The sequence below is a fragment of the Nothobranchius furzeri genome, chromosome 9 (assembly GCF_043380555.1).
Source record: "Nothobranchius furzeri strain GRZ-AD chromosome 9, NfurGRZ-RIMD1, whole genome shotgun sequence".
Classification (NCBI taxonomy): domain Eukaryota; kingdom Metazoa; phylum Chordata; class Actinopteri; order Cyprinodontiformes; family Nothobranchiidae; genus Nothobranchius; species Nothobranchius furzeri.
In genome coordinates this window covers 23,868,819-23,940,907 of record NC_091749.1, presented here as the reverse complement: position 1 = coordinate 23,940,907, position 72,089 = coordinate 23,868,819, and positions in this window count along the sequence as shown.

Below are 72,089 nucleotides of genomic sequence, written 5' to 3'. Positions count from 1 at the left end.
TGCCGAACTGTGAGTGCAGGTTCTTTAATTCAGCCCCACGCGAGCATACGGCGGGCCACTCGGGTCTCTGGGAGTCCCGAGCCCAGGCCCTCACGTCCGCCAGAGTTGGATCAGCCTCCTGCTGATCCTTTAGCTCCTCCATGGAGAACAACTCCTTCTCTTGTTCCTCGGTAGCTTCCACCGCTGCAGCCGACGGTTCTTGGTGCTGCTCTCTCGCTGCTGCCGGAACAGGTTCTGGTTCTTGCTCTTCCTGGAGGAGACAGTAATGACACTCAGTTACTAAACATGGGCACCGGGACAGCGCGTCAGCATTAGCATGCTGGCGACCGGGGCGGTGTTGAATCTCAAAGTCATACTCCTGCATAATCTCCAGCCACCTAGCCACCTGTCCCTCTGGCTGTTTGTGTTTAAAGTTCAATAGCCAGGTGAGGCTAGCATGATCAGTCCGAAGCTTGAACTTGGTGCCCAGCAGGTATGGCCGGAAGTATCTCACAGCCAAAACCACCGCTAGCAGCTCCCGTCTGGTGACGCAGTAATTTCTCTCGCTCCGACTAAGATTGCGGCTGTAATAAGACACAACTCTTTAATAATAATAATAATAATAATAATAATAATAATAATAATAATAATAATGCATTGAACTTATATAGCGCTTTTCTAGACACCCAAAGAAGCTTTCACACACTCTCACATTCACACACTGCTAGTGATGGTAAGCTACTTGTAGCCACAGCCGCCCTGGGGAGGTCTGACAGAGGCGAGGCTGCCATTTGGTGCCGTCGGCCCCTCTGACCACCACTAACACAGTTTTCTTTCTCCATCTTCACCTGTTTGGGAGAGCATGGCTCCCACTCCCACGTTGCTAGCATCTGTAACCATAAGGAACGGTTGGGCGGGGTCCGGATACGCCAGAACCAGCGCGTCAACCAACACCATCTGGAGCTGGTGGAAAGCTGCAGTGCACTCCTCAATCCAGTCGAACTGCCTGTCCTTCTCGAGTAACCGATGCAGAGGGCTAGCCACAGTAGCAAATCCTTTCACAGAGCGGCTGTAGTAGGAAGCCAAACCCAGGAAGCTCCGCAGCTCTGAGATGCTTCTTGGCACAGGCCATTCCTTCACAGCAACAACCTTAGCAGGGTCTGTTGTCACTCCCTGCTTGCTGACAACATGGCAGAGGAAATGGGTCTGGCGAGAGGAAATGGGTCTGGCGAGAGAGCAGCGTGCACTTAGCAGGATTTAATCGCAGCCCAGTCTGGCGAATGGCGACAAAAACCTCCCTCAGGTTGCGAACAGCGTGCTCAAAGTCTTTAGCAAGCACGAGCAAATCATCCAGATAACCCACACAGCGGTTGCGAGGAATCTTCTGCAGAACTCGTTCCATCAGTCTTTCAAAAGTAGCCGGGGCATTGCATAACCCAAACGGCATCACTCGAAACTGCCACAGTCCCTGTCCAATCGTGAACGCCGTTTTGGGTTTAGCCTCCGGCGCCAGCTCCCCCTGCCAATATCCACTGCGTAGATCCAAGGAGCTGAACCAGCACGATCCAGCTACATGATCTAATGCGTCGTCAATGCGAGGCAGGAGGTATGAGTCTTTGCGTATCAAAGCATTAAGCCTCCAGCAATCCACACAGGGTTGCCATCCACCCCCTTTCTTCTTCACCATGACATCGGGCGCAGCCCAGGGGCTCTCCGATGGCTCAATGACCCTGTTAGCTGCCATGTCTCTGATTAATTCTTCTGCTGCTTGGCGTTTGGCTTTTGGCAGGCGATGAGGGCGGAGCTGTACAGGAGCGGCATCTCCTGTGTCGATGCAGTGTTGGACCAAGCTAGTCCGGGTGCAATCCTCTTCTCGAGCAGCAAAGATGTCCACAAACTCTCGCAGTAATTGGCCCAACTGCTCTCGTTGCTCTGAGCTGAGGTGTTCCCCGCTGCGTTGTTCCAACACCTCCATAGCAAGCATGGCCTCAGGTGATGGGGCCACAGTAGCAGGAACCCTCTTCTGTCCAACCTCCAAGCTTTCGCAGTCGTCTTCGAGTGACTGGGCGACTCTGGCTACTCGTCGCTTCTCATGAGTGTCCCTCCCCTCCTGGAGAGGAAGCCTCTTGGCATCTAGGCACAAAGCAGTTCCTCGGACATCAACACATGCGCCCCAGCACGTTAATAAATCCAGCCCGATGATGCAATCATCTCGAATGGCAGCGATCCAGAACTCATGCTCAGCTTGATGAGTTCCGACCACCACCGATAACAGTCCCTTTCCTGGCATTGTGGTTTTTTCACCAGTCACGGTCAGCAATGCGGTTTCGGTGGGACTTCAGCCTACCGCGAGGGAACCCTCGGTCTCTGGCTGGAATCCCTTCCGGACCAGACAGATGGTGGACCCCATATCCACCAAGGCTCAGCATCGTTGTCCTCCGACAACACAGTCCAAATATAGCCCATGAAGTGGCCCGCAGCGGCCGACGGATGGCAGGTTAACTCCAAGGGGTGACGTTGCACGAGGTGGGAGTCCCCTTACTGTCCCACCCCGCTGGCGTTTCCCGCAGCTTGCAGCGTCAGCGGCCCAGACCTGGACCAAGGACTTGGGGTTGGGCAGTTTCTGGCTAGATGTCCCAGTTCCCCAAAGCGGTAGCAGAGGCCGGTGGCTGATCTCTGTCTCGGGGTCTGCTCCGGCCGGGCCTGGTTGACTTCTCTCCTCTCCTCCAGCAACCCCTTTTGTTCAGCCGCTCTCGCCAGCGGCAATCACCCACACTGTCCAACAGTTATTACCTCCTCTGCTTGTTCAGCTCTCCCAAGCGCTTCAGCCAAGGTGATGGGGAAGGACAATCTGATGTGTTGACGTAATGGTTCCGGTGATAGCCCTCGTAGGAATGCGTGCAACCGGGGAATCAGGATAGTCCCGCAGAGCATACAGTTGTATATCAGCCGCATAAGCTCCCAAGCTTTCTCCATGGCTGCGTCGTCTGCCGCTCAGTTGTTCTCGGCTTTGCTCTCCTGAGGCTTGTTTCCCAAAGTGTCTGTTCAGTGCAGCCGTGATAGCTTGCCAATCGCGTCGCTCTTCCGATGCTAGGTCCACCAGGACCTGAAGTGCTCCTCCTTCCAAGGCCAACGCCACCTGAACCGCTGTCTCCTGTTGGCTCCATCCTTCATGTAAAGCCGCCAGCTCCACTTGAGCGAGGAAGGGTGCAAGGGGTGTGGCGCCGCTGAATCTTGGGAGTTTACTGGCGTTCGATTGCTGCCGTCTCTCAGCGCCGTTGGTGCCAGGATTGTGGGTGCTTCCGCTGAGCACTTCTCTTGCGGGTACCAGGCTAAACGCGGATCGCTGGTTCCATCCGGCTGGCGCAGTGTCCTCACTCTAGTGCCCAGCCGTAGTTGCTCTTCCAGCTTGCTGTTCTCTCTGTCAAGTCGTTCGATCTCCTCGATGAATTGCTGCATCTTTTCTCTCTTTCTTGACAGTGCTAATCCCACTTCTGACTCCAATGTAGCGGTCTGCGCCACCCTATAGCGGGGTGTGTGTGAAGCAGCAAAGAAGAGTCAACAGGTAGCAGACATAGAACACTTTTAATGGCCGGATGGCTCCTCTTTTCATCCCCCCACACATACAGTTAGCTCACGGTGCCAACAGGCACCGGATAAGAACAACACAGCGTGAACACTGAACTGAAACAAACAACACTAACAAAACCCCGAACAATATAACCCCCAAAACACAAAAAGCGGAATAAACAAACCCAATTTACCCTCCCCCCAGAGTGCAATGCAGCCTTGCCGGCCTATCAGTGGCAGGGTCGCCACAATATAGTTTTTGCAATAGTTGGAGCAAACACTAATTTGCTACTACTTTCCGGTTGTTGACCCATCCCAAATATCAATTTAATCACTTTTTTAAGAATTTCATATAAAGCATTTGCCGTATTTAACCCTTTGATGCATAATGGGCACTACAGTGGACAGGTACTCGAAATTGTTATTTCTTTATTTTTGCTATTAAGCATAGCTGTTTAAGACTTTATTGCATGTGAGCCTTCAGTAAGTCAAGCCACCATATTTCATGTTCAGAATGCACATTGTCCACTGAGATGGACATGTAATAAATTATTTGTAAATTACCAAAATGTTACAAAAAATATTTGTTGAAATTTGTTTCATTCACACCTAAAGATGAATGAAAAAAATTGTTTAAAAAATCATGGTTGAAGATCTCATAATTCATGCATCAGAGGGTTAATATTGTAGACGTTCATTTTTCTACAAAAACTGGTATGTTGCATGGGACCCTTATGGATCCTGTAGGTTTCAGATCAGAACTGCAATTTCTTCCTATTAATTTTTGGATGATTCCTAAATGAGATTATAGGGAGAAAGCCAATAGTTTGGGCTGCTGTTTTTTTAAGACTTGATAATCCCAAAAGAGTTTCACAAAGAGTTTGGATTTGTTGTGGAAGATTGTTTATTCATTAATATTTCTTAAAGGCTTGCCAAATGGATTTAAGATCCCCTCACCAATAATGCAGAGGGATGGAAACAACAGCTGAAAACTGCCAGCCGACACATTTGCACACAAGATGAAAACAAGGAACCTAAAGGCTAGTTTATACTTCTCTGTCAGTGTCGGTGTGCGTACATGCACACGTTTACCATTTACATTCCATTGGTGTGATTGTATTGTGAAGCAATTCTCCACCAAGACAGAAGACGGTGTAGCACTTTTCTGCTATTTCCTACCATTATTGCAGTCATGTCTCTAGTGTGTTTATGTATTTCAGAGATATTTTATCATGGACAAATTTGTCCTCCACTGCTTCTTGCAGTCACCACCTCTAAACTCATGTTTCCCGTAATTTCCTGACAACGAATAATACGTTTCCTGAGTATCTTTTTGCTCCTTCAGTCACAGGTGTATAAATGTTTACATCGTTGGACTTTTAATGCGAGGTGTTCTTCAATCTGTTTCATGTCTGCAGCTAGATATCTAGCTCTCCATCCATCCCTTCTCTTCCACTTATTCGGAGTCTGGTCATACAAGGGCAGCAGCCTAAATCGAGAAGCCCTGACTTTTTGTCCTGAGTCTCCCTTTAGGTCTCCTCCCGGTTGGCCGTGCCCAGAAAACCTCACCAGGGAGGCCTCCAGGAGACATCCTAATCAGATGCCTGAGCCACCTCAACTGGCTCCTCTCAATGTGGAGGAGCAGCAGGTCTACTCTGAGCCTCTTCTCGTCTGGTTGGCCAGGCTTCTCACCCTTTCTCTAAGGGAGAGTCCAGACACTCTGTGGAGAAAACTAATTTCAGCTGCTTGTATCCGTGATCTCATTCTTTCAGTCACTACCCAAATCTGGTGATCGTAGTTGAGGACAGGAACGTATCGACCAGTAAATCGAGAGCCTTGCCTTTAGCTCTCATTTGATTTTTTTGCTGTTGATGAAGTTAAAAGAAGAGGTGTGCTGAGCAATCACAAACCTGCAGTCCTTGTTGCTTAGTTAGAAAAGTGGACTCTCCTTCGTCCTTCCTTGCAAGCCTGTTGGAGAGCCCTTGCGATGCAGGATAGAGGTGGTGTGTGTCTCCACACTGATGCAAACAAAGAAGTATAAACTAGCCTTAATTGGTAAATGGTGTGTATTTGATATAGCACGTTCTAGAGTCCTGGGACCCCTCAAGGCGCTTTATAACACAGTCAGTCATTCACCCATTCACACGCTGATGGTGATGAGCTACATTGTAGCCACAGCTGCCCTGGGGCGCACTGACAGAGGCGAGTCTGTCGTACACAGGCACCGCCGGTCCCTCCGAACACCACCAGCTGGTAAGGTGGGTGACGTAATGACAGCGACAGACTGAGCGAGGCTCAAACCTGCAACCTTCCTATTATGGGGTGAGCACTTAACTCCTGTGCCACCGTCGCCCAAGATCTGGCAAAATATGTGGACAGGTTTGGCTCCAGATGACAAGCAAAACTAAAGAAAGCATTAAAAGCAATGAGAAGCAGAAACTCTTTATTCTATACATTTAAACTGCAAAGATTACTATCAGAAACCCTCAAATCCAAACCCAAAAGGAATCTTACATGTTTAATGATTTGAAGTTTGTATATTTATATACTGTAATTAAATAATTTAATTACCTGATCCTGTATATTTATACAATCTAAATAATCAATCAGAAGTGGTCGTTTTTATCATCAGGGAGTTTACTTAAACACTTTGTATTGACTGAGAGACAAGAAAGAGAGAAAGTTGGGATCGTTTAAGAACCTTTAATTTCTATAATTATAAATTCTTACAATCTACCAGGACTATCTCAATGATGGATGCAGATGGATGTAGATGGTTCGGTTTGGTGTGTGTGTGTGTGTTTTGTTCAGAATCTCTAGGCTGAGTAGCGAATCTGGTTGTTTTGACTAGGCTACCACGAGGCTTCAGAAGCCTATGACATGAGCCGCCATTTGCCGTATTTACGTACCCAGGAAGAGCCTCCCGTGTTAGATCAGGAATTGCCAGGTCTCGGACCTTCAGCGATACTGGAGCTGGTTGAAACAGCGGTCACAGCACACAACGCCCATCTGAAGGGTCGACTCAGGTAGTATAGGCAGGCGTCAACAAGTTCACTCTTATTTTGAAGGACCGTCGTCTCGCTGGTATAAACGACGGAAAATCTCAAGCTTGACAGATTTCAGCTCAAAGTAGGAAGTCCAGCTGGCCAGTCTGAACTTCTTAATGATGACGATGGAGATCCTTAGGAACTCGGATGTCCTGGAGCTGAGTTTAATACGTAAATGCTGAAAGTCGAACGTAACGTGGAACTGACTTAAAATGGCATTGCCTTCTTTTTATATCTCCCAGTTGTTTGAGAATCTTAGTAAACCGGATTGGACTACTTTCATAAACAAACCAGATTCTGCCCTACCACAGGCGAAAGTTCCGATTGGTTGAAAACAATGTGTCATGCGTTTCCATGGTAATGCATATCAGTGTGTCTGGGCAGCCCTGTTTATTCATTTAAACACATAACTCATGACATCTTTATTTCACGGATCATTCACCTGATGATTATTGATCAACACTACTTTGATTAATCCATGAAAAGCGTTCTTCTTCTGTTCTTCTGTCTCTTCTCCTGGAATGTAAACATACTGAACCAAGCGTCCGACCTTGGTGATGGTACTGTGTGAAGAGGCAGCTGTTAAGGGCAGACCATTATACTTCCTAACGCTACACATGCAACCAGAAAGGCATGCTCTTTTCTGGCCATGGTGGATTAAAATATCCTCTTTATTCATCTTCAAAACAAATTTAAATAAATGTTTAAAGTCTCAGGTCTCAGAAACAGGATTAGATCAGGATGGGGAAATGTCTTCGAACCATATTATGATCTCTTTTCTAAACACTGCTAAATACACTTACCAAACTCAAGATGGCTTGTGAGAGGAACCATTGATCCCCTCCTCCAGGTGGAGAGGGCCCACAGGGCCAAAACATTGAGTACTAGGATTTCATATCGGTAAGGTTCATCACAAAGAAGTGGCAAACTTGGCAAACAAGTCAAGTTATATTATTTCTAGAGTACTTTTATATGCCCGATTGGGAAACCAAAGTGCTGAACACACAAGAATCACATAGTAAAATCAAGATGAAACAGCAATGCTAAAAACAGTAAAACATTTAAAACTCTGTACATTAAAAAGACTAAAAGTCCATAAAAGCAAAAAGATATTGTTCAAATATAGAAACGAAAGCTAAAGAAAAAATAATACTGATTTTAATCTTGACTCATAAGCTATAAGAGTTGGTGCCTGCCAATGTTTAAGGTGTCCCAGAGATTTCAACTTAAATGAAGGGACAATTACTGGATTTTGGCCAGCTAACTGAAGCGACTGGGATAAGACAGCCATTTCACATACGTTCATGTAAATTAGAGTGATGTGCAAGGCTTTATGGACAAGAAGTAGGAATCTACAGCTAAGCCTATATCAAATTGGAAGCCAGTTCAGTGCCCCCAAAACTGGAGTCACATATTCCCATCTTAATTTACCTGTCAGTAATCGTGCACAATTTTTCTGAAACATCTGAAGTCTTGCAACAGCCTTTTGGTTTATACCAGCATAGATAGAACTACATTAATCTAGCTTGGAAGAGATAAAAGCATAGATACCAGTTTCTAAAGAAGGCTTGGATATGAACAACTTAATCTTAGCAATGTGGCAAAAATGAAAAAAAAACTGGTTTTCACAAAACAATTCACTTGACGGTCAAACTTTTGTGCACTCAGTAATAACACATTTGTAACAGCCAATTTCTCATAAGGGACCATCTCAGAGTCTAGACAGAAACTGGTAATTCCCTGTCTATCATTTGGCCTACACACAAAAATGTCAGTTTTGTTCCCAAAAAGCTTGAATAATTTAAGGCCATGCAAGATTTCACATCCAAAAGACCGTTTCATAAGTGCTGAGTTGAGGTAGCCAAGCACCGTTTCGGGCAGGTACACCTGGCAGTCGTCCGCATATAGACAAAACTTGATTTTGTGTTTGTAAAAACGGGCTCCAAAAGGAATAAGGTAAAGGCAGAAAAGATGATGACCAAGAACAGATCCTTGTGGTACCCCCAAGCAAACGTCTGTACTTGGAGATGAGAATCCCCTGACACTTATTGAAAATCACCTCCCAGACAGATAAGACTTCACTCATTCAAGATCTTCGCCTTTAATACCCACCTATTTTTTGAGTCGTTCAAACAAGATATGATGATCAACTGTGTCACAAGCTATGGATAAATTTAAACATAATAGCAGTACAGAGAGTGCCCACATCTCTGGGTAGGTGAATCAATCTGGGGTAGTTGTCCAGTAATCAAAGACTTGTAAGACTGATTCCTGCTGCCGGCAGAGAGTGCTGCTCTTTAGACAAGATCTTTAACCCACCTTGCTTGTTGGTGGCAGTTGAAGGGACCGATGGTACCAGTGCTCAGCTGCCTCTGTCAGTGAGCCCCTGGGCAGCTGTGGCTACATTGTAGCTCATCCCCATCAGGGAATTAATGTGTGTATAGGGGTGACTGACTGATCGTGTTGTAAAGTGCCTTTGGGGGTTCTAGGACACAAGAAGGTGCTGTCACAAATGCATGCCATTTACCATTTACCTCCAATCAGCTGTGTTAAGAGTCGAGGGTATTTAAAAAGTTTTTGACCAAAGGCTTGACACTAATATTAAAATCCACAAGTAACAAAAATTGGTGATAATTTCACCCAGGACATCTGAAAATTTTTCTACAAAACCTGGTCCTCCCAGCCATGTTTCTCCAGAAACAAGGTATAAGGTGCTGTCTGCTGATGATCTGTGCTAGGATCCTCTAAGGTCTATGCTGGGGTGAGACATCATTTATACTGTACATTGGTGTGGAAAAGTGACAACATTTTTTTTAAGATCTGTGTGTAGTGGTGGACTGGCCATCTGTGAATTCTGGAGAATTTACAGATGGACAACGACCGGTGTCTTCTAGGGCCAGTGTCATGGGTACCAACTCAGTGGCTGCTGACAGGCCTGTGATCCAATAACCACTTTACAGCTCTTCTATGTGCTAGTATCACTGGCTTTGCTTTCTTTAATGGATGCTGATAAAGAGCAGGATGGTACCAATGACTTGAAATCCCCTCACCACTGATATGGAGAGAGGGGTACTAAAGAGAGACTTTTAGGGATAAATTAATGATTAAAAATCTTTTTACTCATTGCTAGTGGTCTATAGTGCAGTGGTCTATGGTAGGAATCAATGCCTTGGAATCCATACTCTGGTTATAAAAGCTCAGATACGCCTGTTTCAAGAACTAAAAGTGAGCCAGATCAGAATGGAGCTACCGGCGGCAGGATTTGGATTTTTTGTTCCTGATATTTGGAAAGCTCACCTCTGATTTGATAACAGCAACAAACTCCACTGATTCTGTATGCTCTGTAATGTGGATAGTTTATCTCCACAAATAAGGAGACTATTTTCATGATCAGACAGTGACTGACTATAGTCAGAAATAATAATTTTAAAAAGGGTTTTTCAGTGAAGGAGACCTTTAAATTTAATAATTTTGAGGTGATTCATATAATAAAAAGCAAATTATGTGGTTGAACTGAATAGTTAAAGATCTACCACTTCTCACACCTATACACTCACCTGCTGCTGAACCCAAACCCAAGGAAAGAGGGAGAGGACACCACCGCAGAGTGAGTTGAATGCCACCACCATATCAACAATGGCTGCCCTACATATAGGGTGTTGATGAACTCACATAGATAAAGTGTGTTAGAGCTTTTACTTTCCGTTTTATTTATTTTTTATTAATAGTGATTTTTTTAAGATATGAAATGTCACATAGTTTGACCACATTAAACCAAGAACTCGATCTTCTGTAATTTAGCGCAAAAACTCAGTCAAGAACATTGAATACTAAATGATGACAAAGAAAGAGAGGATATCAAAATTAAATTACTGACTGGACGAACAGTGGTGCCACAGCTAGTTTTTGTATGTTTTCAAATCCTATGAGAGTCGAGGATCCAACCCCCGACCCCTCAAATCTCTTTACGAGCAGCGTGATGCTATTTAGGTGCACACCGAAGATGGCCAGTTAGAGACACAGAAGGACACCTGGGAAGATGAGGCTGAACAGCTGTTCTCTGCTTGTCAAAAAGTGACAGCAAAGAGACCTCGGTGCACCAAAACCTCACACAAACGGCTCCTGACCAAGACAGAGCAGCAGAAAAGCTGGTTGAGCCTATGTGCTGTGTTCATAAACATAACTTTTAACATTTAAACTTCTGTCTGACCAGGTTTTGGTGAAGACAACACACGCACACACACACACACACACACAAGCATTCCAACACACTCTGAGCTCCATCAGCATGGTGCCCATTGGATTATCTCAGTATGCAGCCACCTAACTGCCTTTAATACTAAATTAAGAAAATGCATATTTCTTCCCAGTGATTCTCTCCCATTTCATGTATGGCAGCATTAGTTTGTCAGCATTTTGATGCTTTCTTCAGGCTGGGATTAAACCAGAGGATTAGATGTTACATTCAGTGGCTGTGACTTTAACTTCATTTTACCTTTGGGTTAAAATCAAGCCTTTCACCATAAGTTACTCCAGAAACTTCCTTTACGTAATAACCTGTTCAAATATGATGTGACATGACATTTTACTATAATTCATGTGATATCGAAGGCAGCTGCACTAATGACAAGAGAGAAGATTTGCATAAAGGCTGTCGCAGCACCCCCGTAGACAACTGTTGTTGTCGCTGCGCCATCGCACACATTTATGTTTACAGTGGTCCCTCATTTATTGCAGAAATTACATTCTAAAAATAACCAACAAAAGAAAAAAAAACTGAAAATAAATGTATTCAGCATCTAGAAGAAGTCATTAAGTCTTTGGAGACATCCACAGAAGAAGAGTTACTGAGCAAATTAAAGCTAAATCAGAACTTCATGGAATTATTGACAAAAAGACACAATTTTTAGCACAAAGACTAGGAGTAGAAAACTTTGAACATAGTAATAAATCAGGAAAATTTTTTAGCTAACCAGTTAAAAATAATTAAGGAGAAAACTACCATATCTGCTGTTAAAGGGAATGTAGTTTATGATCCTGAAAGAATAAACAACTTTCAAAAACTTTTACCAAACTTTGTACTCACCACAGATAAACCCACCAGATGACGAGATCAATGAGTTCCTTGACAGGATAACACTTCCTAAATTGTCAAACAGCCAAGCTACAATCATGGACTCGCCACTAACATCAGCTGAGCTCCAGGAAGCCCTTAAATCCATGCCTAATAGGAGGGCTCCAGGTCCAGTTGGGTTTCGAGCAGAGTTCTACAAAGAATTCTGGATCTGTCACGATATGGCAGGGGGAGGTTGAACCCAAAGTGCAGAACCCAGAACGACTCGAGGCAGGAGAGGTTGTAAGAAAATAAATGCCTTTATTAATGAGGGGGAGCAAAATCCAAAGGCACGTAGGATCTGGAAAACTCAAGGAGAACAAAAAACAAGGCTGACAACATCAACAATGGAACGACAACACAATGAGATGCAGACAGGGTTATATACACAGAGGGAGACAGTCAAGGAAACAGGTGACAGGTGTGTGGGGGGTGAGATCAGGTGAGACTAATTAACTAAGTGGGGAAAACTGAGGGAAACCTGGAGGGAGCTGGAGACCTAAAGGGGCACAGAAACCTAAGGGGAAAAGCTGGAGTCGACTGGAAAACACAAGGAGACACATGAGTGGGACGCAGGACGCAGAACATGACAGTACGGTGCGGTGCGACCTCTGGGACCACCGCTGAAACTGGGTGCGGTGCGACCTCTGGGACCACCGCTGGAACTGGATGCGGTGCGACCTCTGGGACCACGGCAGGACCTGGATGCAGATCGACCCCTGGGACCACTGCTAGAACTGGATGTGGTGCAACCCCCGGGATCACCGCTTGAACCGGATGCGGTGCGACCTCTGGGACCACCGCTGGAACTGGATGCAGTGCAACCTCGGAGACCACAGCGGGAACTGAACACCTGGGCTGACGGCGCAGCTCCGACTGCAGAAGGCTGCTGGCGATGGTTACGACGTTGTCGTCGGATGTAGGAGGCAAATAGGTGTCCCAGGGATGTGGAGGCGGAGGCATGAACAGGAGATGAGTTACGGCCAAAGGTCTCATGCAGCCGCTTGGCAAACTCCCAGAAAGACAGCAATCTGAATGGACGTCCTTCAAAATAGTCTGCAGCCCACGCCAGGGCGCTACCACCCAAATTAACCACCATGAAGGAGACCTTGTCAAACTCCGAGGAAGTCGAGTCCAGGTAACGAGCGCAGGCCTCGATGAAGACCCGGCAAGAATCTGGGTCGCCACAATACCTGTAGCGGTGCGATGTGGGTGGAGTCAAGGGTTCTGCTGGATCCAGTGTTGGTCGGTCCATTCTGTCACGATACGGCACGGGGAGGTCAAACCCAAAGTGCAGAACCCAGAACGACTCGAGGCAGGAGAGGTTGTAAGAAAATAAATTCCTTTATTAAGGAGAAGGAGCAAAATCCAAAGGCACAATGGATCTGGGAAACTCGAGGAGGACAAAAAACAAGGCTGACATCAAAATGGCCCGACGACGCATTGAGACACAGACATGTTTATATACACAGAGGGAGACAATCAGGGAAACTTTAACAGGGTTGTGGGGAGTGAGATCAGGTGAGACTAATTAACTAAGTGGGGAAAACTGAGGGAAACCTGAAGGGAGCTGGAGACCTAAAGGGGCACAGAAACCTAAGGGGAAAACCTGGAGTGGACTGGAGAACACAAGGAGACACATGAGGAGGACGCAGGACGCAGAACATGACAGGATCATTCTGGCTCCAACATTCTTCAGAATGGTGAGGGAAATCGAAGAGAGCGGCAGATTACAGCCAAACATGAATTCAGCCAATATTAGTCTCTTGTTAAAACCAGGCAAAGACTCTGCATTTCCTACCAGCTATCGCCCAATTTCTCTTATTAATGTTGATCTCAAAATAATTTGTAAAGCCCTGGCAAAAAGATTCATAATACACCCTGACCAAACTGGTTTGATTAAGGGAAGACGGTCATCCACAAACTCATGTAGATTACTTAATTTGATAGATTTCTCTTGCAGTAGAAACATAGAAACTAGTATATTATCTCTAGATGCAGAAAAGGCTTTTGATAGAGTTAACTGGAAGTTCTTATTTGCAACTTTACATAAATTTGGTTTTGCTTCATAAACTGACTACAAACATTATACAGTTCACCAACAGCACGTGTCAGGACAAACAACCAAATATCAGCTAGCTTCTGTCTTCAGAGGGTGACCAGGCAGGGATTACCACTCTTCCCCCTCACTGTTTGCTATCTTTATCGAACCCCTAGCAGCAGCAGTTAGGCAAACAACAGATATTAGAGGCATTAAATGAAAGAAAATAGAACATAAGATTAGTCTTTATGCAGATGATGTTTTACTCTTTCTCCGAAATTCTCAATCCTCTCTCTCCCAAGCAATATAACTGACAAATTTGTTTTCATGAGTTTCAGATTACTCAATAAACTGGTTAAAATCTACAGTTCTTCCAATTAATTTCTCTTTTGTCAATGTGCTTAATACACAATTGGAGTCAGGGAATATCACATACCTGGGAGTTAATGTCTCTCCCAAACTGGCAGATCTAACCAAACTAAACTACATCCCATTTTTAAAGAAAGTGGAAGATGATCTTGCAAGATGGAAATCCTTACCGATATCACTCATGGGGAGGGTTGCTACAATTAAAATGATGGTCTTACCCAGAATAAATTATTTTCAATGATCCCAAACAAACCAGCAGCTGACTGGTTTAGATCTCTGGACTCCTCAATCACTAAATTCCTTTGGCAGGATAAACCCCCACGAATTAGCTTAAAAACGCTTCAGAAGACCAAAGACAGAGGAGGACTGGATCTACCCAACTTTTATTGTTATTTCTTAGCCAACAGGCTGCAATATATACCAAGATGTTTGCAAGATAACTCACTAGATGAGTCCTGGTTAGATATAGAACAGACACTTTGCAATACGATAGAGCTTTCAGACTTACCATTTATTAGCTCAAGCATAAGAAAACATGAAGGCTTCAGAAGTATTAGTATCAGCACCTCTCTGACAGCATGGTGGGAGTATCACTAATACCATGCAGAAGCATACCTATCTGGAATAATCCTGATATTTTGCAAAATAACAAAATGATTAATGTTCCGGGCTGGAATAATAAAGGAATCCTATACCTGGAACACATATATGAAGGATTGGACTTCATCCCATTTAATAGAATAGTCTCCCAATTTGGAATAGATAAGATTAGCTTTTTAGAATATCACCAAATTAAACCTGTAGTCAAACAAAAATTTAAGCTCAATAAAATAGAATTACAAACACCACCAAGGGTATTAGACTTCTCTAATCTCAAACCCCCCAAACTACTGTCTAAAGTATAAGACACTGTCAAAAATAGACGATAGAATTGCAGTCCCTATTGAAAAATGGGAGGTGGACTATCAGTTAGCTTTGATCAGAACTTCTGGTCCCAAACTTGTTTAAAAACTTTTTAAATGATCAGACACCCCAATTTACAATTAATTCTGGACAAAATTCTACACAGAGTACACTATACAGGGATGTTCAAGATGAGGTTTGTGTCATCTGACACCTGTACACACTGCACAAACAACATTCCTGACTATTACATCCACGCTCTGTGGTCCTGTCCACCTGTCCAGGAATTTTGGGGTAGAGTATGTGAAGACCTGTCAAAGTGTCTGAAATGTCATATGCCAACTTCCCCCTCTCTTTGTTTACTGGGAAACCTGGACGATGTCCCGATTGAAACATCTTTAGTTCAAGTGGTTCTGGCTGTTATATGCATCGCTAAGAAAACTATCCTCTTGAATTGGAAAAATAGAGATACTCTTCATTAACCAGTATAGAAATCTTTTGTTAGATCATAATACATTTGATACAACCTCTGCTTCCATTTCAAATCAATCTCTCTGGGCTCAGGGGCCTCGGGTAAACCTTGGCTCCTCTGCTGTTCCATCAAAGGGGAGGGGGATGTCCAGGAGCAGTGTTGGGAGTAACGTGGTACAAAAGTAATTAACTACTGTAATGCATTGCTTTTTGCTGTAACGTGGTAATGTAAGGCATTACAGGGAAAGAAAATGGTAATATTTACTCGGTACAATTGTCAGTAACGCGGTAATTACAATGCATTTTTAAACCCAGAATCAAGATGCGGGTTTCCTAAAAATTCAAATTGCGGGAAGCCTGAAAAAAGATCCAGTATCTACATATATGACGTCATTTATGGACTCAGCTTTGCGGGCATTCTATGAGCAGAGAGGACGCAGCTGTAATGGCTCAAATACTCCAGCTGCGTCCTGCGCGCGGCCGCTGTTATATTCACAAAATCGCTCCACCAAAACAAAGTCATTCGTTTGCGATCGTTTATATCAGCCCATATTCTCTGGTACTCAGAGGCGGAGCTGGCCTAAATGGCGCCCTGTGCGAGATCCCCCGTGACACCCCCCCCCCCCCCCCCCCCTCCACACACACACACACACACAAACACAGGAAAAAAAATTACACCTACAACTTTGTTTCAAATTGCGTGGAGTGTATTATAACAACGTTTGCTAACTGAATACAACATCCAGCTCCTGGCCACCTTCTCACCACTTGTCAAAGTTCTACTGAAATAGTGATGATGACAACACCTGCCATCGCCTTCATTCCTGGGAAATATGAAAGTAGTTGGCACCTTGGTAGGTCCTCCTCGAACTAGCTCTGTGCGTATGCTGTCGGTAATTGGTGATGGCCACTTGGCTGGGTCTGAAGAAAGAGGCTCATCATCACCTTCAATGGGACTCATTGGTTGATCGTTCAGGCTTCTCTATTGACAGAAAACAGAAGCGTAACTCAACACATTGCTATGTGGACCATTTCACATATTCTATTAAAATACAATATGTGACATTGAAATTTCTCTAATGTTTGCAGGACACACACACACACACACACACACACACACTTGTGCAAAACTTACCTGACATATCTTGTTGGGGAGACGTGGCAGCTGGCTGTCCCTCATCAAGTTCACATATACTGGTTGGTCTCTCTATTGACAGAAAATGGAAGCATAACTCACCACATTGCTATATGGAACAATTCCCATATTCTGTGAAAATACTATTTAAATGTCTATAGCTAAATGTTTGCTGGACACACACACGTGTGCAAAACCCACCTAAAGTATCTTCCTGGGGAGATGTGGTGCCAGCAGACTGTCCCTCCTCGAGTTCAAATACTGGCCTACTGGTATGAGCAGTGGAGGTAGATGGCTGTTCCTCAGTGGCAGCTGATGTCATCCCAAAATATCTGTGTAGGGCTCCTGATGCTGCATAAAACAAACAATACAATCTTCATGTCACGTCTGTTGCTTTAGCATTTTAATTAACATGTTACAATGAGCATTTACAGTTTTCAGCAGTGGTGGAAAGAATTCTGAAAATCTGTACTCAAGTACAAGTACTGTTACATTGCTAAAATATTACTCATTTACAAGTAAAAGTACTGGTGTTAGAGAAATACTCAAGTAAAAGTACAAATTATTCATAAAAACCTCAGAGTATTATTTATTTTTAACGGCTGATGTCACCATCACTTCTCCAGACTGGGGCTGCCTGGAAATTGTGTGTTTTCCTTTACCAAAAGTTAAAACACCAACAATCTATTAATCATTAATAATTGAGAAAATACAAAACAAGTGTTTTTCCCTAATTTTTTTGTCATTTTAAGTTTTTATTTCCTTATTCAGCAAATGTCTCCGGCACACAAAGAACTAAATGACCAGAGGAGCCACAACTATTGATTAAATATCCATGAATCCATTTTAACTGGTTAAATTCTTCAACTCTCCCACGCTGCTTCAAGGTCACTGTGAGTTAACATAGCCGCGGTGTGCTGTGCAGCACACTTAACGCAACACGATGACATCATCGACTTGTACAGTGCTGAAAGGCGAGACAGTATCAACTTTCAGCTAAAAAAGACCGCTCTAGCTATTATAGTTTTTATTTTATGGCAGTTTACAGTATAAACGGGATCTTACTAGCAGGGCACCTCCAGCGGCCCGCTGCCGCTCCGTTTTTCGTGGGGTAAATAATACGTAGCTCATTTCCCGAGTCCAAAAAGAAAGGCGAATGGCGCCGGCGCGAGACCTGCCGCCCGCCGTCAATGTATTTCAGCAAAATTCTCAAAGACTCATTTTAATTTGATAGCGTTTGGTTATCAGCCTTTCGGTTTTCCCACTCTTAGCTTTTCATAAAAGCTCATTTAAAGAAAAAGCTATAGCGGTTGGAAGTAGTTCTAAATACATGCAACATAAGAAGCTAGCAAGACATTTGAAGGGATCATCGTAGCACCATGCAAAACGTTCAGATTAGAGAGGTTAGTTAATCAATAAGTTGGGGGGCAGGCAGGAAAAATACCAACTAAATAATAAAGAGATGCATACCTACATCTTTTCCTCGTTTCTCCTCCTCTTCTTTTCTTTTTTTCCAAAATTGGGCACCAGATGGCTTCGACCGCTTCTTCTCCATTATGTTTGTGAGCGGTGATATGTGAAACGGTACCTGTATCCCTCAGTCATCACTCTCCGAGATCCCTCCGCCCCCCACCTGATGAAGGGCGCTATAGAGCGCACTACAGAGGCGCGGCGGACACAAGGGGGCGCAATAAAATCCCAATATAAATGCAAACAATGACTTCGTTGTGCTTTTATTACAGAAATATTGTTATTATCATTACTCATCACTATTATTATTATGAAGAACATGTGATTTCTATGTTTTGTTGATGTATCAGTTGATGGAAGAAAAAAAAAAAGAAATTAAATGCCACCCCCTCCAGACTGCCGCCCTGTTCGGCCGCACATGTTGCACATATCAAGCTCCGCCACTGCTGGTACTTCATGTAATTTTTAGCTGAGTTCATAATCTGTGCGCCGGTGATTTCAACTCCTTGCTGCTGGAGCGCAGCGCAAATCTTTTTTATTTATTTATTTATTTTTTGTGTTCGGTAGATCCCTTTGGCTGATTAGTTAGAAACTAGGAAGTCTAGGAAACAGTTTTTCTAGAAGACAGAGAAAACCTGCAGCATGCAGGAAGGTTAGAGAGAGAAAGGGCAGGATATTATTCACATAAAATCAAGAAAACAAAACAAAGTGCTTGAAAAGAAAAAAGTAGGTAGATTTATCCCCGATACACATTTTTACCAGTGAAAAGCAATAATATATAAGCATTTAATATTTTTACATGTGATAGAATCAGATCACCGCAGAAGTCAGTCCCACATCCAGGGCCGTATCAAGGCATTTGGGGACCAAGGCAAATTCAGGCTTGGAGCCCCCACCACCTCACTCCCTGCTCAGTTAATCTAAGATGGCAGCGTGTTGAGAGTACAGATTCTTGTTGCTTTTATTTAATAAACAATCATTTTAAAGCACTGTTATTATATCTGACTGTTTTTATCAGCAATCCTAGCTCAGACACCACATCACTTTCCACTGAGTGTCAGACTACCAGATTCATACTGAAGTTGTTTTGGTGAAAGTAACTTAAAGTAATGCAAAAGTAGTGTAATGCCTTACATTTTAAAATCAGTAATATTGTAATGTAATGAATTACTTTAAAAGGAGGGTAACAAGTAATAAATAATGCATTACAGTTTTGAAGTAACTTTCCCAACACTGTCCAGGAGGGGGAGGACCCAACCTTACCTGGATGTCCTATGTCTTATATATTCTGGAAGTTGTGTAAATGCAGGGATGGGAGTAGATATTCTGCTGGGGTGGGGCTGGGTTGGTGCCCTCAGACTCCGTGAGGCTCTGTGATGCTGCTGCTTTGGGCCCTGGCGAGATGGGCTGGGGTCTCCATACCCTGGGTGGCATTTTGGCAACAGAGGTACCTGTTGGGGCCAGTGGGAGAGCTGGCTCCCTTGAGGGGTTAGGTCCAACCAGCCATTCCTCCACATCCCCACACATTTTTCTCCTCCTGCTCCCTCACATCATCACACAATCATGCACATAGGACCTTGGGGGGTGGACAAGTCAGGGGCTGCGGGTATGGACCCCATTTCCGCATTCCTGTGGCAACCTGCCCCCCAATTTTATTTGCACCTTAAACACTTCCACCAACAACACACCACACAAACACACACTTAGGGCATTGGGAGTGAGCACATTCAATGGCATTTGGCAGGGGGAATTTTCAACCTCATCCCGAGTGCCGGTGCCCACTTCTAATTTTAAACTGCACTTAGACACAGAGGGCTGTGGCTGCAAGTGGGGTAATATGATGGCATTAGCTGGCGTAGGCCAGACGATGCCCGCACTGCCCGCTCACCACAGCCATGGAATACACCTCATCAACACGCACTAACACTATATTGGAGCTGGATTAGGGGGTGGGAGGCTGCGGGCGGGCCTGTGGGCTTGCCGCCGATATCTCCTGGGACTCTGCCGGCTGCTGGTTGTGGCCCCCGAGGCGATCCTCCGTGCCTCTCGAGGGGGGCAGGGGCTTTTCTGGTCGTGTTCTCCTTGGGGTTCTCGTGCTCTGGGGCAGCACCTGGATATCTGGGACTTCGAGCTCCCTCCATCTCCTATGCATCTTTTGGGGACAGATATGTGGCCCCTCACACTCTCTCTTGGACGCTCCTATAGAGAAACCTTACATTATATATTATATATATTATATACAAGCGTGTGTACACACACATGGTGCTCTCATAAGTATGGACTTGGGCACGTTCAACACATGTCTTAAGGCTGTGGTTGGCACAAAATTCACTGTGATTTATTATCGTGTGATTGTTCAGTAAAACAATGGTGATTTTACATTTCTTCATCAAGTTGACGCAGTGATAGCTTGCTCCTGTTGTATTGTTGTGTGTCCTTTTTCTGCAGGTCTAGAAGCAGACTCTTGTTCATCATTGACTGTTTATTTTTAAAGCGAGCGTGCCCTTTCAGAGGTTCCGTTAGATCCTTAGATTACGCTGCTTTTTCAGGGAAGTTGAGGCCGCGGTGCGTATTATTGTACAGACCCTGGTTTGGACTCCCTCAATTAGAACTTGTTTTCTATTTTAAAGGTTGGAATGGAATTGCCGTACATTTCTTTTAATTTCCCGTTATTTAATGGTTTTAAATACTAGGGCAAAAGTTTACTGGGGGCCATCCAGCTGACTGTTATTTGGGTCCTATCGGGATTAATTTGTGCCTCTGTCAGCAATGTGGGCAGTGGTAACTAGAAAATGATTCCTGTTAGTTGATCAGGCTAACATGGATTTATCAATTAATCTAATTGATCAACCCTTTGAAATGGTTCCTTCCCACACTTAGCAGAGACTTTTTCGCACGTGCAGAACAGAGCCTGTTTGAACCAACGAACCATCATGGCTTATCACCCTTAGGCTGTCCCGTTACTCTAGGGAGGAGGGGAGACATGGCTCCCATTACCTAAGGTATCTTTTATTAATCTGTCACGACCTGAAAAACAAGTCCTGAGAAGCAGGTACGAGCAATAAGGCGGCTTTTCTCTCCTGTTAGGTCTGGACGGGGCTCCCACTCAAAAGGATAAAGAGTCCTTTAAGAATCAAGAACGAGGATTCTTTTCCCAAAAAGTTTATTTCAAAATTTAAAAGATACAAAAAGCGTAAAGCTAAGATTAAATATCCCCTTTCGAGTATGCTGCATCTAAATCTCTCCCTGAGAAAAAAAAACTGATTTCTCTTCCTGCAACTGTCACTGCTACTTCCTCTTCTACTACTGCTACCGTCACCGTCTACCGCTCTTCTCACTACTTCTAACTGCTCTTATATATCATTCTAAAAACTGCAAAGCAAAGCATTTTCCATTGTATAGCATTTTCATGTTACAAGTACTTTTTCAGAGTGACGTATTTTGCATTACATATATCAGTTAACCTCAAGACAGCAAATCAATATAATCATTTGTCATTTGCATCACAAGACAGCAAAACAATGTGATCATTTGTCATTTGTAAGATGGTTTCAGGTCCACCCAAGCTCAAGCTTCCTCAAAGAGGGCATCACATCCTGTGATGCTTTCTTCAGTTGGTTCACTTCCTGTCTTCAAAGCATTCAAAAAACAATAACAATAAAGTTTTAAGTATCAGGCTTGACATTTAAAGCAGATGCGTTGATGCTCCACCTGAGAGTGATGGGCTCGACACACGGGAGGCGACAAACGACCGCGATCAGCAAAATTTGTCGCTGTCGCTTTTATTACCTGACACACGGGAGGCGATCCGGGGCTGCGGCCAGCGGCAAAGCCGTCTACGCGTTCTGTTCCATGGCGAAATCGAAACTTCAGTTGTTTTGCTTGGCTGTGTCAGGTTGGAAGGAATTAAGGTTGTTTAAGCAGTTCAGAGTTTAAAAAGCAGTAGATATGATGTTTCACAAGGTGCTGTTAGAGTTATGTGAAATCTTACTTCTGATTTTACTATATAATAATCAACTTTTCCTCCATGTTTGCTCGGAGGTGTACGGAGCATCCTGTCCGCTCATTGTTCAGTGAATGAAACTTCCATTGATTGGTCCTCGCTCAAGCGACAGCGATGAAAAGTTGAAAATACTTCAACTTTCTGGGATCGCCTCGCTGGGTCGCCTGTGCACGACACGTGCATGAGCGCAAAATTTCACACGCACGTTTTTCGTGTTTTGCTTGGTAGGAGGGAGACCCGCGATTATCGCTTTGTTGCGCATGTCTCATTGAAAATGAATGGAGGAGAGGCGATGTCGCCTCCCGTGTGTCGAGCTCATAAATCTGTAAGGCTTGTCACCAGCATTCAGACATTATTTCTGTTTGCTTCACAGCCAGACAGGGCACGAAAATAAAAATAAAAATAAAAATAACTAGCAAAAGAAAATCTACAAAGTACACAGCTTCTTTTTTTTTTTTTTTTTACAATTATCATAGATGTTTTCTCAGGCAGGCATTAACATTTCCACACTTTTCTGTCTTGTTTAGACACTATCAATGCAACAATCATGATTCAGAACACAAACGTGCTGTAAAAAAAATAAAGGATGCACAATTCCAATTAAAGTAAGATTTTTTCTGGTGTATTTCTTCGTTTTCCCTTTACTAAAATGAACTGTCTGAATGCTTTGATGGGCTGCGTGAATGTTTTTTCTCACAAAAACGCCGCTAGAACACCGATTATTTTATGGCAGCACAATGTAAACAAAACAACCAGAATGCGCCACTCTGTGCGTTCTGTTCTGTTTCGGTCCAGCCTTTCACTCTTTTCCCACCCCTACTCGCTGGTACCACTGTAACATTTAAAACCAGGTTAAACCCTGGATGTGTACTCACCAAGTAACGACTTTTCAGATGGTCACATTTAATGCTTTTCCTCCCATCTACGGACTGGTCTGTTTAACTGTTACCGGTGTTATAAATGATTTGAGTTTCCCTATCAAGATCCGTTTCTGTTCCATCCAGCTGTGAGTTGGAACCATCCATTCACAAAATCAACCCTTACCCTAACCATAACCACCCTGTCACCAAAAATGTATGTTTTGCCTAATTATAATTTCTGAAATTACTCTGTGTAGCATGATTTTTATTTTTTATTGTTATGGTAAGGCTGCACAGTGGCATAGAAGAAGAAGAAGAAGAAGAAGAAGAAGAAGAAGAAGAAGAAGAAGAAGAAGAAGAAGAAGAAGAAGAAGAAGAAGAAAATATCATTTCTATAGCACATCTCAAGATAAAAATCACGAGGCGCTTCACAAAAACAAAAACTGTAAAAATATAAAAAAGCATTTAGAAAACATTTAAACATATATTTAAAATGAGCAAAAATAGACTATTGTGATTAAAAAATGTTAATAAAGAGAGAGAGAGAACAGGAAAGAGGGAAATCAGTGGATCCTGAGGAAGGTGGAATAGGTGGGGAGAGCAGAATAAAGAGAGAGTGGTGAAGAAGGTCATACAAAAGCCAGCTTGAACAAGTGAGTCTTCAGCTGCTTTTTAAAGGAGTCCACTGATTTCAGGCTCAGGGGGAGAGAGTCCCAGAGTCTGGGGGCCACAGCAGCAAATGATCTGTCACCTTTGGTCTTTAGCCTGGTGCTGCACAACCAGTAGGCTTTGATCACTGGACCTCAGGGACCTGCTGGGGGTGTAGGGACTAAGAAGATCACCAATGTAAGATGGTGCCTGTCCATGTAAGGCCCTACAGACCAGAACCAGGATCTTGAAATGAACCCTGAAGTTGACTGGCAGCCAATGAAGCTGGAGGACAAGCGGGGTGATGTGGGTGTTTTTGGAGGACTTGGTCAGAAGCCGAGCACAGGCATTCTGAACCACCTGTAGACGGTTCAGGGAGGTTCTGCTCAGACACGTGCAAAGAGAGTTACAGTAGTCTAAGCATGAGGAGATGAACGTGTAGATAACTGTCTCAAGTTCAGAGCGGGACAGAATGGGACTCAGCTTAGCAATGTTCCTGAGATGGAAGAAGGAAGAGCAAACAAGATAACTGACATGAGAATCCAGGGTGAGAGCTGGGTCAAAGGTCACACCAAGATTCCTGGCAGAAGGTTTGGTGTGAGAAGCAAGCTGACCAAGATAGTCTTTGGCTTTGGGAACCAGCTTGTCTGGGGCACAGATGAGGATCTCAGTCTTATCTTCATTCAGCTGAAGAAAGCTCCCAGCCATCCAGGTTTTGATAGAGTCTAAGCAGGTGTGTAACCGCTGCAGCCTAGACATTTCATGGGGCTTAAAAGAGATGTACAGTTGGATGTCATCTGCATAAAGATGGTAGGAGATTCCTTTGAAGGAGCTCAGGATGTGCTTAAGAGGAAGCAGATAGAAGAGGAAGAGCAGAGGCCCCAGCACAGAACCTTGTGGGACACCATGGGTAAGAGAGGTGGTGGAGGACCTAAACTTGGAGACGGCCACAGAAAAGGAGCGCTCAGAGAGATAAGAGGAGAACCACTCCAGAGCAGATCCTGATAGGTCTACCCAGTCTCTGAGCCTCTCCAGTAGCAGGTGATGGTCAACAGTGTCAAAGGCTGCAGTCAGGTCCAGCAGGACCAGAACAGAACAGTCCCCTGCATCACTGTGAGTCAGAAGGTAATTAGAGACTCTAAGAAGAGCTGTTTCAGTAGAATGAGCTCTACGAAAACCTGTCTGGAAGCTATCATCGATGTTATGTTCAAGAGCAGCTGTGAGTTGTTTAGCCACAACCTTTTCCAAGATCTTGGAGATGAACGGAAGTTTAGAGATGGGTCTGAAGCTGTTATGGAGAGAGGGGTCGAGACTCAGTTTTTTAAGAAACGGGTACAGCATTTTTAAAGTAAGCAGGGACCTGACCAGAAACCAGAGAAGCATTAATTATAGAGAGCACACTGGGACCAATGGACTCAAAAGCACTTTTGTACAAAGATGAGGGTAAGATGTCGAGGGGGCATGCAGAGGTCTTCATAGAGTTAACTAGTTTCGTTAACTCAGGCAAAGAAACCGGAGCAAAGCTATCTAGGATGACAGATCGGGTTGGAGCCGGGAGAGGCAGAGATAAGGCTGAAGGAGAGATGCTAGCTCTAACCTTATTGACTTTGTCCACAAAGAAAGACAGAAAGTTCTCACAGTCTGCAACAGAGTGGATGGAGGCTGTAGGAGAGGCAGGAGAGACAATGCTGCTGATGGTGTTAAACAGCACCTTGGGGTTCCCTTTGCTCTGGGACACCAGGTTGGAAAAACAGACAACCCTTGCGTCTCTGACTGCGGAGTTAAAGGATGTCAGAAGATCCTTTAGGTGCAGCAGATGGACATGGAGATGGGTTTTCTTCCACAAGCGCTCAATTTTTCTGCATTGGCGCTTCAGGCTGCGAAGGCTGTCATTAAATCAGGGAGTAGGGTTCACTGCAGGAAATGATCTGGTTCTGAAAGGAAATATGTCGTCCAGAATGGAGAGGTAGTGCTCGTTAAACTGAGAAGTTAAGGAGTCTGGGTCATTATCAGAAGAACATGGTGGATCAAAAGCAGCAGAAAAATTGCTAGTTGTGCTCTCATTAAGAAAACGAGAACTAACCAGACTGTGAGCAGGAGTTGGGCACGCAGAAATGGACAAGTTAAAGAAAATGCAATGGTGATCTGAAATTTAAACATCCTCACAACAAACACTGTCAGAATTTAGACTCAGGGTAAAAACAAGGTCTAGAGTGTGCCCCCTGGTGTGTGTGGGGCCAGAAACATGCTGGGTAAAGCCAAAGGTGTCCATAAGGCTGGAGGCTGATCAGAGGGATCATCAACGTGGATGTTAAAATCACCAACAATCACCAGTCTGGACAGCTTCACAGTGGAGGATAGAAAGTCACTAAACTCCTGTAGGAAAGAACTGTTTGCACCAGGTGGACGATAGACCGCAGCACAGTAGAACGGGTCCTTACGCCCGACTTTAATCAGCTGCAGTTCAAAGGAAGCAAAGTGACCAGATGTTGTAGAGCTACATGGAAGATGGTCTCTGAAAACAACAGCTAGGCCTCCACCACGACCAGAACCCCGGAGCTGGCTAAGAAAAGAATAACCACTCGGGCAGAGTTCAATCAGACCAGAATAATCAGATGTTTGCTGCCAAACTTCAGTCAGAAACATAAAATCCAGGTTTTTAGAGAGATTTAAATCATTGAACAGGAAGGACTTATTGTTAACAGAGCGGGTATTTAATAGAGCCTTGCTGAGTGAGGTGGAATCAGAAATTACAGAAACAGATGGAGTTAGTGGATGTAAATTAGCAGGGTTAGATCCACGGTGTTCATAAAAACCACTTATGGAGGGAACAGGAGGAGAAACCACTGAGGAATGAGGATAAACCGACCTTTAAAAACTTGGACGGATGAACCGCGCTGCAACGCGGCCTGGCAGGAATGCGGAAGTGGCGATCAGGTCACAAAACAAAGGACAAGAAGCTAGAAGACCACGCCGATGTTTACTAGATAAACCACGCTTTAAGAGAAGTCTTAAGTCTTAAGTCTTCTCACCTGGATTCCTGCTCGTTTACCTCTTTTCCTCTGACGTTTTCCAGGGACCGGACAAACATCGCTGGAGGTGCGCAGCTCGGGACCGTCGTTTGGCTCCAGACCGGTGCGCCACTCAGGTAAACAAACAGAATGGTACGTCCTCGGTGCGTCTTGGGCGATCGTGAACAAACGGAAGGATAAAAGAGTCTGGCGATCATAGGAGATGGTAGAAGGGACACTACTGAAGAGGATCGCAGACAGGAGCAAGGTGGAAAAGAGGAGGTTAGTGGAGAAAAGTTTGAAAAAGTGGCCGGTGACTGCAGCTAAGCCAAGCACAGGTGCCATCTTGTTGCCGACCATATGTTTTTGTCCAAAGGGAGATGAACAAACATTACGCCCCATGTGTCGTCCCAAACGCGACGGGATAGAGAGTTTAACTTTCACACGTAAACATTTTTAAATCTGAGTTTTTCCTCCCATCACCTAAAGTTTTGGCTCCCCCTCTGTCTCGCCCCCTCTCCGGGTGAGATCCATGAAGCGACCCCCATAGTAGTTAGTGCTGTTGCCTTGCAAGGAGAAGGTCCTGGGTTCAAATTCTCGTCTTTTTGCAAAGAGTTTGCATGTACTCCCTGTGCATGAGTGGGTTCTCGCCAGGTACTCCAGCATCCTCCCACAGTCCAAAAGCGCAACGGTCCGGTCCAGCTGGGTGGAGTCGTAACAGATCTCAAGGGGGAAACTCAGATCAACATATCTGGCATTTATGGTTACTCCTAGCTTGTTCAAACAGGATTCGAACTCTGATTTGTTCCCATAGAGCTCCGGGAGTTGACGTCACTTCTCCCAGCATGCAACAGTTCAAATCGAAACGGCACTATTTTGGCAGGCAGAAGCCCGCAGCTAGACTATTTGTTGTCATAAATCTCACACGGGAAATACGGTCGATTCCTGTTGTGCCCGAAGATGCCAGAACAGACGGGGACAAGTCAAGGGAAGATCCTTCTACAGGATTCCCCAAGATCCGGAGCGCCGCAAACGTTGGATCATTGTAATAAAACACACTAGTGACCGGGCTTAAATGAAACTGTGGGACCCCGAGAGTAAAGGATTTCACTTATGCAGCGACCACTTCATATCAGGTACTTAAACTAACGTTTCCTCAACTGTGTATGGTATTTATTTTAAATGCTTTTATTACGATTCTTAGTGGGCTTCCGAAACTTATTTTGGCGTGGCTTTTTCTGTCTTATTACTCATAGCAACGAGTAAACATCACGTAAAACGTTGCCTTGTGATTTCTGCGTGCTGCCGTTTACGTGTTTTATGATCACAGCAATTAACCGGCTAAGCTCTATTTAATTTTTAAGCAATGGTTGATCAAGTGTCAGATCACACATAAAAAGCACTTTGGATTGCTATTATCTGTCTCACCGAGACAGATCTCAGACAGATCCTGAGACGCTCCTGCCTGACATATTTATTTTATTCACGGAAAAAAAAAACTAGTGATTTCTCTTGGCGTTCAGTTTATACATTCAAACAGCACAGCACTCTATTTAAACTACTTATGTGTAAATCTGTTATTTGTCCATCCATCCATCCATTTTCATCCGCTTATCCAGAGTCGGGTTGCGGGGGCTGTAGCGTCGAGAGGCCCAGACTTCCCTCTCCCCAGCCGCCGGAGCCAGCTCCTCCGGGTAAATCCCAAGGGGTGCCCCGGCCAGGTCCGGTAAGAAGTCCGCTCCGACAGCTTCTGGCGTCTTTAAAAAGTATCCCAGGGACACGGTAAGGGTCGGAGATGTTTAGTCTATTTAATTTCTGACTATATAAAACGATTTCTTCGGTTTAAAAGTGTGAAGTAAACTCCAACGAAGTAAAATCCAAGCCGATCCCGTTCACGTTCATGTGTTTGTTTACCTTTTTTTACCTGCCAAAATGGCGTCTACTGAGAGTCACGTGGTGTCCGGAGCTCTATTGGAGTCAAAGGGAACTGGCTCCTTTCTAGAGCCAACCCCTAGTGGATGAGGGAAGAACTGCAAGTTGTCACTTCTGCTTGACTTCCCTTTTGGTAGCAAGAGTTTGCCCCTTGGTTGGAACACAGACAAACCTCGCCTCTCAGTTTAATTACCTCTTCACCACAACAAACCAGTTTAGCATCTCCCCCGATCTGTCTGCTGATCTCCTGCTCCGTTCTTCCGTCATTTTTGATCAAGTCCTCAAGATACATAACCTACTTGTCCACTTTAGATAAGACCTCTACCCCAATCTAGACATGGGAATCTACTGATTTCTGATTTAAAAAAAAAATCTGAGTTCAGATTACAAACAACACTTGTACTTTTTAAAGTGCATAATAAAATACTTCCTTATTGTGTTCATGAAGCTGTACAAGCCTATGGTCAAGGAGACTCAGTATTCACTAAGGAGGATGGGACAGGCAGAAAGTGTAAGGAGTCAGAGTTGTTCAGTAAGGAGAATAAAACTATGGAATAATGTGGATCTTGAAAAAAGGGCATGTACCACAATAAAATATTTAACAAATATACATCCTGATGTCAAATTACATCAGTGAATGTAAGTGATCCAATTGCATTTCTGTAATGTAAATGAAAATTGTATTTTGTGTGCACATGTAAGGATTCATTTTCAGGCAAGGGGGAAATATTTGTTTATAGTATTATTATTATTATGTATCTGTTAAGTGTGCTGGTACTTCTATTTATTGTTGTATTAATGTAGTGTTTTTTTATTATTTAACTTTTGATTTTTGATATTAAATATGATTGTGTAAAAAGGGTGCATAAGCCAGGCTTCAGCCTTCACTTTTTGGTTTCTTTTTGCTATTATTGTTTTATCTTAGTCTTACTTTTAAAATGACCAAATAAATAAACAAAACCTTTGTTAACATGAATGCATGGAGCAGTTTAAAGCCTGTTAAAAAACAACTCATACCATAATGAAGGTTGTTGTTTTCCCATGTGTAATTTCCTTTATCAACACATGTTGCTGTAAAGCCTTTCCAGATAAATCTTACCTGTGCTGTGATAAGCTAAAGGTGGTGCTGTGGGCCGGTGGGCACTGCAGCTACCATCTGTTAGGTTTCTTTTTTAGCTGGGCTGTAATTTATTCAGTGGAATTTAGCCTGTGCCCTTTACAGTGACAGTGTAATATCAGTGATGCAGACCTCTGCTCATACTTACAGATTACCACTGATGGCCCAAAGCTGTAAACAGAAAATACCACTGATGGCCCAAAGCTGTAAATAGAAAAATAGCACTATCTCCTCTTTTCACTAAATTAAAGACAAAAATTTACAAAGTAAATTAAAATCTGAGTTTTTCAAGACCATTGATTGACTAAACACCAAAATGGCAACCGATCATTCATTTAAATGCATGCAAACATGTAGCATGAATCCTGTTACAGCTAGCCAGCAGATTACAGCCATACTAATTGTAACAAATATTTATCATGGTGTTTTTCATCCTTCGATGTTTTGTCTTCTACATGAGCATAGGTGTGAGCTGTATGTGCTGGTGATGACCTTTCTTTAATTATCTAGTGTGTTGGTCCATCCATCACAAGCAGCTGTGCCTAAAAGAGAAAGGCGGCTGTTTAACCTGCAGACCTGCTGTTTTAAACCTTTGGTGGATGTAATTAGCAGGTCCAACACCCTCCTCTTCATCCACATCACCTGCTTTCTTTCTCTTTGGCTTTTTGAAGCTTCTCTTTGGATAACACTGCTCTGTGTTGTCTCTTTGAATAGTAAACAAGAAACACTCTAAAACGTGCAGCCATTAGGGTTTTTCATGAAACAGTGTCTTAAAGGCACACGTTGCAGTTTTGCTTGCTTGTAGCACCTCCTAGTCTCGGTTGTTTCTCACAGAAAGGTTCTAGCTCCACTGTTTATAAATATGCCTAATCTTAACTTTGGATTACCCTTTTAAAAATGTTATGCCTTTTTGTTGAAAAATCGCCAAAGACTGGCTGAAGTTTTTGGTCAGAGAATTTTTCTGCTTTGGAAGGGTTTCAAATTAAGTGATATGAAAACTGTGTGGCAAGGTGGAGAAATGAGGGCACAGGCAGGATTTGATCCCCAGACACCCGGGTGAGAGTCATACGCACTAACCAGCAGTGTTGGGCAAGTTACTTCAAAACTGTAATGCATTATTTATTACTTGTTACCCTCATTTTAATGTAATTGATTACATTATAATATTACTGATTTTAAAATGTAAGGCATTACACTACTTTTGCATTACTTTAAGTTACTTTTACCAAAACAATTTCAATAGGAATTAGGTCATGTGATGCTCAGTGAACCCATGACACATCCAGAGGAAGGTGATGTGGTGTCTGAGCACTGTTAAAAACAGTCAGATATAATAATAGTTCTTTACTAAATAAATGCAACAACAATCTGTACTCTCAGCACACTGCCATCTTATATTAACTGAGCAGGGAGTGAGGTGGTGGGGGCTCCAAGCCTATTTTGCCTTGGTCCTCAAATGCCTTGATATGGCCCTGGATGTGGGACTGACTTCTGGGGTGATCTGATTCTATCACATGTACACATATAAAATGCTTATGTATATTATTGCTTTTCACTGGTAAACATGTCTATTGGGGATAACTCTACCTACTTATATTTTCTTTTCAAGTACTTTGTTTTGTTTTCTTGATTTTATTTGAATAATTTCCTGCTCTTTCTCCCTCTAACCGTCCTGCATGCTGCATGTTTTCTCCGTCTTCCAGAAAAACTGTTTCCTAGATTTCCTACTTTCTAGCTAATCAGCCAAAGGGATCTACCGAACACACACAAAAAAAAGCTTAATATGCGCGGCGCTCCAGCAGCAATGAGTTGAAATCACCGGGCGGGGGCACAGATTACGAACTCAGATGAGGCAAAGCACGTCAGAAAAGTACAGAAAGTACAGAGAATGTGGGCTGATATGAACGATCGCAAGTGAATTATTTTGTTTTGGTGGAGCGGTTTTGTGAATAAAACAGCGGCCACGCGCAGGACGCAGCTGGAGTAGTTGAGCCGTTACCGCTGCGTTCTCTCTGCTCATAGAATGCCCGCAAAGCTGAGTCCATCAATTACGTAACACATGTAGATACCGGATCTTTATTTTGAGCTTTCCGCAATTTTAATTTTTAAGAAAGCCACATCTTGATTCTGGGTTTAAAAATGCATTGTAATTACCGCGTTACTGACAATTGTACCGAGTAAATATTACCATTTTCTTTCCCGGTAATGCCTTACATTACCACATTACAGCAAAAAGCAATGCATTACAGTAATTAATTACTTTTGTACCACGTTACTCCCAACACTGCTAACCAGTCAGCCAAAGGGACATCTCCTTGGCTAAGTAGCCAGGGTGCAAGATCTATCAGGACATTGTGTCAGGATGCTCACACTGCCACATATGTAAGTAGCAGCTGAAGTTAAAGCCGCATAGGCTTCTAAATTTTACCTTAACATGTCAGGTCCCATGAATAGAATGTGTTTTGTCCCATGTGCAGACCGCAGGAATGCTAAGGGAAGACAGTTTCCATTAGAGAATGTTTTAGAAAATCCATGCAGTTGTTGCAGCCTGCTCTTTGAGCTGATTGCTTGCATCTAGAAGGAGACACAAAATTGTACTATATTTTATAGTTTTTATATGGGAGAAGCACGCCATGATGACAAATAAATTGCAACATTTGTGCCTGTTTTCTTGTAATATTTTAGTCATCCAATCATCCATCCATCCATTTTCCTCCGCTTTTCCGGAGTCGGGTCGCGGGGGCAGTAACCTAAGTCGAGAGGCCCAGACTTCCCTCTACCCAGCCACTTGGGCCAGCTCCTCTGGGGGCATCCCAAGGCATTCCCTGGCCAGGTGAGAGACATAAATTTAGTCATAGATAATCTTTTTAATTATTATTTTTATTATAACCAGGAAATATATGACTACAAAGAGGTTCTGGTCCACTATCAGGCATCTCAGGAGGGGAAACCGGTGCACTACCAACACTGTTTATAGTGGGGACGATGTGCTGCTGACCTCGACTCGGGACTTAATCAGTGTAATGTACTGGATCAGGAGAAATTTGAAGGCCTCCTAAATCCCACCGACACATCTTTGTCAAGTGAAGTCTGGGGACTTTGGGTTGGGACTTTAGTCTCTGGAACCAAGGTCACTGAGGTGGTCTAAGACTTGTTGATGGCAAGGCTCCAGGGGTGGATAAGATTTACCTGGAGTTTCTTAAGGCTCTGGATGTCATAGAGCTGTGTTGGCTACTGTGGCTGTGTGATATTGCATGGACATCGGGGGCAATTTACCTGAGTTGGTGGCTTGGGGTGGTGGTCCCGCTATTATAAAAGGGGGCCGAAGGATGTGTTCCTACAGAGGGATCATTCTCCTGAGCCTCCCTAGATAGGCCTATTCAGGGGTTCTGGAGAGGAGGGTCCATGGGATAGTTGAACCTCAGATTCCGGAGAAGCAATGTGATTTTCATCCTGGCCGAGGAACACCTTGGGATTTTCCTGGAAGAGCTGGCCCAAGTGGCTGGGGAAATGGAAGTTTGGGTCTCTCTCTTCACCCCTCCTTTCTACAGGAGCCATCAGCAGCACGTCTTGCTCGTGTAGGCTGCTGCTTGGCCCTTCCCACGAGACGCGTAGCAGCAGGGGAGCAACTGTCACCGACAGAGCACAAAGTCACACGAGTGACTTCGTCAGTAAACACAACAACAAGCAGGAGAAAACTACAGCATGGCTTCAAAAGGTTTGTGTTTTATATTGTGTCCGTTTTATAATCGCCAATACGGACCTGAAAAACAAAGGAGACCGCTAGCTAGGTGATGACTTCTCACGGGACCGCACAGTTAGTAACTTTTTTTTAAAGTAAAGCAACCGGAAGGAAGTACGTTTCTTTATTCTGAAAATCTCGGGAGCTTCGCTCCATTTCCGCGTCCGATTTCCTGTCTTTCCTTCCCCAAAAATGTTGTACTTGACCCGTTTCAGAGGCGTCGCGCGTAGAAAATAGAACCGGCGCGTAAGGGCCGCGACATGCTGCTCCTGAGACGCGGCCGACTCGCGCTGCTGACGACTGCTGACGGCTCTAGTGGAAAAGGTTCTGTTGACCACAGCGGTTCCTATCAGCAGCTATGACGTGCTGCTGCAGTAACGTGCTGCTGACGGTTCCTGTGGAAAGACGGGGTTAGGCTGCAACCCGACACTGGTCACTGATCAGAAAATTCCCCGTGAAATTAAAAAACAAAAACAAAAAACAAAAAACAGTAAAACTGTTATATTTTAAATTAAATGACAAAAATGTGAGTAGTTACAGTGCAACGTCTGTCTCAATCTTGAGTTATTCAAGGAAATATGTTCAGACAATTGCCAGCCTTCTTTTTTCATGAAGAAGCATCAGAGTGAACAAAAGCTCTTTTTCCCAGTTCTGTGCAGGCAAATGGAACACAAAGCAACAACTGATCATTTGCAAGCAACTGTAAAAAACAACACTTCTCCATGAGATTAGATGTGACCTTACAGATGAAAGTATACCAATGTCCCAAACTTCTGGTGGACAAAGAAGGTAATCCCTCTGGAGAATACAATTCACAATGATGGGTCAGAGGTCTACAGTTAGTAGCGAGCTGTGGCGGTGCCAGGGGGGCGCTATAGCTACCCCTAGATTAGTCATTGCACCCCCAAATAGATTTAATTTTTTTTTTTTACAATTTAATTTTAATTTAACGTGTGGATGTGATAATATTTAACATATAAAACAAAAATAATCAGAAAAGTATCATATAAATAGTAAAAACTTAAACCAAAACAGGAAATTGATGTTGACCTTTGACCTCATTTTCCACCTGTGAACGAGTGAAAGGTAGAGCTAGTGGTAATGGATCGGTTTTTGTTGCCCACATTTCCACGGGTTCAGTCAGAAACGAATGAATGTTTGGAAGTGATCTCAGACCCACAAAAACCTACGGATCTGGATGAAGAGTCAACCCTCAACCGCCACAGCAGCCGAGGGTTTTGCCGCTGGAAATGCTAACACTAACGTTAGCTAACCTTGCAACACTATAGATGGTTTTCTGTGTGGCTGTATGCGTTAATGAATTCATGGAAAAATCAGCGATTGTTCACATGTTCATGATGTTTATTAATGATTGTTTCAGGTGTTGTTGAGGTTTTGTGCGCGCATGTGTATCTGCAAGTGTTGAAGGTGTTTTAGAGAACAATAGGTACGCATGACCGCTTCCTTCATAGCACCCTCAATAAAAAGACTAGCTCCTTCATAGCACCTGCAGAAAAACCTTTCTAGAGCCGCCACTGGTAGCGAGGCATGTTAAACCACATCAATCTTACAAAGACACTGCAATGAAGCATTTACTGTACATACAAAAGGTCTCTTTAATCCAGACCAGACACAAATGATGAGGTGACTGGCCAACATCTAATCGTCTCAAAATGTTCTATCTTTCTGTCTCACAGAAATGAAACTGAGAAGGGAGCAAGACGCTGACACTGACTCTGTGAGTTTATCCAGAGAGAGATGTTTTGCCTCTAATGTAAAGAAATGAGCCTCATAAATGTTTGGAGACATTTTGGAAACTCCCTCAAAAACGACATGCACTAAGACAATGTGTTAGCGATGACTCACAGCTATGAACACAACAGATTTTAACTCATCTTTCAAACTGCAGAGTTAGAGCCATTTCTCTGTTCTTCATGACTGATTAGTTTTAGTGGCCATCTTGAGTGAGCATAACCTAAAAAGTCATGATGTGGATGTGCTATCAGGGAAGAGTTTCTGACAGTTTAATTACAATCAAACACACATGGGCAAAAACATTACTGCTTGTCTTTTGGTGGTAAATTACAAAAACCTAAGGAGGAGCCTGCACCAGTGGAGCCATTAACATGTGGCAGAGTACAGATAAAACAAAAGAAACCCGATAAGAAAAACAAAGATGCGCCGTTGAGTAACAAGGGAAAACATTATTTGACAAAACTTCCAATTAGTCATTTTGCATGAAAACAGCCAAGAAGATTAATTAAAACCTCATCACCACTACATCACATCGTTAATCAACATCATCGTTTACTTCAATCTCAATATGTCACTTTTATTAAACATCAATGCGTAATCACTGCCATGCAACAGGGGCCAGAAGCCCATCTTCTCACGCCACCAGAAAGGTGGAAGAATTTCCTGTAGAACTCCGTTCCTGTGTGAGAGCTTCAGCCAAAGAGTGGAGGGTGCAAACATGAGTGGTGGTGCACTGGGGGCAAAAACAAGCACACGCTCAGTGGATTTTAATGCAAAGCACAATTTTGTGTGCATGTAATTGCTGTGATTATGCAGTGACTGTGTTATGTAGATTACACACCTGTTCAAGCACCCCCCACCCCCACCCACCCACACACACACACACACACACACACACACAGGCTATTTGACTTTGACTGAGAGATGGAAATGATTGCCCAACATCAACTCAGGTTTATCTGATTTTTGCTTGTTGTTGCTCTCATAACTCTCAGAGTATAAAGGGCCTCAAGGATTGTTAAAAATGATGCAACACTCCGTATTCAGACTTTCACGTAGCAGTAGGAATAAGAATTAGTTGAGAGATTTTGGGATTCTGCTCTAATCTAATAACAGAAAGTAGAAAAATGAAGCTGATACTACAAATGTTAATATTACGGTGTGAGATGTCACAGATGCTTTTTAAGACTCAAAACTGAGGAAGAAGGTAGTTCAGCCATGTTGAGTTTGAATAGATGGAAGAAATGTTCTAACCATGTGCTCATCTCATCTGAGGACAGTTAAAACCACACACACACTGGTGAGGCTGTAGGGCTGCTTGTGATGGCAAGGTCACGGTGGTGCACGTGTGACACACACACACACACACACACACACACACACACACACACACACACACACAGGATTTTATTAACAGGTCATTAAATAATCAATCAGGGAGAACCTTACAGTCTAATTTCCCGTCAGCAACACTATTGTCAATCTGATTCGAATTGACTCTCCAGTCACGCTGAGTTTGCAGGAGCAGGAGCTCAGCGCCAATGCAGCATGTTGCTGATGGTTCATTGGCTGTTTGGATGTTCATTTGTCATCAACTCTGCAACTTTCTCAACTCCTGCAAACTACAAAACAATGCACACTAAGTTGCTTGTCCCTGTTTTATCAACCTGATTTGGTCCAGTTATCAACTGAATGAAACATAGCTCAGATGTTGTTCACCTCCATTTAGTACTGGTACAAACACCAACTTGGTTCTGTCTGGGGGATAGTGATGAGGACGGGGGTTCTAAGATGAGATGTTAAGGGCTGCATGGTAGTGCAGTCGGGTGCACTGTTGCTGCTTTGTAGCAAGAAGGTTGAAGGTTCAAATCCTGGCTACGGCCCGTCTGTATGGATTTAGCATATTCTCTCCATTTTACGCATGAGTTTTGTCCAGGTACTCCAGTTTCCTCACACAGAGTAAAAACATAAGTGTTACGAGTATGATGATGGATGGTCAAATCAAAATAACTTTTACTTGTTGATGCTAAAGAGGTCCTTCACTTTGCTGTGGTCTCTAGTAGGAATGAATGTCTTGTACTCTGGGGACAAAAGCTCTGAAAGGCCTGTCTCAGCATGGAGAATTCAGCCAGAGAAGAAAGTAGCTTCAGATGACATCTCACCTGAGATTGGTTAACTGCAGCGTGACTCTATACTTTGTTTACTCTGCAGCGCTGATGTTTTATCTCCACAAATAACACAAGCCTGAAGGAGTTCTGCTTTGTAGGGAAGTTGCTAATGCTAATGGTTAGCTTCTGCTAGCCAAGATGTCCTTTGCTGTTTCCTGAACACTAAACCCAAAACAGCTTTCTCTGTTGCGAGTGAAGAAGGGTGAGTCCATAAATGTTAAGTGACAGTGTGATGTAGATCAGTCAGGCTATTCAAATCCTAGCATGTCACGCAGTGCCTTAGGGAACTGGTATGCACCGGTAAGCCGTACCGGCATTTCTGAGACAATCACTGCCCCAAATGTCCATCACAGACAAGCCACATACCTACAGGGTGTAAGATGCTGGCAGGAAAGCATACATGGAACTCCACAACTAAGTGGCTGACATCTGTAACTATATAACGCCTGTTTAATTAACCAACATTTTTAGTGTACAGCGCCTTGTTTGGTTGTAATGCCTTGTGAATGCACTTTATAAATAAAATTGGATTGGATTGGATTGGATCTGTGCAGAGTATGGACCGGAAGCCCCACGGTCAAAGTGGGTAACAGCCCCTGAGGAAGTTGAGACCGAGAGAGCCAAGCAGAGCAGCAGCAACTCAAATGTTGTTACCAATAAGTTGCTCAAATGAACCACGCTAGTAACTCCTTCCAAATAAAGCACATTACATCCATAATATAGTCAATCCAAGCCCATAACGTTAAAATCCATGTGTTGCGTGAATCTGCTCGGTGGATGTTTTACTGAGAACAAAATTAACACAGTTTGAAGAAGGACAGTTAAAGGTAAAAGTCCTCAGGGGCTCATTTTAGGAAAAAAGAAAACACGAGGAAGAGAAATGAGTAAAAGACATCTAAACAAGCAGACGTGTGATAATAACAGTAGGTATGTGTGTCTAATTCCTCCTGATAAGAGAAAATTAATTGTTACATTTTTCTTTGTGCCAGATTAGCAGATTAGACACGGTTGTTGTTTATTTCATACCCCGAATGAGTGTGTTTGTCCAGCGTCAAGATTGCCTCCTGCAGAGTCAAGGCATCAGTGGTCATCGGGGCACTCGGGGCAGTAACCCCCGAACTGGAGAAATGGTTAAAGCAGACCCAGGGAAAAACATCAGACATCAGAGTCCAGAAAAGTGCAGTTCTAAAAACAGCTATGATACTGCACAGAACCCTCAAGCTCCCAGGCCTCTGGTAGTGGACCCAAGCTTGGAAGGATGAGACCACCCCCGGAGGGTGATATGGGAATTTTTTTATCCATCCATCCATTTTTGGCAACTTATTCGGATGTGACAGGGTGAGCGTCCTGTCACTGTATCCCTATTGATCATGTGCCCTGGCTGCTTGGCTATGGGATGTCCCTTTGGCCGACTGGTCAGCACTTGTGACTCTCACCCGGGAGTCTGGGGATCGAATCCCGCCCGGGCCCTCATTTCTCCACCTTGCCACACGGGGTTGGGTCACGAGGGCAGCAGCCTAAGCAGGGAGGCCCAGACTTCCCTCTCCCCAGCCTCTTGGGCCAGCTCCTCCTGAGGAATTCTTAAGTGGTCCCTGGCCAGCCAAAAAACATAGTCCCTCCAACATGTCTTGGGTCTTTCTTTAGGTCTCCTTCTGATTGGACATGTCGGAAAACTTCACCAGGGAGGCATCCTAACTAGATGGCTGAACCACCTCAACTGGTTCCTCTCGATGTGTAGAAGCAGCAGGTCCACTCCAAGCTCCTCCCGGATGACCGAGCTTCTAACCCAGGGGTCGGCAACCTTTTCCTATCAAAGAGCCACAATCACCAATTTCCCACAGTAAAGAAAACACTGGGAGTCACAGCAGCCGCTGCGTTGTGGGTGGGCCTACAGGGTCTGAGCAGGTGACGTTTTTTGATGCGTCACATTTCTCCTTTTAACCCTCCCACTGTCCTAATGAGTGTGACCCGCAAGGAAAGTTGACCATTGAGCAGGGTTGATGGTTTATCCCTTGGGTCCATGTGGCAGGGGTGAGGAGTGAGCACCACCTCACCCCTGCCAATGTGGACCTCAAGGGATAAACCATCAATCCTGCTCAATGGTCAACTTTCCTCACGGGGTCACCCATAAAGACAGTGGGAGGGTTAAACTGTTCAGAATACAAATCCAGGCTCTGTCTCATTGGACTGTTGTAATTAAACTTTGTACAGAATGAATTTTTACATGAAACAATGTGTAAAAGGTAAGAAAAAGTTTCGATCAAATAATGTTTTCCTCATTTACAGTGATGGAGATAACGACGCAGTGCGCATGGCTCTGGTGTTAAACAAGTTTGTTTCTCTTTGCAACAATCTTCTAAAGTATTTAATCATTACGCACATTATGGATGTAGCTAAATCAATCGAGAAAATATTTCCATCAGAACATCTGAGCATTTAACTGGACACTGCTCAGCACAGCTCCCTGTCAGTGCACACATAAGATGGACAGTGAGCTAAAGATTTGGAGAGGGGCTTGGAGTGCATCGGTCACCGGCAGCAGAAGAACCAGAGCACATGCAGAAAAATTCCTCTCACTGAAGCAAGTGTTTTCCAAACCCTGTCTCTCAGAGAGACTCGTCACTTAGAAAATGTTCCTGATTATGAAACTTTGGCTGAACAGCACTTGTTCCTGTCTCCAATGTGGCGACGCATCCATGAGCCTGCCTGAGGCAAAAGTCCAGAATCTCATGGCCTCTTCAGCTCAGAAAGCACCTATAGAGACATCTGATTATGCACAAACAGGTGGCCTGTCATTTCAGGTCTTTATCATTTTTTTGTGAATTTTATGCGCACAAAGATCATGGGTCATCGACCACAAAACTAGTACTCTTCCCTCACCATTTTGCACATCCCATTAACTGGTGACTCTGATGTGTTAATGCGTTATACGAGGTAACACACACTCAGCTTGTTGATAAAACATCAAATACTTTCAAATCAAACGCGCTGCAACTATTAGTCCACAGAATGTCTGAAAGTCACTGACTCCAGACCAGTTGGTTGCTCTGTTCATTGCAGGTTTTCATGTGATATGATGAATTTATCAGGATTTTTTTTATTTTTATTATTGTTTACACCAGTAGAAGCTCTGTCACGGTCCACGGGCTTTGTCTCGTGTCATTGATTTGATCTCTTGATCTTGTCTTTTTCATTTTCTGTGGTCTGGATTTGTTTTTGTATCCTTGTTTTAGTGCTCACCTTGTCACAAGGAATTTCTTGATTCATGCTCTACTTCACCCTGTTCCTCCATTGCTTAGTTACAGCTTGTTTACAGAAGCAAATAAAAGAAACACACAAAAGCATAGAGTTAAAACTTAAAACACACAAATACACATGTTTAAATACACAACAATGTTGTTTTGCAGTTCAGTAACATTGTTTTACATGTTGCCACATTCATACCCAAATGTGTGTGTGTGTGTGTGTGTGTGTGTGTGTGTGTGTGTGTGTGTGTGTGTGTGTGTGTGAATTCACACACAGGCACATGAATTTGTGATTTTCAGTTTCATGTTCATTCATGTGTCTTTCAATTTCTACATTTATTATTCAATTTATTATTTTCCCAAATTTTTATTTGAATATTTCAAAGACCATTAATAGGAACACCAATCATTTCTGTGGTTCAGGACCAGCACCAGTTGGCCTTTCAAAGTGGAATGAGCTAAGCTGACTGGAGTAAAAAGGTTTTGTGCTTTAAAGAACAGGTGTATAGACAGCACCGAGAACTGGCCAAAACTGTCACAATGTGTGCCTGTGTTCCCCCTTTCTCACTCCTTGTGTCTTTTTAGAATCCCCCCTACCCTTGGTTTCAGTCTCTATAACTCCCAATAAATTCCTTCACCCAGAGTCACAGTTTCATCTGTAGTTTTCTATGTTTTATATTTAGTTCTCTAACTTTTCAGGAGTCTCATTTATCAAACATTGCGTAGAATCCTTACTGAAACCATACTTAAGCTCAGCAAAAAAAATGTACTCACGCCAAGTAGGTTTGTGATCTATCAAACATGGAGTACGCACAGCTGCACGCAATCTCCACTTCACAAATCAGAAACTATCTAGAAAGGTTCTCAGCTGCTTTTTAGTCACATCCTGCCCTCACCACGCCCACTTACTGCCAGAAAGAGTCAATGCAAAGTGCCTTGTGGATCCCATGCATATACATAAGCCAGCTGTTGCAGCGCTCCGCCAATGACGATGGCGACCGTAGATCAAGGCAGATCAAGGAAGCGCAATTTCACAGAAGCAGAAATTGAGGTACTTTTGGGTGAGGTGGAGAAATGAAAGGAGTTCCATCCATCCATCCATTTTTATCCGCTTATCCGGAGTCGGGTCGCGGGGGCAGTAGCCTAAGGTGAGAGGCCCAGACTTCCATCTCCCCAGCCACTTGGGCCAGCTCCTCCGGGGGAATCCCAAGGCGTTCCCTGGCCAGGTGAGAGACATAGTCCCTCCAACGTGTCCTGGGTCTACCTTTAGGTCTCCTCCTGGTTGGACGTGCCCGGAAAACCTCACCAGGGAGGCGTCCAGGAGGCATCCTGACCAGATGCCCGAGCCACCTCAACTGGCTCCTCTCGATGTGGAGGAGCAGCGGGTCTACTCCGAGCCCCTCCCAGATGACCCGGTGGCCCAGCCACTCTACGGAGAAAACTAATTTTGGCCACTTGCATCCACGATCTTGTTCTTTCGGTCACTGCCCAAAGCTCATGATCATAGGTGAGGGTAGGAACGTAGATCAACTGGTAAATCGAGAGCTTCGCCTTCTGAGTCCGCTCTCTCTTCACCACGACAGACTGGTACAACGCCCGCATCACTGCAGATACAGCACCAATCCTCCTATCGATCTCACGCTCCAGTTTTCCCTCACTCGTGAACAAGACCCCGAGATACTTAAACTCCCCCACTTGGGGCAGGACCTCATCCCAGACCCGGAGAAGGCATTCTACCCTTTTCTGAATCAAGAACATGATCTCAGATGTAGAGGAGCTGATTCTAATCCCAGCTGCTTCACACTCGGCTGCAAACTGCGCCGGCGAAAGCTGAAGATCATGTTCTAATAAAGCCAACAGGACCACATCATCTGCAAAAAGCTGAGACCTGATCCTCAGGCCACCAAAACAGATGCCCTCCACACCTTGGCTGCGCCTAGAAATCCTGTCAATAAAGGTTATGAACAGAATCGGTGACAAAGGGCAGCCTTGGCGGAGTCCAACTCTCACTGGGAATGAGCCCGACTTACTGCCGGCAATGTGGACCAAGCTCTGACACCGGTCATACAGGGATCTAACAGCCTGTATCAGAGGGCCTGGTACCCCAGACCTTACCAAGAATGCTCAGGATTGTGATTCCCCTGCAGTTGGAACACACCCTGTGGTCCCCCTTTTTAAATAAGGGAACCACCACCCCGGTCTGCCAGTCCAGTGGGACTGACCCCGATGTCCACGCAATATTGCAGAGCCAAGTCAGCCAACACAGCCCCACAACATCCAGAGCCTTAAGGAACTCTGGGCGTATCTCAACCACCCCTGGAGCCTTGTCACAGAGGAGCTTTTTAACCACCTCAGTGACCTCAGCACCAGAGATTTGAGAAGCCAGCCCAAAGTCCCCAGACTCTGCTTCCTCACCGGAAGATCTGTCGGTGGGATTGAGGAGGTCTTCGAAGTATTCTGCCCACCAGTCCACAACGTCCTGAGTAGAGGTCAGCAGCACACCGTCCCCACTATAGATAGTGTTGGTAGCACACCGCTTTCCCCCCCGAGGCGCATGATGGTGGACCAGAATCTCCTCCAGTTTTCCTCCTGAGAGTTATTTGAGTTTTGTTTTACCTCTGTGCACCCCCCACCCCACCCACCCCCACCCAACACCCCCCCCCCCACCCCACCCCCAGCCATGGATCACCTGACTGCTCAGAAATAAACACTTTGTTTTTTCATTACACCCTGTGTCGTCTGGGTTCCTGCACTTGACTGTGCTCGCTGCCTGCCAGACCTGGCTGCCCCAGAGTTCGACAATGTCTCCTATATGGTGCTTTGTTTGGGGTGTAGCCCCCTGCGGTGGGAAGCCTTCTACTTTGAACTATATCCCATAGAAATTGTATCCTTTTGGGCTTTTGCCAAGGAGTTTCAAAAGGAGTTTGGCCACAAGTCGCAACCACTGGCAGTACTGACCGCTACATCATCCTCTGGTTCCTACAGCACCATCTCCACCTCTTATGGGCCGAACCACCACATCTTCACCTGGTCCCGGCAGCGCCATCTTTTCGCCTCTGATGGGCCACACACCCCCTGTAGCAGTCACACTTGATAGTGTAACGACTGCGTATTTAATTATGACCAATAAGATGTGATGATTCCATATAAATATGAAATATCAACCTGATTGATCTTTAAATGTTTAACCAGAAGAGTTTAGGATTCTTTGCTTGTTCAGGGACCATAAACACACTTCGTATTAATTCAGTGAGAGCCAAGTATATAGTTAAAAGGAATTGTATTGTTTTCTAAACTAATTATCTTACATCACAAACTATGAATAATGATATGTGATGGAGTGGATGTGCGGTGATGGAATGTGTGTTGTAGGTGGTGTAAAGTGGATGTTTATCAGAACCTTTGTATCTGAAAGAGATTGTGAATTCTGGGTGTAAAATAATTTGTTGTCTGCTATAAACTAGAGAGTTGATTATTAGCAAAACAACATCAGACGCAATCTGTTGTGTCAACAAACCCTGATCGGTGACCCCCGGTCAGATCCGGAATGTCAGGAAGTTGGGTGGACCTCAAGGCACCGAAGTTTGTAGATTAACCATGGTGAGACCTGTCCGGTCTAGAGATTTCTCCAGGTCACAACAGGCAGGAAGGTTTGCTGCGTCTGAAACAAATGTGCTCTTAAGAATCCGTATGGCTGTGTCAGCTGGCAGTGTGCCAACAGGTTTGACTGAGCATCTAAGAGAGGGGTGTCTCAAGGAGTCTGGTTCCGAATTGGCTACTTCGGAGTTCCGCTCGAAAACTGAATAACTTTGGAAGTCATTCTAGTTTTAATAACCCACTTGTTACGATTCTGGCGAATCAGAATTTGACATGTTTGTAGGCTTTACAAAACATCCCTCAGAAACCACACCTTCAAGATACAAGCTGTTCTAATTCTGTGGATAAAGAATTTTTAAACTTTATGTGAGATAACCTTAACCTGAATTTGCATCTAATGAACATTGTGTATGAGTGTAGATAATGATTAACTTGTTTAATCAAACAGTACTGATCATACGATTTAAATGGATCATTGTAAGAACAATAATAATTTCAACTTCAATGAATGTAGGCATAGATTATTCAAACATTTCATACAACATCTGGTTCATTCACCATATGATTATTTAACTTATGAATTGTAAAAGTTCACTTTTTATTCGGAGTGTGGAATCTAGCAGACTGAGATAGGAGGACAGCATTTGTTTGGAGATCTAGGTTGACAATCTTGTCTTCATGGAATGTCAACAAGCACTGCAGAATCTTCTGGGTGTTAGAAGAAAGAACAGAAAATCCACCTTGATAGTGGAATTATTTCTGTAGATGACCGGTCACTATGTAGGCGAATATATAGGTCAAAATTGACCCTTTCTGGACGTTACACCCCATCTTCATCTGGCCCCGGCAGCTCCCCCTCATCCCTTTTGGGCTGTCTTTCCACATCAACCTCTTCACTGTCTGGTTCTGACAGCTCTGCCTCTTCATCTCCGGTAGTCCTACCATCCATGTCACAACAGCCAAGGGTCCAGGCTTCCCCTCCAGGTCAGCGTTGCTGGCGAGGCGCTGTTCCTCCTGATGCCACCTCCAGTCTTCTGGTGGGTCAGGTCACTAAGGGATCTGCCGCCTCGCCTCATGGTCTGCGCTCAGGGCCTGGAGTCACCCCGGATGCCTCCTCTCCTCCCTTGGTGGGTCGGAGGACTTCCACACCACAGCAAAGACGTCCTCCAACACCGCCAGCTCAGCCCGAGCTCCATCCACCAGCACAGACAGCTCAGCCTGAGCTCCTCCTCTTCCCTAAGAACAGAGCTGTGCTGCCTGTCCAAGAGGCCCCTGCTCTGCAGACCCAGACCAGGCTCTAGCCAGAACCACAAGCTCAGCCCAAGCTCCAGCCTCCCTACCTGTCTCCATCAGCTCTGTCCAAGCTGCCACTGTCACCACCAAGACGTCACAGAACCCCTCGCAATCGTAAGCCTGCTCTCATGCTCCAGCCTGATGACCCAGGACTGGCTGGTTGGTTCAGCTGGGCTGAGCTCCAGGACAATCCTTCATTGTTGGCACTCGGCTGGCTGTGTGTCCTTCAGGGGTTGGTCCTCGTCGTAGAGAACAATTCCCAGCATCTTCTCCAGGTCAGCGTTGCAAATGGGCCATAGTTCCTCCTGGCGCCTCCTGCTGTCTTCTGGTGGGTCAGGTCTTGACAGGTTCTGCGCCCTCGCCTCAAGGTCTACGTTCATGGCCTGGAGTCCCCCTTCCTGACACCTGTTTACCTACGGAGGGTACATGGCGTTCCACGCTACAGCTCGGCCCCGAGGTTCCGACTTCCCGTGTGGATGTGCCTGAGGCTCCAACTGTCCAAGAGGCTCTGCCTCCTCCTGTGGCTGTGCACAAGGCTCCGCCTTCAGAGACTTTGTCCCCACCTGTCAAGACTCCAGCTGGCCCACCTGCAGTGGCTCCAAAGACTTCACCTCCAGCAGCTCCAGACACTCCGCCTCCAGCAGCTCCAGAGACTCCGCCTCCAGCGGCTCCAGACACTCCTCCTCCAGTGGCTCCAGAGACTCTGCCCCCAGCGGCTCTGCCTTCAGAGACTCCGCTTTCAGAGACTCCGCCTTCAGAGACTCTACCTCCGCCTCCAGAGACCTTGCTCCTGGAGTCTTCAGCTCCAGCCCCACTCCCAGAAGACCCTCTAGCAAGACTGCCTCTTCGCCCCCTTCCTGCTGAGGCTTTGACTCTGCCTCCAGAGACCTTCCCTCCACAGTCTTCAGCTCCAGTCCCACTCCCAGAGGGCCCTCTTGCCAGACCGCCTCTTTGCCTCCTTCCTGCTGAGGCTTCGCTTCCCTCAGAGACTAAAGCAACCCCACCTCATACAGTGGCCACTCCTCCCGGGAGATCACCTTCCATGGCCCTGCCTGGTTCTTATCCATCTCTCGTGGCTTTGTCTGTCTCTGGCACCCACTCCAGTGTCTCCGGCCCTCCAAGGTTCCCCAGCTCCACTGCCTTTGTCCCCGGCCCTCCAAGGCTCCCCGGCTCCACCGCCTGTGTCCCCGGTCCCCAATGATCCGCCAGCTCCACCGCCTTTGTCCTCAGCTGCCTGGGGTCCTCCTGCCCATGGCTCATTGCCGCCAGCCCCCCAGATGCTCATGGTTCCCTGTCGCTGGCCTCCCAGATCCCTCCTGCTCCTGACTCATCGTCTCCGGCTCCTGGTTCCCCGTCGCCAGCCTCCCAGGTCCCTCCAGCTCCTGTCTCATCGGTTCCGGCTCCTGTTTCCCCATCCTCCCAGAGTCTCCTCATCCCTGGTTCCCCGTCGCCGGCCCCGAGACTCTCAAGGTCCCGGCTCTTGCTCCCTCATCGCTGGTCCCCTATAGCCTCCTGGACTCCATGGCTCCAGTGTTCCTCTCCGCCAGTGGTTCCTTCTCCTTTAACCCCCTCCCCTGGTTCCCTGTAGCTTCCTCTCCTATGTCCCTTTCGCTCATGCTCCATGGGCCCCCGGAAGACTCTGCTGGCCCCTGCTTCCGGGGCCTCCACCTTCTGACTATGTTTCTGTGTTTACATTACGCCCTTTTGTGCTGGGGTGGTTGTGGTCTCCCCTTGTGGGTTGTTTTCTGTTTGGTCCCTCCTCTCCCGCCCTGTGTTTTCTCGTGTCCTATTTCATCCTTGTCTTGTGTTTGTGGTTCCTCCTTTTGTCTTTCTCGTGTATTTGTGCGTATGGTATCCACCCCTTTTTTTTTGGGGGGGGGGGGGTACTATCATATTGTGTGCCTGTTTTCCCCTAGTCTCACTCCTTGTGTGTTTTCAGAATTCCCCCTGCCCTTGGTACCAGGTTACCCTCTATACCTCCCTGTACTATAACTGTCGTGGAATGCCAGAGCTTACAGTTACTACAACAAGTAGCAGCAGTTCAAGCAGTGGAAATTAAATTTAAAGAAATGTTTCCAAAGGTTTTCTCAGGCTTGGGTAAACTACAGGACAGCTATAAAATAGAGCTAGCTGAGGGAGCCATGCTGTATGCCCTGTCAGCACCTAGACGTGTGGTTTTACCACTTATGGATAAAGTAAAAACAGAGCTCAGAGGATGGAAGAGATGGGTGTCATCCGACAAATTTATGAACCGACTTAGTGGTGGGCAGGAATGGCAATGGTACCAAAACCTAACAGAAACATCAGGATCTGTGTAGTTCTAACAAAGCTTAATGAGAGTGTTCGGGGTGAGATACACATACTCCCAGCTGTGGACGACACGCTTGCAAAATTAGATGAAGCAGTGGTGTTCTCAACACTGGATGCCACATCAGGATTTTGGCAAAGCCCTTTACATGAAGACTCTGAGTGCTTAACAGCGTTCATAACCCCTTTTGGACGACATTGTTTCAGACGACTCCCATTCGGAATCTCATCAGCACCGAACATTTTCACCAGAGAATTTCTCAAATCGTTGCCTCCATACCAGGAACACTGTGTCACGTGGACGACATCCTGGTCCTGCTGATGTACAGTTCCTGGACAGAGGGCAGTTGGGCACCATTGATTTTTCCTGCTGTTTTAATAATACGCTGTAGTCTGCATTTGTCCATTTTTGTGGCTGACCCAAACCAGACAGTGATGGATGAGCAAAGTATGGATTCGACTGCAGCAGTGTAGAAGATGATCAGCAGCTCTTGTGGTAGGCCGTACTTCCTTAGTTGCCCTAAGAAATACATCCTCTGCTGAGCCTTTTTGATGATGGAGTTGATATTTGTTTCCCACTTGAGATCCCTGGAAATGATAGTTCCCAAGAACTTGAGAGCTGCCGACACTCAAAACAGGTCAGAGAGTTTGGATCTGATCGCAAAAACTACAGAAATCGTCCAAGCACCGGTGCTGACCCCAAGATCCTACGAGGTGGAAGCGGAGCTGGGATCCTCAGAAGAAACCGGGCCCAACTCATCGCTCATCGCTCTTTCCTTTGTCACCTGTTGAGAGAGGGCTCAGATTGTGTCTGGGTGCCTCTGCAGCTCTTGGGTGGCTTGCCCTAAAAAACTTGATGAGGTTTATTGAGACTAGAGTGATTTTAGTGTTCTTTGTCGTAAACTGTGAAAACCTCTGGTTAAGTGTTAGTTCTGATTAAGGCTGGTTGTTGGTGCAGCTTACTGATTTACCTTTTATTGTAGAGCACACTCTGAGAGCTCACCCCGGTTAACTTACTCACTGGCTCTATAAGTATATGTTGTGTTTTCATACCTACCTCCTTTAAATACAGTCCTTAGAACTTGTGTTAAGTATCAACCTCCCTTGTGGAGGGATTCCTTCTGTTTGATAAACTCAAGCTATAAAGTGGCCTCACCCTCCTCTTTGTTGGTTCCGATAATCATCTCTTATTTGTGTTCCTCAGCCCTGGGTCTCCTAGCCAGAAAGGAGTGTAACACATATTCTCTCAATGAGCTTCAAGAGGTAGTCACCTGAAATGGTTTTCCAACAGGCTTGAAGGAGTTCCCAGAGGTGTTTAGCACTTGTTGGCTTCTTTGTAAATGGTCATAAAAATAAAGAAAACACATAGAATGAGAAGGTGTGCCCACACTTTTGGCCTGTACTGTATATACACTCACTGGCCACTTTCTTGGGTACATTTGTCCAATTGCTCGTTAGCGCAAGTTACTAATCAGCCAGTCACATGGTGGCAACTCAATGTATTTAGGCATGTTGGCATGGTCGAGACGATGCACTACATTACAGAAAATGGTCCAAAACAGAGAAAATATCCAGTGAGAGGCAGTTCTGTGGGCTAAAATCCCTTGTTGATGCCAGAGGTCAGAGGAGAATTGCCAGACTGGTTCTAGCTGATAGACAGGCAAAAGGAACTCAAATAACCACTCTTTACAACCAATGCATGCAGAAGAGCGTCTCTGAACGCAACACGTCAAACCTTGAAGCAGATGGACTACAGCAGCAGAAGAACACACTGGGTGCCACTCCTGTCAGCTAAGAACAGGAAACTGAGGCTACAATTTGCACAGGCTACCAAAGATGGACAAGAGAAGATTGGAAAAATGTTGACTAGTCTGATGAGTCTCGATTTCGGCTGTGGCATTAAGATGGTAGGGTCAGAATTTAGCATCAACAACATGAAAGCATGGATCCATCCTGCCTTGTATCAGTGGTTCAGGCTGGTGTTAGTGTATTGGTCAGAGGGACATTTTCTTAGCACACATTGGGCCCCTTAGTAAGTACACCTGGCTGCAACATGCAATGGGTGGCATTGGGCCAGTTGTCAAATCCAAACCGTATTTGGAAAATGCAACAACTACGGCTGTCACTAGTTTACAATTGTTAATACTATGTTCTATATTTAACTTAAGCAAGATACATATAATTTGCTACATGACAAGGCCTAAATTTATACCCCAAAATGAAAAGGTTCCTTCTAAAGAATCTCTAGTGTGACCACTCCAAGACTACAAATGGTGTTGTCTATGGTAGTCTAGTGGCGTTTGAATCTGACTTTTGTTACATTTTGCCCCCTGCTTATGCTGGTTCGACTCCACGTGGTGTCGGCAGTAATTTATTTAGGCAGCTGAAACAGATTTCATTTAGTAAAATTTTTGTTTTTTTGACTATTTTCCGCAAAGTATTTTATGTCTCTAAAGATCTTTGAATTAGGTCATTTCCAACCAACATTTTAATTGATACTCTGCTCACACAAGGACTCACACTGGCTAAATAAACAAAGAAAGTAAAGAACAAACAGTTTAGTCCTTATAATTTAAACTGTTTACCAATAAAGGGTTGAAAACATAATACCGGCAAGTGTTGGTAAAAAAGAAAAAAAAGAAAAAGTTCATGCCACGACATGCAGCCAGGTTCTTCTCCACCTTGGTGCTAAATGATCATTGTTGCAACGCCACAGCCTACCTGAATGTTGTTGCTGACCATGTCTATTCCTTTATGACCACAGTGTACCCATCTTCTGATGGTTACTTCCAGCAGGATAATATGCCATGTCATTAAGCTTGAATCATCTCAGACCGCTTTCTAGAACATGACCATGAGTTCACTGGACTCCAACAGCCTCCCCAGTCCCCAGATCTCTGTCCAGTCCAGAACCTTTGGGATGTGTGATGCTGTCATGTCAGTGTGGACCAGAACATCTGTGGAATGTTGGATGAAGCCAGATCCCGAAGACCAATGGAAAATCAACCTGGTACCGTTAAGTGTACTGAAAATATGCCATTGAACCCTTTCCCCCTATCTAATCTCATCAAATAACTTTTTAGGGAAACATATACCCCAAAGTTTGCTTCACATGTACTGGATTACCCTAGAGGTTCTGAGTAAAGTTAAACATTTTTATTATTATATTTACTTCAGATTAAGAGTGAGAACAAGTTTGATAACCAAACCAAATCTGGTTGGTGTTAAATCAAATACACATTCACTATGTAAGCATAAGAATGGGTTGGGGAATTTTTGTCTGTTTACTCTTTTTGCTGTAAGGGCATGATGACATATTGAAATGTTGAGCCAAATATTTTGCTTGGCCACCAAGCATTGAGGGTTGCAGAATCTTTTTCCTATAATGAGGTCAAAGCTAGTCCTCCTGTGGTGAGATGAAGAGGCAAACTCAAGAGAACTACAGTCCAATGTGGTTGTGCAGATCAGACTTATTTATGCAGCAGAGCAAGCCAAAAGTTTTGTTTCTGATTTAGAGGACTGAGAAGAAGGCTATCTATACAGCTGAGAGCCATTCACTCCAATGTCACGTTGAGTTTTGTTCACATAAAGCTAAATTTCCTTCCGTGACTGACCAGGCTGTGATCAGCCCCACCCATTACCTTCATTTCTGTGCTGAACATTTTTCTGCAGGCACCGACACACCACAGAGCACGCTGTAATTGTACTGTGCATCTTTGAATTTCCAGCACCTGTCTGCGCCCCGTCCTGACCTCGTCCCAACAGGTCTGAATATGATAATGGACATTGTGATTTTGTTTGCTGAGGTAGACTTTGCAGGCCGCAGTGCATAATCGTGTCTGATTACAGACAGAGAGCGGTTTGGTCATCCACTGAGAGCCAAGGACATTTGCATAATGTCCCAGAACGTGAAGGAGCCAGTCATTTAAAATGGACAGAGCAGCAGTGTGCTCCTTTGGAGTGCTGGATGCCATGGTTGCAGGCAGGAGAGCAACAAAGATGGATGAGGCCTCATTATGACCTTGCCTGTTGTTTGCCGGCTACCACAATAGCGAACCATTTTCTGTCATCGTTCAAATAATAATGCTTTGTCCCAATTATACCGTTGGAAGGGCTTCCATGTGCTTCAGAGTTGGCTTCTCTTACAACCACTAGTGGAAAGATTGCATCTATTGTGGCATTTTTCTTAGCAGTTTCTTTAAAGGGTTATGATTTGCAAGGTGCTGAAGTGGCAAACCTCATTTTAGAATGACAGGACGTATTTTTCATCCAGGAAAGATTTTATGTTCATATTCAAATAGCACCTCTATGTTCCACTGAAGAAAACCTCACATGAGCAGAAATAGATCTGCCACTAACAAAAGGCCATAAAGGCAGACTAGATTATTAAATGTAGTATGAAATATGGTATGTTTATCTATTAAAACATGTCTTAAATTGGCTGTGTCCAAGGTGGCTGATGGCCTGTTTACAAATGCTGCTTCGTGCAGAAAAAGGAGAGAGAAATGGAACTGCCATGAAGTGTTCCTCAGGGAGCTGCACAGTGATGTGGTTAGCATCGTCACCTTACAACAAGAAGGTCAGTTGCACCATCCAATTAGGAACATGAGGCCGATCATCCATTAATCTGAGGGAAGTGACTTCTAAAGGAGCAGTAAAGCAAAGACATGAAGTTTAAGCCTTTGTTCTAAATCCCAAGCTAAGCTAATGCTAAACAGAACATGCATTCTAACAGCTACCTGTAACTGACAAGATTTTTAAACCGTTTTACTCCTATGCATCATCTTCATGTTTTATATAATATTTTATCCAATTCTCCACTCCTCCTCCTCTTATTCTTCCTTCCACCATTAGCCACAGGTGAGTCAGGTGATTCTGCAGCAAACATGTCAGGGATTTGTGTTTTACCTATATGACAGCATCTGTCTGAGCAGCCACGTTTTTATGTTCTTTAGCTCCCTTGCACTTATTCGAGCCAGCCCAGAATCACCTGAATGATAGAGTCAATGGGATATTTCTATCATCCAATCCCACACAAAACAACCCAAAATAAAAAACAAGCATTTCATCCAGGTACCAGGGACGTTTCTGGTATGCTATATGGCTACTTCAGTCTGTCACGAAAAAGGTTCCTGAATCCATACTTAATAGACTAGAGTAGAATAGACTTTATTGATCCCACAGTGAGGAAATTCACTGCATAAGCCTGATTTATACTTCTCCATCAGCTCCGCAAGGGTGAGACGCACACACATTGACAGAGACGTTTTGCTCTCGGACTTGTCCGTCACCTGGGGAGTTTGGCAAAGCAATTCCCTGCCAGGACAATAGAGGGCGTAGCACTTTTCTGTGGTATCCTGCCGCCACTGCACTCTTGTATCCAGTCCACGATAGTGTATTTACTAATGTGTTTATATATTTTAGACACTTTATAACACGGATTAATTTGTCCTTCATTCTCTTCCACCTCTTCATTTGGTCGCCACCTCTAAACCCAAGTATCTGATCAGGATGCATTCTTCAATCTGTTCCGTGTCTGCCGCTGAATGTCTTTTTCTTTTTGACAGGGAAATGGCGGTGCTGTTAACAGGAAACGACATCCAGACCAGTCACAAGTTTGTGGTCTCCATCACTTTTGGTGGATGTTTAAAAATTTGGGCATATCTCTGTCATCATCTGTGAGCCTGTCAGAGAGCGCTTGCGCCAACGCATAATGGTGTTGTGTGTCTCTGCACCGATGCAGATGGAGAAGTATAAATAGGGCTTAAGGCAGCACATACATTTATAGAATAGGAAAAACTAATACAGGTAAATACACAAAGGCAGTAGGCTATTATTGTAACCTTCAGCAGTTAAAAATGAATAAAAATACAAGATAGAGTATCCAGCATAAAGGACATAAAAATGTACATCTGGGTAATGAGCACAAGCTAAATATAGCACTGATGTTATTGTGTAACAGGATAATGCCAGTACCAGTTACACTGAGGTGTTATACTGCAGAGGGGTTGAATGACCTATGGTAGCATTCTATTTTACTTCTTGAATGTCTCAGTTTGCCTGAAGGGGCTGTCCACGGCCTCCACAGTACAATGCAGGGGGTGAGAGGGGTTTCCCGAGATGGAGATAATCGTCACCAGCACCCCCCTTTCACACAACTTCCCCAACAGAATCCAGTGGGCAGCCCAGAACCCAGCTAGCTTTGTTAAATAGCTTGTCCTACTTAGTCAAATATACAGGAGGTTCAGAAATGTTAAACATGTGGATCAGGTGGAATAAAACACTTAGGAAGAACATTAACTCTACAAGGGATTGTTCTGTTTGACTGTCATACAACAGAGCTAGAAGGCTCCAGCCATAGAAGTACTGGATCTAGATCTGTCCACTAAACCAGGACTGTATATGACTCCACACTGACGAAAAACCAGGAAGGGGAAAGAGCAGATAACTATCCCATCAGAATAGGGCAACAAAACCCAGTTACCCTCCACCCCAGGATTGAATTGGACCAAAATTTTCTAAATTTCACTTTCAACATTTCTTACTTTCTTTCATTTGTTGTATTTCAACAGAGGTCTAATCTATCAAGTACATCAGATTAGGGTGTTACTGTTTGTCATGCAGTTTCCTTAATTCCTTCATTCTTTTATGGATTTAACAAAGTAATCAGGAGTGCATAATAGTCATCCATCAGCCTACCATTTCCTGGTGGTTTCAGGTATTATTATTACATACCGGCCGCTCCGGCCATCACAGGATCGTCGGCTAGCAGGGCCTACACCACGCTCAGGACAATCCAGACTCTTCTCACGCATCGTTCCACAAATGTGGAATGACCTTCCAAGCATGACCAGAACAGCAGCTTCCTTTTCAGTTTTCAAGAAACTCCTGAAGACCCTGCTCTTCAGAGAGCATCTTCTAAACTGGCACCCTCCCTACACTCTTCCCCCCTCTCTACTGTCCACTCCTTTGTTCTCTCCTCTCCGTGATTGATGTCAAGTTGTTGTTGTTATTGTTGTTGTTAGCCTCAAGGGCACCATGCCGATTATCACTTGTAAGTCGCTTTGGACAAAAGCGTCTGCTAAATAATAAACATAAACAAACATAAATATAAACATACCTGTTGTTTCCAAAGAAAGGCATTTCTACTAGAGAAATGTTCTGAGGTACATTTCTACTCTAGAAATGTGTTTGGCCCTGATTCTTGTAGTGCAACCTTGGATAGAAGCTCTGTGCCAGGCAAGCGGTTAGAGTTAGGTTCGAGTCCCACTGTGGCCACTGCTGGGAAACAGCCATAAGACACTAATTTGTATCAATAAATTGCTTCATTGTTATTTCACTGAGTTTTTGGTGATGCTTCCTTTTACAGTCTCCTAATTACCAACTACTTACATGGTAATTACATAGTAAGTTACAGTATATTATTGTGTAATTAAAGTGTATAATTGTAATAAAGTGTAATTATTGTGTAAAGCAGTATTTACTGGGAATGATTAATAAAAACAAAAACTAGAATAGAACTTCAGTTACATAGTAATAACTGTTTAAGAACTCAGAAAAAAATTACACTTTAGCTTACTATGTAATTACCATGCAAGTACTTTGTAAATAGGGTACTGTAAAAGGAAGAGTTACTGATTTTTTTGTTTGTTATTATATGTTATATTATACAAGCTGATCTCTAAAGATACAAACTGGCACCCTCTTGGCCTCATCACACATCGTGTCACTTCCAGTAAATAAAAACATGGAACGAGAGCAGGGCTGGGAGTGTGGGCAGAGCCGGATTAACGCAAAGGCAAAGTAGGCACGTGCCTAGGGCCTGATTGGCTGGATGGGGCCCAGACAGAGGAACAAAATTAAAAATAAATAAATTAAAAATTAAATGTACAAATGTCCTATGATAGAATTTGTAGATAGGACTCCTATCTACAATTTATTTCAATATTTATTAATTAACTAAAAATAATGACAATGTTTATCTTAACCATAGACCGTTTCATTGGCTACGTCACATTAAGGCGCCACCCTATTAAGGACGTCAGAGAAGCGGTCAGAGTCAGAGCGGGACACAACAAAGCTAGCAGGTGTTTTTGAGTAGGCTAACTTTCACGATGCTTTCGGGTGCGGCAAAACGTAAAAAAAATAAAAATAAATGAAGAGGAACAAAAGAAGAGACAGCGGGGGGGGGGGGGGCTTAACAGAAGTTTCTGTCGGGCTGCTCGGGCAGCCGTCCGACAGCTGTGAACATGCTCGAGTCAGCAAAGCCAGAGGCCGGGCCCAAGTCAGAACCGGAGGAGACACGACCCAAAGACGCAGTGGAAGATGCGGCGGGAAATGCGGCGGAAGACGCTGTAGCGCCAACGCCGTCAACATCAACGCCGTCACAGAAGGACGAACTGAAAGAACAGCAGCCAGCCAGAAGTGAGCCCAATATAGTCTTACAGCAGGAGCCTCTAGACTCAGAAAGGGTGTTAACAACTAGCTACCCATCTGATCCTGCAGTGGTACCAAACTGATGACATGATGCGTGAGTACTTTGCACTAAACCATCCTCTCAAAATATTGGATATTCTTCTGCATCACAGAGGAAATCTGGAGACATAATCCGAAGCTTAACCAAGGAACATTTCTTTAGACGTGTTTCTGCTGTGACTGAGGCCCTGTGATGCTGGAAGGCTGAAGATTATCCCGGAGTGGAGAATGCTAAATGGTTTCCTTCGTAAGTGCTGCTGGTTTTTTTTAATTATTTTTCAAATAATTTTATTAATGTTCAAATAGCAAAACAATAAGTTCACACTCAGAAAATTGACACAGAATTTCTGATTCAGCAGAGGCAAAAACAGCCTGAATGAGCATAAAGCAAGATCAAAACTTAAGATAACGTTTTCATTTTATTAAAATACTATCTTTTAAGTATAGATTGTATTAAATTTATACTGTAATAATTTAAGCTGCGTGTTTATAGTTTGTTTTTGCGTCTTTAAAACACGCTTCAGTCCATTCAAATTAATCTATTTATTCTTGAATGTCTTTCCACCATCATGTAATTAATTTGTCAACATTTATTAATGTTGTAAGCTATTGTATTTAGCAAAAAATCTTTTTAATTAAATGTAGTGATTAAATATAAACAGAGCAAATAAGAGACACATATTTGCTCTGTTTACATAGTTTAATGACACCTAGTGGTTATATACTGGTACCGCCTTAACAATGGCACTCCCAATTGATAAAATGAGGATAATTTATTATCATTTAATACAGCTGTGTAATGACGTATAAATTATTAATATCAAAACATTGTCTGATAGAATGTTTTACATACAACACATGACTTATTTTGGCATACAAACAACCATTTTGTAACCAAAGACTAGGCTATGTAAAATGTGAATGAACTTTTATTAGTAACTTTGGTAAATTTCAGATTTCAATTCAAATAACATCGATGGGGGGGGGGGGGGGGGGAAAATGCAGCCTGCCTAGTTTAATCCATTTATTTAATCCGGCTCTGAGTGTGGGGGCAGATGATTGACATCCAGCAAACTCTGAGCTGATGTTGCTACGTGCTAACTGAGCTAACTGAAGCTAACTGAGGTTGGCGGGCTCTTCTAGCCAGTTGAGTGACTCAGTTACCCTCTGCCTTCTAGGCTGTAACACTTTAACGTGAGGCCCTGGCTGAGACTGTCCCTGGAGCAAGCAGGAGGCCTTTGTTCTCCAAAAGAAGTGTTTTCTTAAAAAGGTATTAAAACATGTTAGAAATAAAAACAATGCTAAGTGAACATGTGCCTCAGCCAACAGGTGCTGGTAGAAAATATGTGTCACGGTTTGCCCCCACCTTCTGGTGAAGTGTGTTCAGTTTTTGGTTTCAGGTGGGCGTGGCAGACTGCACAGCTGTTTGGAGTTCCACTAATTGAGGAGCAGAGGATTTAAGGAGCGGTGTGACAACTCCAGCGCCGGTCGATACTCTCACATGGGTAGCCGCTAGCCTCTGAATCTGCCTGTTTCCTGATGATCCTGAAAATAATTAATCTGTATCCTGTTTTAGTATCCTGTTCCTGCACCACCTACCTTGCCTGGAGTTGTCCTCACGTCTCGCCGCTTAATGATCCTCTGATCTCCTCTCTCCACGTCTGCCCGCCTGCCCACGCTCTGAACCACCACGCCCGGACCAACCTCTCCCTGTTCGCCTCCGCTCTTGTCCTGGTGTCTGACCGTAAGAACTCTCAGTTACAGACTCTCATAGTACTGGTTCTCTAGTTCTGGCCTCGCTCACCTTCTGTTCTTTATCTCCGTAGATTCCGGTACTCCCCTGTTCCAGATCACAGAAGCAGCGTCTTTAGTTCTAGGTTTTATCTTTTGTTTCACGTTGTAAATAAATCACTTTATATTTTACTCACCTCTCCTCTCCTCTGATTCTTCATGTCCTGGGTGAAAGCCATTACCCACAGCATGACAGTATGAGCCAAAACACGGTTTTTCAGTTGAATGTTCTTGGCTAGAAATCTTTAACAACCTACTAATTACATCCATCTTTGCTTCGCTAATATGCTTGATTAAAGATAAAAGAGCTGTAATTAGCAGAAGATGGCGATTGAACAATTTGAAGAGCCAGAAGAAAATAAATGTCAAATTGGTGTATTCATATGAAGATCTTTACATTTTCATTGTCAACACACAGCTCCTACCTCATGTCATCAGGACAGAGTGGTGCAGAATGAATGCTGGCAGGTGTCCTGAAGTCCTGAATGCACTCGTAGATTACAGCTGAGGAACTAGTTAAACCTTGCTCAAGGGTAAAGCAGCTAGGTGGGTGTAGCATTCAGCCACATGCAGAAAAATGCTGCAGTCCCGTAAGGAAAAGACAGTTAAGATTGGGTAGAAAGCTTTAAATAACACTTGTTGATTTAAAGCACATTTCATTATTTTCTCCACCCCCTCAGCCCCACCCTATGTTTTGCCCGTTCAGACCAAGGAGTGCAAGGGTCTTAATGTTGTTTTATGACTCGGTAAACATATGAACGTATATATCTGCATAATGAAATAAACCATGAGATGATGTAGGTAAACGTTTTATTGATTAGCATTAATTAATAAAGGTCATTTTCATTTCAGAAAGTAAAGCTCATACATGAGAGATTCTTTACACATGGATTTAAATATTTCACATCTTCATTTCTTGTCATTTTAATGATTATGGCTTACAGATAAGAGTTAGAATGTAAGGATCAAATGTATCATCCACATACATGAACATGAGCACATAGTCGAACAAAGGATGTTTTAAATCTAAATGTCAGACTTCAGAAAAATACAATAATTTCTTTACATCACGAGATTTCCCATCTAGGTGAAAGTGGTTCGTGTAGTATTGCTGCTGCAAGTCACACACTTTAGGGTCTAAACTAGTAGTGATTTTTAGCACCACGTGTGTGTGTGATCACACAGCCAAAAATGCTGCCGTGTGAGCCGGGCTTTAGATGTTGTCTCCTGTCTAGTAGTGGTATGACACAAGGAGTAGACATTTGTGGCCCATGTGCAGGATGGGTCTGTGTGTAGGCTTTTGATGCTCTGACTCCAGTCTCCCTCTGATTCCCCAATGGTTTCATCTTGACAGTCCTCTCAAAGCTGCAGTTATCCCTGGTCCTGGAGCACTTTCCCACCACTTAACTTTCTATGGACATACTTGGATGCAGCACTCTGGAAACAAGCAGCTTCTTTAGCAACGTCCTTGTGGACGGTCAGTATTCTAAACATCTGTTCAGTCAGCAGGCTTCCCGATGAGCGTGCATCCCGCTGACCCAGACTGAGACCAGGATCAGGAAACGATTAGGATGTAACACCATGAATTTCAAGAATTACAAGAAATAAGGTTTGAAATAATTCACACGTTGTGTGATTTACCTACATGAGGTTCACTCCCTGTAATTTTTCATGATTTTTATTTTTTATTTTTTTTATATAATTCAATGTCATCACCACAGTTTTAAGAAGCTGACTATTATATATTTTTATGATTTTTGATTTCAGGCTTTATATGGTTAATCATCTAGATCTTTATTTCTAAAGAAAGACAAAGTTTCCACAGTTTGTCATGTTTTCTTGCTTCATCTTTCAGGGGGGTAAATATTCTGGTGAATAAACTCGGAGTAAAGATGGCAGAAGTGGTTCTGGTGTCTAAATGTGAACACATGAATGGTTTGAATGCATGTAAAAAATGGATTTAAGGCACTTTGGAGCTTGCCCTAAACTTACAAAGATGTGCTTTGGCTGCAGCATCAGCCAAATGTCATAAACATGAATAAGTTAATAATGCTGAAGGAAAATGTTTGGTTCGATAGAGCATCATAAAGATTGATCACTTATATATCAGCTGTGTGAAAAAAACCCAAACACAGCCATCATTGGGCCATTAGTATACAATCTTCCCATATGTTCCTGGGCCCCGTGGCACTAACAACTTTGAGGATTTGTGGGTGCAATAAAGAGACCATAGATTCAAGATAATTTGCTCCACGATGAGGTGAGACCCAGAGAGCTGGTGGAAGGCTTGCTGCTCTGCTGTAGCGGTTAACCTATTCATCGGTCAAAACAAACAAGCCTCACCGTCAGCTTTTATCAGCACTTTATTTCATAACCTTGGTGCAGAAATGAGTGGTTTATAGGTAGGCTGTGTCGAATGCTAGGACATTGTAGCCTGCCTAGCAGCAATCGCTCTGATCTACAGCAATCTATTGATCCGGTGAGTTTGTCCAATCAATACAAAAGAAGAGACGAGGGGAAACAACATTAGAGGAGAAAATAGCCTATTTAAGTAGCCCAGAGAGTGGGTGAGGGGGGCTACATACACATTTTAGAGTGTGTACTGTATGTGGATTCTGCACACACACTTAGGTCCAGATGAAGGGAAATGCAATTTCTACCGAGACCAATAGTGGAGCTGTGTATTATTTGCTCGGGAGAGTCAGGAATGTAATGAGAAAACGAGCGGAGGGAGGGGAAAAAGCAGTGAAGAGGCTGGTTGGGATGAGATATGAAATGAGGCAATGAAGCACAGACGGCACGCTGCGATTGAGTCGTCTGAGTTAGGTGGACATTTTAAAGTACAACACTTCTCCTGCTGAGAAGAAGGAAAATATCAACTCTGTCAGCTCTGCAGACAGATTTCTCCTAGTGTATGTGTGTGTGTGTGTGTGTGTGTGGGGGGGGGGGGGGTGTAATTGTAAAAATCATAGGTTTGGCCCACGCAACAGCCAGTGCTTCTATCAACAGTCACGTGTTATGTCAGCGTAACCCTGAGAGGACGAGATTCCTCATTCTTCTCCTTCAACTCTCCATCTGGAGCCACCGAACCTCGTCCACTCGGTAACCGACGGAGGCTGAAGATGGATGAGGCATTAACCCGGTGAGAAAAAACAAGTGAGGAGGTTTCCATCCATCACACAGCAGCAGACACAAACACCCTGAGCTGAGGGAGGATCTCCTGGTTATCAAACATTTACAAACTTCTCACCAAGAGAGTCTTTGTGTCATCCTGACAACAAAACATGTGCAAGAAACATTTTTGTTAAAAGGAAATGATATGTTAGCGTGAAGGTTAGAAGTGTTCTCCATTTGCTCTGTAGCAGGAAACCTTTGGCAAAACAAGGAAAAGTTTCATTTGGTCAGCAGTAATCACTGATGCATCAGTTAATACAGATGTTGACTTCGTCTGCAGACACATTAAGGAGAAAGCACCAGCCACCTCCAGAGTTTAAACTAAAATCAGCTGGTTTAGTTTTTTTTATCCGATCTAGGGCTCGGAGCGTGACACCAGCGTTCCGGACTGAGTTCCACCCATTTTAGTGTTGGTTGGCTCTGGCAGACATCTTGAATAGAGTTAACACCAAAGGTATTCAGATGATGATGAGCACACAATGATCGCTTTCTGGGAGGTGAATCTGTTGGATGGTTTATTGTTTAACAGGGAGGGTTGTGTCTGTAGCAGCTTGCACCAATGCTGCTACATGCATCTAAAATTAGAGTTAGACATTTGAAAAGGTTTTATTTTAGGCCACTTTTGTCTGAATTTAGGCAAAAAGTATTTTCTGTCCAACCTTGGACTCACACAACTGCCCCAGACTACAGGTCAGTGTTGGTAGGAGGTATGTGCAGGAACCCAGAACAACACAGCAACGAGTGATTGCAAAAGTCAGACTCTTTATTTCAGGAGGAGCTGAGCAGGTCAAAAAGGGCAAAATGACTCAGGAGGCACACAGGAAGTAAACTAGAGATCAAAAAACTTACTGGATCAACTCAGGAGCACAGGAGGCAACGAGTAACACTGACAAAGGACAAAGACGATGGACCAACAAACACTGAGAGTGCTTCATACACAGAGGGAAGCAATCAGGGACGCAGGTAGCAGGTGTGTGTGGGGAGTGAGAACTGAAGGGAGGCAGGAGAGACTAAGTTACTAAGTGGGGAAGGAACATAAAACAATAAAGGGAGAAAACTCATCTAAATACTATAAATATACAACACTTAAAGATAGAACTAATAAACCTGAAACCAGAGACAAGAACCAAAGGGGAGATCTAATTCTGGAGAACGTAAAGGAGATGGGAAAACTGACTAGAGGGGAGCATGGGGGAAACCTGGATGGGGCTGGGGACCACAGGGACACAGAACATGACAAGTTAACTTTGAATCGTTTTACTCCTAATAAGGTGCATCATCTTCACTCTGTTCTGTTTAGTGTATGACCAGAAGACGCAGCACCTCTGCAGTATGAATAACTATCTTCTCATCTCATCTTAACTAGCTGCTCATGGCGTAGGAGCAGCTTAAAGGTGCTGATGGCAGTGGGGTCATATAAGCAGAGAAGGTTTTCCACTTGCATTTTATGATCCCACAAAGGCACAAGTTAAATAAAACAACTCCACAAATTCACCTGCCACTTTTTCTTTGTGTAATAAATTGATTGTGTGTTTCTACTTGCTCCATTCTTCAGGCATGTTGATGTTATTATTAATACTGTGCTGGGAATGACTGTCAGCTACTGCCACACCAAAGTTTAGCTTAATATCGGTAAAACTGACTCATTTATGTCAACTTTTGCATTTCAAAAAACTGCAGTGGCCATAACTAATCACATTTGGTGCCAAAACAGCTGATTTGGCTTTCATGGTATTTTTGGGGAGGTAGGGGTGGGAGAGGGGTGATGACTCCATGCAGTAATTAGCACATTAATTTCATCGCTTTGTGTTTACATGTTTATGCCCTTACGTCTGCTTGTTTTTCTTTTATCCTTTTGTGTTGACAGTATAATGTGACGCTTAATGAAATGGCTCTCATTCTTGCATTTTTCAAATTTTTGGTGTCAGAAAAAAAAGGCAAAAATGAAATAGATGAGAAATTGTGGCTTTTAGGCTACAGTTTGAATAGATGTCACTTTCAAATGATTGCAATTGTAATATTACTCCTTAATAACATCTTGATTCTCTCCAAGCAGTCCCATTGGTTCCCCCACACAGGTTAAAGGCATCTGCGGTGTGGTTGTGGCCTCATCTACCCGTAATGAGGTCAGGCAGAAGCAAGGTCATAAGTGTTAGAATGGGTAAAAGAAAAATCTTTAGAGGTGTAATGATAATAGAGGGTAAATTGGGTTAAGTAAATTGCTTGAAAAGCTAGTAATATTGTTACCACTACTTGTGACCAATAAGTGGTGATACTCTATTTAACTAGAATATCACCTGCTTGGTCTTATTGTTTTAGTCAGAAGATTCTAGGATTCTTTTATTCATTAAACGATCGTACGCACTTTGCTTTGATTCAAGAAACAGTCAGGTTTATAAACAAAGTAAGAATTTATTTACAAACACTTAACACTTGACAAATGGTTTAAACTATTATTTACTGTGAGTGGATGCAAACTAAAGGATGGTCTGGAACCTATGTGTGAATATACTGTAATATATTCAGAATCTCCGTTTTCAGAGCTGAGTTCTGGATATAAAAGAATTTGGTTTGTGTTAAGCTATAAGTTGTTATTTTCAAAACCACATGCAGACGCTATCTCGCTATGCTCTACCTCACCTGTTTGGAGACCCCATTTGGATCCGAGATGTCCAGGAACTGATGACCCCACTGCAGCTGGTTTGTAGAGAAACCTCGATGCGACCAAATCAGTCCTCAGATATGTCCGGGTCACAACGACAGATGAAACCGAGCGTCTTAAAATTAACTCTGAAGGAGTTTTGAGTCAGCTTTGTTCTGCAGGAAACTATCTTGTTGTTTCAGCTTCGCAGGTGCGAAAAAGGTTTAAGGTTTTGACAACATGTCAAAATCCTCGGTTAAAGAGGTCTGCTAAAGATGGCCGGTCTAAAGCTTGCCCTCGAACTGGAGAGGAACCAGAGTGGACTGGTTTTACATATTGATGTTATCTTGAATAGCCAACCACAGGCTGACAAGTGACAGATCGACAGGCGGATTGGTTCAGCATCTGCAGTGATGCGGACGCTGAGCCGATCTGTCGTGGTGAAGAGGGAGCTGAGCCAGAAAGCCAGGCTCTCGATTTACCGGTCGATCTACATCCCAATCCTCACCTATGGTCATGAGCTTTGGGTAATGACCGAAAGAACGAGATTGCGGATACATGCGGCCGAAATGAGTTTCCTCCGTAGGGTGGCCGGGCTCAGCCTTAGAGATAGGGTGAGGAGCTCGGACATTCGGGAGGGACTCGGAGTAGAACCACTGCTCCTCCGGATCGAAAGGAGTCAGGTGAGGTGGTTTGGGCATCTGGTCAGGATGCCTCCTGGATGCCTCCCTAGGGAGGTGTTGCGGCATGACCTGCCGGCAGGAGGCCCCCGGGTCGACCCAGGACACATTGGAGAGGTTACATCTCCAATCTGGTCCGGGAACGCCTTGGGGTCCTGCCGGAGGAGCTGGTGGAGAAGGCCGGGGAGAGGGCGGTCTGAAGTTCCCCAGATGGGATTCTGCCCCTGCGACCTGGACCTGGATAAGTGGAGGAAGACGACGATGACGACGTTGACAAGTTGAGGATATTACCTAGCATCGCAGAGAGACATCCTCTGTGATGGAGATTCCGAATCTAGGCAAAAGGTTAACTATGTGTCATGCATTAACTTAACTTTACTTGTGAGTGCAAATGTTATGACCTCGTCAAGTAAACATACTAATCATATGTCATTAAACACAAATCGATGAAACATTTCATTATTTATAATTAGCAATAACAAAAGTTCATTCAATGATTATTTTTAATAATAAAATCTTCTTTTCTTCTTCCATCTGGGAATAAAGGAGTTTATTTCTCTGTGAGGAGAAAATGTTTATTGTTCATCATTTATTATCTCGGCAGTCCAGCTGGTGTGAGGAAGTAGGCTCTGATTAAAGGGACTACATGCAGATTTTGAGTCTCCTGTTAGGGGAAAAGATTGTAGGAAGTGTCATAGCCAGGGTAAGTTGACTTGGCTGTGCATTTGACCTGTGGGATTTCAAAATCAGGCCATTTCGTGACGTTACAGAGGTTTCTCAACTTTATTCTGCCGTAGCTGCTGAAATCTTGTTTCAGTTTAGTTTATTTATGCAATTTACAACAAAAGTCATTCCAAGGTGCCAAAAAGTAACCAAACCAGTTTGTTTCAGGTTCACGTTCAAGCAGCTGAATGCAGTTTAGTCAGTAGATTGGGATTATTTGTCAAAATGAAGGAAACTTGCAGATTACATCAAAGATTTTGCTTCTGCTCACCACCCCACCCTACCACCCCATTCTGAAAAGTCTGTTACGATAAATGACAGTTAAAAGAAACAGGGTTAAAAGTACCCTGTCTAGTCCAACGGGTCTGAGACGACAGGAAAAAGACAGTCAGAAAGACAAGAGTCACCATTTTTGTTGTAGATAAACAGAGAAAACAAAATTTATGTCAGCAACAACAGTAAGGACAAACATAGACGGTAAAACCATCCAAGTGTAGAAACATGGTCAGAATGTCCTCTAGCAGTCTAATTTACAGCGGGTGATGCAGGGAGCAAAATGAACCCTTTGGTCACCGGTAAGGCTTTATGCTCGATCACGGCTCCTGCCAGAGTGCTGCTATTGTGTCCTTGGGCAAGGCACTCAACCTGCCCTGCCTGCCGGTGGTGGTCTGAGGTACTGGTGGCGCCAGTGCTCAGCAGCCTCAACTCCACCAGTGTGGAGCTATGGCTACATTGTAGTCCAGCATCACCAGAGTTTGCATGTGTGAGTGAATGAGTGGATGACTGTTGTGAAGCACCTTGGGGGGTTGTTAGGCGCTGTACAAACACAGACCATTTTACTATAAAGCCACTTCGTTCATTTTTTTTTAATTTTTTTTATCTTCACAACATTTTCATGGCTATACCATTTTAGAATGTTGTTAAGAAGCATAAAAAATGTTTTGAGCTAATTTGTTTTCCAAATTTGCCATTGTAGCTTTAAGTCTGGAAATTCACGGTCAGGTTTTTCTGCATCACTTTGTGTCAGTGTGTTCCTCTAGGCCAGCGGTTCCCAAACTTATGTAGCCGCGCACCCCCTTCTATGTCCCGACCATGTCGACGCACCCCCCCCAGCCCCACATCAGGGCATGGCTTGGTATTGGAAGCAGAACCAGCGCAGAACCATCTTGGTTTTGAGAGGACATTGCACATGATAAGGGAGATATTTTTTTGGCCACGGATGTTTCAGGAAATCAAGGCTTGGTGCGAGCAATGTGAGAGGTGCTGCCTTAGAAAAACTCCAACCGCAGGAGTCAGTGCCCCCCTGGTCAGTATCCACAGCAGTGCCCCCTTGGAGCTAGTTTTTGTGGATTTTTTGACTCTGGAGAAATCAAAAGGTGGTATCGAAAATGTCCTCGTGGTCACTGACCACTTCTCACGCTATGCACAAGCATACCCCACTAAAGACCAAAGAGCCAGCACAGTGGCTAAGGTGCTGTATAGAAACTTTTTCTGTCGGTTTGGTTTCCCAGCAAAATTGCACGTAGACCAAGGGCGCAATTTTGAAAGTGCTGTGGTGAAGGAGCTTTGTAAATGCACCGGCATCACTAAGACCCGCACTACGCCTTATCACCCACAGGGCAATGGTACAACTGAACGGTTTAACCGCACCCTCATGAACATGCTGGGGACACTAGAACCTCACCTGAAGCCCCGGTGGCACGAATATGTGGATGCAATGACACATGCCTACAACTGCACCCGCCATGATTCGACAGGGTACACACCATACTACTTGATGTTTGGCAGGCACCCACGGCTCCCTGTCAATTTGGTGTTTGGACTATCAACCACTAATGGGTCAGGGGGATATAGCGAGTATGTCCAGACCCTGCATGACTGCTTGTCACGGGCTTATGCACAGGCTAATCGGGCCTCTCGTCAGGCTAAGGGCCATCAGAAAAGATACTATGACCGACGCGCAACCAGTCACAGCTTCAGTCCGGGTGACAGAGTCCTGGTTAAAGTGTGTCATGTGGAGGAGCGAAGCAAACTAGGAGACAAGTGGGAGTCACGTCCATACATTGTGGTGAAGAAACAGCCAGACATGCTGGTGTATGTGGTGCGATCAGAGAATGGTGATACAGAGAGAGTGGTCCGCCGCAACCTACTCACACAGTGTATGTTTCTTCCCGTGGAGCAGGTGGGAGAGGAGGCAAGGGAGGAAATGGAGCTTGACGTGGAGGAGGTTCATGGAGGAGAGGTTGAGGACATAGAGAACAGTAGAGAGCAGGCAGGTGAAGAAATCAGACAGGAGGAAGAGTCGGACACAATCAAGGACGGGGAGGCAGATAGCCTGGAAGGGGGTGTGGAGGGAGTTTCACCTGAAGCATCAAATACATCTCTTGCCCCCACAGGACCAGAGGAAAGGGACACAGGGGCAGGACAAGGGAGTGAAGAGGGGAGGGGGAATGAAACTGCCAGGGGCACCCCCTCATCTACCAGACCAAGTGAACCAAGGAGGAACTTGCCGAGGAGTCGGCATCCCCCAAACAGACTGACTTATGCGTCAAGATTTATTGAACCAGGGGAGGATCAGAAGAAGATAGAAAGGGGATGGAAGCTGTGGCAGAGGGCAAAAGCAAAGAGGGCTGCAAGAAACATGTAGGATAATACAGCCAGTGCACCCATACTAATAGGATACACACATTATCATTGTTGCATTATACTGCGCATCTTCCACCACCGCTGTTCTTATATACATTTTGAGACTGTTCTGTTTTGTTTTGTTTGATGACCGGGACGCCATCACTTAAAGGAGGGGCGGATGTAAGGCAGTGACTGGAATAAGTCACAAGGTGTCGCTGTTGAGCTGGATATATATTGTAGATTTTAGCAATTTTGACCATTTGTCCTCTGCAGGACACCGTAGTACAGATTTATCGTTCGCGCGGGCGCCATTTTGGGTTCAGTGTTTACTGTGATTTGTAAAGGTAAGCACTATGAGTGGTGTACTGCAATGGTTGTGTTTAAAATAAGTGTTCCACTGTGTAAAATGGCGGTTTGCTAAGCATATAGTGTGTTTGTTGGGAGGTTCATGTGTTGTCTGATGACAGTATGAGTAGTTTGTGTGCACGTTTCATTCTGTAACATAAGCAGCAATTTCGAGTTACATCCCTGCTAGTTAGCATAGCACCCATTTGGGCAAAGTAATGCAAGATGAAGCATTAGCTGTTCAGTTACGGTTTGCTGATAATCCTACAAACTGTGTTTTGGGTCATACTCATTCCTGAGACCGAAGAATTGTGTAAAGATGCCTTGACTACATGATTATTTCTTGGTTAATGTGTTTTATTTTATATTTGTTGTTGGCTTACGCTATGATTGGATAATGATGCAGTGTTTACTGTGATTTGTAAAGGGCCAGCAGTGGAGTCGGAGTGGTGTTTGCCCCATAATCTAAATAAAAAAAGACGGCGCGGTCCAAGCCACATATTGAACGCCTGTGTCCGACTGGTCTCTCTATTGTGCACCCCAATCCAACACACAATTACACAACGCAGAGTCTGGGGTGTAGGAAGGCCCCTGCACGGGTTGGGTTACACATCCATCCATCCATTTTCATCTGCTTATCCGGAGTCGGGGCACGGGGGCAGCAGCCTAAGTCGAGAGGCCCAGACTTCCTTCTCCCCAGCCACTTGGGCCAACACTTCTGGGGGAATCCCAAGGTGTTCCCTGGCCAGGTGAGACACATAGTCCCTCCAACGTGTCCTGGGTTTCCATTTAGGCCTCCTCCTGGTTGGACGTGCCCGGAAAACCTCACCAGGGAGGCGTTCAGGAGGACTCCTGACCAGATGCCCAAGCCATCTCAACTGGCTCCTCTCGATGTGGAGGAGCAGCGGGTCTACTCCGAGCCCCTCCCAGATGACCAAGCTTCTCACCCTAACAATTTTCAACTTTTGTAAAATAAATGTTAACTACACCTACTTGAAACTGTAAAGAAATATGAAAAATTCACATTTCACTCTTTGGATAAGTAAACCACTATAGTTATACATGTTTTAATAATAATAATAATAATAATAAATGGAAAACACTAAAATGGACACTGACAGTTTAAAATTGCACCTCTCAGTATTAATAAAGTAAACAAATTTGTATAATGTGCAGTAATATTTGTAAGCATGATAGGAAAAGACACCTTACTATCAAAACAATAAAACGTGTGATGAGATAAACAAAAGATAAAAACTGTTTTCAGGTGTGCTCATTAGTTTTCTCCGGCAATAATGTACCAAGGCGAGCTGCCTGAACATTTTTCTAGACCCCCTGAATGTTTTTTTTCCTGACAAACACACCGCTAGAACACCAAACGCTGAAAAGCATCGGCCTCAGCAGCGCCCCGAGAACATTAATGAACATCTTTAATGTTCTTTCAAATGGTAGAAAAACATCATCTAAGGTCAAAAAGTTACGTTAGTTATCCTTCCAGGTTTTCAAATAACTAGCAGGTGTTTAAAAATACTAAATCAAGGGAAGTGGGCGAGCTTCCCTAAAAAACGTGCCAGTTTTAGAGTCACGTGTCTCATTACGTACCTCAAGGAAAACTTGGAGGAAGACGTGCTTGACTCCGTTTATTTTTGGTTGCTGAGGTAACACAGATTAAACTAGTTGAACGATGGTTAATGTTTGTGTATGTTGGGGTTGTACAAACTCTTGTCTGGACTTTGTGTTCATCGATTTCCACAACAGAAAATGAATATAAGAAGCATAGAGATCACATAAACGTAGATGTGTCATGGGCTGGGACTTTCTATCAACGCTGGTGTAACTGTGGGCCACCATGTTGGATGGGTCACTGCCCCCATCGCCCCCAGTGTATCCATTGGGCAAGAAAAGTCAATGGTAATCCCACATAATCTGTTTTCAATAGTACACCTGTTGTTGGAACCAGAGACTGCACAAAAACAGGCATAGTTGCTCACTCAGCGTTAACTCGATAAGGTTTTGGAGAGTGAGGGACCCATCTGGCGAAGTGGTTACACTCCAGTGCTCAATGTCACCTCTCCATATTTGGTTTTCATTTCATCTTGTTCCCACCTATTGTGGTAACTAGCTGTTTGCTTCATAAAAATAGTAAATGTGTACTGATTTCAAATGTAAACTTTCTTCTTCTAAAGTAGACCTGCTTTTTATTCTGATCACTGTTTGAATGTGGGACTATTTTTGTTTGAGCATCATGACAAAGTAGTAAAGCGGCTCTCACGTGATTGTTTTAGACTAACAGCATGCTCACATTTAGTAAACAGGAAACATAGAGTTGTACTCAGAATAGGAAAATAGCAGCGATTGTGATTTCATTACCTTAGAAACTCGTAAATTAGAGAACAAAAAATTATTTTTATGCAAACGTGTTTGATGTAATATGTCGGCAGAGGTGGAAAGTAACGAATTACATTTACTCACGTTACTGTAATTGAGTAGCTTTTTTGTATATTTATACTTTTTAAGTCGTTTTTAAAAGCTGTACTTTTACTTTTACTTGAGTAAGTTTTTAAAAAAGAATTGTAATTCGCTACATTTTAAATCATATCCGTTACTCAGTAAAAATAAATTATAGGCTTAATAAATTAAAAATATTACGTGTAGCAGCGTCGGAACGGAAAGAGACACCTGCATGAGTGCCACGTCTAAACCGTGGGGGGTGTGGGGGTACACTTTAGCTCAAAGACATTGGTTCAGTTCCTCAAATCGCTGTTTGCCTCCTCTCTCCCTCCTCTCCTGTGGGTTGGAACCCGCACCTTCGCGCACCGGTGTGACGTCATCAGAATTCTGCTCGGTTCGGTAGCCGGACTCGGTTACGTGTTTGAAATTGTTTCTCTACCGCTCCGCATGGCAGCGGCAAAATAACGTTTAGCGCTCATCACAAGCGGATTCTCAGCGCTCTGCTCATAAAACAGAAGACCTGCAGGCCTCTGTGAGTTAAAACATCCTGATACTGTTCAGGTGTAAACATTGTGCTCCATCCCTGTGTTTGAACTCAGAAGATGCTTCTTGATGCCACAGATATGTGATGATTTAGCTTGTTTCTTTATTTTACTCCAGAATAAGAGATTAAAGTATTACTAAAGCAGTTCAATGTAGTTAAATTAGTCATTCAAATGATTCGAACATGCTGCAGTGTGTGTGTGGGTGTGTGTGTGTGTCTGTGTGTGTGTGTGTGTGTGTGTTACACATATAGAACTGCAAGAGACAGCATGGTTTCATCAAATCCATGCATCTTATATCTTGGCTGCAGTAATGGCTCAGGAAAATAACTTATATTTCATAAATAATGACGTCTCAATAGCGTCTACGATAATGTTTTATCTTATCTTTGGTCTGGGAGGTGTAACTTATCATGATACTAGCCTTTTAAAACATGTTAAAGTGTTACAAGAGGAGATGAATGCATGAATTTAAAGTTCATGTTTGGAGGCTCACGCTGGTGAAGAGACCTGGGCTCCCAAGGCCTGTTCTGACAGGATGGACGTTACGGGACCCTTAAGGATTCCAGATGGATGATTGGAGGATTATTTAGGAGGATTGGAATGAACAAACTGATTTCAGTGGTGAAGGGTTAAATGAGTGAGTGAACCCACCACCAAGGATGAACTCTGCTAACTTTAAAAATCAGCTGCTCTAAATAAGCATGAAGGTCAGAGAGGAGCTCTAGGATGGACACGAATAAAGGAACTGTAATGTAGAGGTAAAGTAGGGCAGGGCCATCGTTAGCAGCTGTCATACGGTCCATCTGAAATGTTTGACTGCATTAGGCTTGTTATATTATGTGACAGGTTAGAGTACAGTC